Raw genomic sequence first — 66,519 nt, 5'->3', positions numbered from 1 at the left:
TGATTTTTCAGTATAACTACTCCAAAATGAGACAACCAACATAGGAATTTGATAGCTACATAATGCATGCACAATTACAGATGAAGCATAACCCAAATATCACATTGAGATGGTGATATTAATAGTTGGATTTTGGACCACTGACTATTTTACTATAACCCTCCATTTGATGTCCATCAATTGGATGGTTAGGATTATATGATCAATATGAATCTAGAGACATGGAACCAAACTAGTTTTCTCATTCCAAAATTGAAGAATATGACTAAAAAAAAAAAAAAAACATGAGTGGTGCATGGACAATTGATTATGGAGAATAACTTAAAAATTATATTGAGAAGATGATGCTAACCATTTGATTTTGCCTTGAAAAGCCACATCCCACAGACCTGGTCGACCTTGATTCAATGTCTTGTCCCATTGTCGGGGTCGGCTGCCAGATTGGCTACGGCACCTATGGCTATAGTTATAATCCGTAGCTATAGCGCCAAATCCGTAGCCATAGGCCGACTTACTTAAAAAGGAGGGATAGTTTCGTCCTCAAATTTGCTGTCCGTACGAGCAGGCCCAAGTTCGTATGTTAAGTTTGTATTGCTTCATAAAAACTGCTGGATAAAACGTGGGGTCTGCAGTCATAAATTTCTCTTTCAATGAATCTCAATTCCCACCCTACCCTATTTCATTTTAACCCGAAAGGGCTTTACCCCAATTGTGATAGCTCTATTCATGCAATATAAGAATGAACTTAATTATATTGAATTTTAATAAAAATAAGAACTACGATAAATATCCTTTAGTGATCCAACGAACGTATGTGGAATAGATTGTGAGACCTTAAATTTATTTATTTATTAGTCTAGTGACTTAAATGTAAACAAATGAAATTATACTATTGAAAAATAAAATATATATTCATTGCGATCCAATGTTTGACTTAAATGGAGGAGAATTACAATATTATTAATTCAGGTTTGTCTAGCACTTGGCGCAGATGGAAAGGATTACACTACTTTTAAGTTAGAGTCAGGCTAGCGTAGCAGCATGGATTGGTTATCCTAGTCTACCATAAGCTATGTTAAAATAAAACAAGAAATAAGCAATGTTTTGTTGTAGATTTGGTTTAATTTAATTTATGTTGGATTGGTGAAGATTCGAAGCATTTTGATCATCGTAGCCACAGTTCCTATCTGTTAATGTGAAAATTAAGTTTTAGGACAGTTGTTGGAGAGATATCTTCGTAGCTATTGGTCCTATCTACTTATGTGAAAATAACTACTTGGACCCAAAGAGTGTTATGGCCTATCAAATGATGCTATGTATGTTAGATGTTTGTCATGAATTGGCCATTGGTTATGCGCACATCCTGCTCTTGTTGCATCTATGAGAGTCTCTTTCAAGACATCATGTGTTGACAATAACTATTCCTTTCTCTGCATGAATATGAATAATGCGCCATTAAACTCAACCAACTTGGTGTAGTTGTTACTTTCCTCGAGCATTTTTGTCAGAAGGCTTTTAAACAGTACCAAATTGCAACAGCTAAATGCAACACTTGTTGCTATTGTATTTTGATAGAAACCTAACTTAGGTCATAATGCCATTATAATGATTAATTAGCTTTGTCATGTGAGCAAGATAAATAACATATGCATTGTTGATGTAGCCAGTTAGGCTTATCCTTTTTGGGTTATTCAAGACTTTATGGATTCTAATTTCCTTCGATAGTTGAGATTGTCAAAAAAAAAATTAAAAAATCAATTTTCTGTTTATTGAGATTTTGCTGTATCATATGAGTTGTTAGATCTAACGCACTTAGATGATTCGTAAATACTAATGCATTATTTCAACCCCTCAGTAGTTTGGTGGCTTTATTTTGGACATGAACAGTCACTATAACATTTGTAAAACTAATGAGTTTATTTTGGACATGAACAGTCACTATAACGTTTGTATAACTAATGAGTTTAAAATATTTAATCTGAGGGCTTGTTTTGGTGTTCCCTATACAAGGAATGCCCTGTCAAGTAAGCAGTTTTTTTCATTGAAAAAGGCCCACACCCAATAGATAAGAGTACCGGCGTATTTTCTTTTGATATGCTCGTATGTATTCGAGCAAACCTCTCATCTTACTCTTTACATTTTTGTCATTTCCTATCATGCTTGAGCCTTTGCAACAAACAGGTGTGTTATTGTAGGACACAGCTTCGGTGAATCCTTGACTATGGGGCCCGCCTTGATGTACGCTCCTTACATCCATGCCGTCCATCTATTTTTCAGCTCATTTTAAGGCATTTTCCTAAAAATGAAGCAAATCCAAATCTCAAGTGGACCATAGATCATACCGTAGGAAACACTGGTGATTGACCATTAAAAACCTCTTGTGACCTACAAAAGTTTTGGATCAAGCTAATACTTGTGTGGTCCCTTCATCCAGGTCTTTGTGACCTTATCAACAGGTCGGATGGGAAACAAACAATCTGGTGGCCCCCAAGAATTTTTTAATGGTGGGTATTCACTCATCATTGCTTCCTGTGGTATGGTCCACCTATGATTTGGATCCGGTTCATTTTTTAGATCACGCACTAAAATAATCTGTCAAAACGGATGGATGGCGTGGATGCAAGGCACGTACATCACCGTGGACCCCACGGTTAGGGATCCACCTACCTTGGTGAATCCCCAGACTTACCAAAGCCAACTCCATTTTTTCAATGAGAGTGGATTAAGTGGGCCCGGGCCTCACCCAAGACAGTGGAACCCTTATTGTGGGGCTCATCTTGATGTATGCACTCTACATCTATGCTGTCCATCAAATCATTTTAGGGCATGGGCCCAAAAATGAAGTAGATCCAATTCTCAGGACCATGCCATAGGAAATAGTGGTGATTGACCATTAATGGATTATACAAATTTTTTTATCAAGCTTATCTTTATTTTTTTCCCTTCATCCATGTTTTTATGACCTTACCAACAGGTTGGATGGAAAATAAACATTATGGTGGGCTCTACAAAGTTTTTAACAGCAAGGCATTCAATCATCATTGTTTCCTATAGTATGGTACACCTAAGATTTGGATCTTCTTCATTTTTTGGCTCATGCTTTGAAGTAATGTCTAAAGGGATGGATAGCGTGGATATAGAATGTATGTATCAAGGTGGGCCCCAAGGTAAGGGCCGAACTATCTTAAGTGCACCAACTAATCTGCTCCCTTTTTCAAGAGATTTTTTTTTTTAAATTACTAAAATGGCCCCAAGGGTTTGCCATAGTTCCATTCTTCTTTCTTTTTTTTTTTCCTTCCTTCTTTCTTTTCTTTTTTTTTTTGGCCTCTTGACAACCTTTTAAATTTACTAGGAACAAAAATACTCCTAACTCCTTATTTGAAAATTTTAATTTGTTTTAGAGAAAAATCGATTGAAATCTTTCTTCTTCATCTAAAGCATCCTTGGTGGAACCCACCACTACTCTTCGGCCATTAGATTCTCCGATGTTCCATTCTTTAAAACTTCCTCCATGGGACTGACCACCACTCTCCGACATTTTATTGAGTTCTCCAGTGTTCCATTTTCTAAAACCTCTCTTCTTTGAAACTTCCTCCATAGGATTGACTACCAATTTCCAGTGTTCCACTCTTCGCCGGACAATCCTCCTATGTTCTTTTGTCTACCATTAGTTCTCCATTCCATTCGACTAAAGAGTTTCTCGTATAAGAATGGCAACTCAAGAAAAAATAATTTTATTTATTCGACGCACTAAAAATGTATATTTAATATATGATACGATTGGCTTTTTTTTTGGTATGTTTATTGTATGATGTGTGCATTGCGAATGTATATACCTTGATGTAAAATGTTTAATTATGAGTGATTTTGTGAATATATGTACATTGATATAAAAGGTTTAATGAAACAACTACTTTATTTTTTCGACAGCGGTGAACAATTGCACATGACGACGACGACCTATAGCAAATAGTAATGGCGATTTGTAGTACATGACAACAAAGACTCATAACACATGATAACGATGACTTGTAGCACATGTAATGGAGACTCATAATATATGACAACAATGACATGTAACATATGACAACGGAGACCCATAACACATGGCAACAATGACCTATAGCACATGACAATGACAATCCGTAACATATGACAACGGTGACCCGTAGTACATAGACAACAGAAACCTGTGGCACATGACAACAACGACCCATAGCATAAGACAGTAGCTACCCATAACACATGATAACGGCGACCTGTAACACGTGACAGCGGTGATCCCTTGTACATGACAATGGTGACCCATAGCACATGACAACAACCAACACAAGACCTGCATGAAAACATTGACTCCATCAACTTAAAGAACATTTTCATCCAAGTTGACTCAACATCTATAGAATTTTACAAATATACAAAAAATCATATTCCTTCATTTTATCATACACTAAACATTCCATCATACAATTATATACATGATGCAGGGAAGGACGTGAGGTCGAGCACTATCTTCCTCAAGAGGATAACTAATTCGAATCTACAGAACTTCTCTAGACTCCTCACAGAGACTTGTTGAATCCATGAGGAAAGAAAGCAAGAAAATAAAAATAAATTCTAATAAATTCGAAATTAATTGATGAATAATCGTCTAATGTGTCTCCTTACACCATTAATAAAGAAAAAATAAACCAAAATTCATAATTACCACAAATAGTAAAATTTTAACTCTAATAAAAATCCTAATTTTAATACAACTCTTCTAAAGCCTAATTTCTAAAAATAAAAATTCCAAATAAACTTTCTTTAGAAGAGTTCTAGTATAATTAAAAGTTATTTTTAAAAAGAAAAAAAATCTAAAACTCTAAAAATAGAAAAATATTAAAAAATTCGGAATGACTAAAAATAGTAATTTTTTTCCTAAAAATTCATTTTTGAGCTGAAAACGCGCGTTTTCTAATGAAACGGACAGATGCGACCCACTTTGTGGGTCGGTTCACCTCGAATGACCCGTTTCAATAAAGATTGATAGGTTGTGTGCCCCGAAACAATACCCGGATCAAAAGACGATCAATTTACGGTACACCTTCTTTTGGCCCAACCATGCTGGGAACGTATTCGTGACATGTTCTACATCAGACCCCTCTACTTGAAAAAAACTCGTCCTCGAGTTATTCAAGGAACTTAGCTCATGATTCTGAGATAACTTCTGACACCAATGTTTATTAGCCCCTTTCTTATACTTGGCATTAGGCTCTTTAGCTAATACAATACATGTCCTCATGCTTTTCTTGACTTGGATAATATCGATTAGTTCCTTCACTTTTACCTTCAAGATCTCACATTCTTTTTGATAACATGGACAATTGGGCAGACTTTGTCTTGAGACAGGATCAATGTGGTCTTGTATATCTCGTATGGGAAGCAATTTATTAGGGAGTTTATTGAGCACAATCGACTTGAACTCCTACAACACTGGTTCTAAATTCTTTGGGATGTTCATAGGCTCTACATATTTTTTCCCTTCAACTAATGCATATATATCTCCTATTTCCTCAGATTGTTTAACAAAGGCTTGTTCAGTCATGAGAGATTATTCCTCTACTTTAGAAGTCTTGAGTTAGTTCTCCGTTCCCATAGGAGTCACCTGTTCGCCACTGATGAATCTTGTGGTCTGTTGCAACTTCGTTTTGACCCGGTCACCTCTCACCGACAAATAATAGGATTTCTTTACATAACCCTTTAATGATTGGTTATCTTGCCAATAATTTTGATTTGTTGGAATAATACCTGATCGTAATTGGTAGGGAAGAATCGCATGCAAAATAACTTCTTCATCCGCAACCACGTGCGAATTGGCGCATTTATCTATCTCGTCCGCTCGAGTTGAAGTTGTTCCCACCAATCTGAAGCTCTGCCCGTCAACTTGTAGGCCATGAGTTTAACTTTCTTTTCTTCTATGATGTTCATGTAGTCAAAGAAACATTCAACTTCAAGTAACCAATCGAGGAAGTGTTTGAAGTAGAGTTGGACATTAAAACTAGGAAGATCATCTTTCGTCTTGAATTTTTGATCCATCCTGTGGTCCACTGATAGCATCACCCAACGATCAGTATGATTACAAATTCTAGCAATTGCTGGTGGTGGATCACTACCATGAACATGGAGCTGTCCTAAGGCCTCCGCCATGCGATCGATGGAATACTGCAGCCCTTGCATAGCTTGCCGATTCTCTCGCTGCGCCACTTCGAAAACTACCGCTGTTAAAGATAAATACCCTCGAGCCACTGTATATGAGATTGTTGCCCGACTCGTCGTTAGAAGCTATCGATCCAAGGAAAAACTTCGCTCTGATACCAAACTGACGCAGGGAAGGACGTGAGGTCAAGTACCGTCTTCCTCAAGAGGATAACTAATCCGAATCCACGGAACTTCTTTGGACTCTTCACAGAGACTTGTCGAATCCACGAGGAAAGAAAGTAAGAAAATAGAAATAAATTCTAATAAATTCAAAATTAATTGATAATAATCATCTAATGTGTCTCCTTACACTATTAATAAAGAAAAAATAAACCAAAATTTGTAATTACCAAAAATAACAAAATTCTAACTCTAATAAAAATCCTAATTCTAATAAAACTTTTCTAAAGCCTAATTTCTAAAAATAAAAATTTCAAATAAACTTTCTCTAAAAAAGTCCTAGTATAATTAAAAGTTATTTTTAAAAAGAAAAAAAAATCTAAAACTCTAAAAATAGAAAAATATTAAAAAATTCGGAATTACTAAAAACAGTAAATTTTTACCTAAAAATTCGTTTTTGAGCTAAAAACGTGCGTTTTCTGACGAAACGGATAGATGCGACCCACCTTGTGGGTCGATTCACCTTGGATGGCCCGTTTCAATAAAGATTGATAGGTTGTACGCCCCGTAACAATACCAGATCAAAAGTTACGATCAATTTATGGTCCACCTTTTTTTGGCCCAACCATGCTGGGAACGTATTTGTGACACGTTCTATATCAATACATCCCACAAGATTATCCATATATATATATACACACAAGTAAAAATAATTATACAAACTAATTAATTTCTATATAATTAACTTTTTTCTTCTTTCTCATAAAAAACCTATTCGTTGTAGGTTTAGAGGTCATCTTATTCCTCTTGATCGAGATTGGGATATCTGACCAGGTCCCTATTCCTTTATTTCCTCCACTTCTTCCTCAACTTTATTTCCATTGGGATCGTCGAAGAAAAGAACGACGGATAATGGAATGGAGAAAACCCTAATGATCATTCTTCAGAGAAAAGAATGCCAGATAATGGAATGTGGGAGAATGGAACGCCGGATAGTGGTGGTCGATTCCATCGAGAAAGCTTTGAAGAAGAAGGGCTGAGAAGAATGAAATGCCGTAGAATTGAATAGAATGTCGAAGAATGTAATGGCCAAAGAGTAGTAATGGGTCCCACCAAAAAGTTTTGAGTGAAGAAGAAGGGTTTCAGTCGGTTTCCCTCTAAAAAAAATCAGGAATTCCAAACAGATCAGTTGTGGGTTTGACACATCCGGATTAACCCCCAAAATGCAATTAAAGTTGGGTGACATATCCGGATCTGCGAACTTGGTGCAATCCCCACTTTGGTTATTTCCTGTAGAATGAATTAAATGAATCGTGGGTCCTTACACATGCCTCGGTGGTAGACTCACAAGAGTTTCAACATAAGGTCATGGATGTGAGTACCCATTGTGGTGAAATCCCACTGTGGTGTGAGTGCGTGTGTAATTTTTTTAAAAAAGGAATTGCAGTTGAGATCAATTGAACATTCAAACATGCAGGCTGAGTTGGGTCCAACATGCAGCCTCACATGGGCCTGGCTGATCGAACTGTAGGATGGGGCGAATCATGATACTAGCGACTAATACAGTCCCAGAGGAATATGCTAATTATTAGATGCTATGAACTTCTTCAATCGTCCTTTGGATAGATTCAACAAGGCAGAACAGCTTTTAAACAGAAATTTGTTGGTGTACTATCAACAGAGTCAAATCGAATTCCCCAAATTTGAACCAACTTCAAACAACCCAAGCAGCCACATGTTTTCCATAGAAACCAATCAAATTCGCAAAATATGACTTCAAAAAACTAGGTGATATACCAACAACAGAATCCAATTAAAATTCCCAGATTCTAATGTCACAGGTACATGGAGGAAGATCACTGCCTTCTTTCTATACAAAACCTTGAAGCCGTAAGGGAAAGAAAAGCTCTAAAAGAACAAGAATAAAACTAATCTTATTGAATAAATTGTTATTTACAATGTACTTGGTGTTGTTTATATAAGCAAAGCCGCCCTAAACTCCAAATTCGACTGATATATATATATATATATATATTCAAAATTAGTAGTAACTTAATAAAAATATAAAAATAGTAAGTTTTGAACCAAAACAGAACTTTATATGCTTCGCTTTCCAACGACATATTATACGCGAGAATCTGATAACTGGTCACAAAGTTGTGGCCTTTAGAAGCTATAGTGTGCGTTCATGCCCTGATGCTCTAAAGTCCACAACATGTCTAACATAAAATTCGATCCAATTTCAAACACAAGCCCTTACTATCACCAGAATGCAATTGAAGTTCCCAAATTCAATCCACCAAGACATATTATCAACAGAAATGAATCAAAATTCCAAAAATAAATCCAACTTCAAAAAACCAAGTCATATACCATCAGCAGAATCCAATCAAAACTCTCTGAATCAAATCTTGCTTCAAACAACCATGCCATATACTATACACAGAATCCGATCAAATTTCCAAAATTCAAACCAACTTCAAATGACCAAGCCATATTCTATATATCAATAAAAACCAATCAAACTTGCCAAATTCAATCCAACTTCAAACAATCAAACCAGACAAAATAACAAAAACACAACAGCATACAGCAACCAACAAGCTTACTGTAAATAAAGTGACACTGCCAAAAGCATGTATGTGGGCTTCAAGCCGAATGTCTTTGTCATACTGTCGCTCCCATTTCATGTCTTCCTGGGGTTGGTCTGCCTGACGTGGATGGGTTGAGTGTTTTGGTCGCAGTTGATCCACTGTCTTCTTCTTTAGTTTTAGTGCCTTTGTACAAGATGGCTGGGTTCATGGTCAAGGAACGTTGGATGTCATCTGCAGCTGCAACGTCTTCCTCCAGAATGTCAACAGGTTTGTGCCCATCTAAGACCAGAACTACCTGTATCATTTCAAGTTGCATTAAAATGACAACTGAGAAATGGATGTATGGCTACTGGCAAGAGTGACCATCTCAATATCTGATTCCTACTCTATTCACATCGATTTGGAATGGGTGCAAGAGATCCTAATTGTAGCTGTCAGTGGCATGTGTGCATCAGGTAGGCTACTCTGTATGTGAAGAAAATAATGGATGGTTAGAAGAAATAGAATGATAGTTATCCATATTCAACATACACAACAGCCCTTTTGGTGACATTTCAGGCATGAGCTTTGGATCATGGTATAAACATAGTGGTATCCACTTGATGAATGACCTGGATATTGTGCATGCAAGGGAGATTATAATTGGGTTGGCAACTCTTCCCTGTAGCCACAGCAGCACAGTTCCAGCAATTCCAATCTTTCACACAAACCTGTGGTTGATATAAAGAAATGGGAAATGCTATTATGAAAACGTTTTTGCCCGGTTATGGTGCAAACAGTTGAGAATGGCCCTCATGTGGTGTGTGCATGACATCCAACTCATCCAATAGCAGCTCCTCCATGAAAATGACATTCCCACAAATCATGCCAACCCAATCATCAGGTTGGCCGCACCATTGAAAACACTGAAAAAAATGCCAAAAACATACAATTCAAGTGGTGGGGCCCACCTTACCATTTTTAATTGGGCTGGTTTTTTGGGGTGTTCCAACCCCAAGGTGGGGTGCATCTGATGCATGGATTAGATGGCACACTCACACAAACTATGGTAGGCCCCCACACTAGAGAAAACAATGTTAAGAAGCCCACAGAGAAAACAATGGAACAAAGCCCATATATACAAACTCAAATGGTGGGGCATACGTGATGGTTGGATTTGACTGATCTGTTTAGCATTAATTCATCAAGGTGGGGCACACCTGATGCATGTATTGGATGACATACAGACACCTCTATGGATCCCATACTAAATATGGGGATTTTCTGTGGTGGGAATCCCCTACCATTGTTCTCCATGGTGTGACCAACTAATGATTGGATCTGAATGATTTTTGGACTACCCATAAAGTGGGTGTATCTGATGAATGAGTTGGATGTCATGCATACATTATGTGAGGCCCATTTTCAACTGTTTGCAATGTTAATTATTATGACGAAAATGTTTTTAAAATAACATTTTCCTTAAAATAATCGGTGTTTTAAATAGTGTGTAGCATATAGTGTAGCCTTCGGCCCTTTATAGCGTGTAGCGTAAGCTGCACGATACTTAATATTTTCTAATTAAAATAATAGAAAAATATGATAAAATTTACAAAATGCATAATTCCTTTGAGTTCTTGATTGCGAATCTGGATCGTCAACCACATATTTTCACACCAAATCCCTCTGTCTCTTTGTCTTTAGATATCTATAAGTGTGACCTCTTTTTTTTTTTTTTTTAAATAAAATTAAAACATCACAAATTCACTATATGGACCACAATTTGGATGGTTTGAATTGATCTAAGTGCCCTATCCATGATATGGACCACAATTTGGATGGCCTGGATTGATCTAATGTAGTGCCACATGTTATGGGGATGAGTCACCACCATTTTAAAATCAGTGTTGAAGTAGCTTAGAAGAAAGAAAGAAAGAAAGAAAAAACAGATTTCAGGTAGCATACACTGCCTGCACTACATGCTCTACAGCTTACAGTACGTGCTCCATAGCTTACGCTACCAGGGAACTACGCTACCTGCATACGTTACATAGCGTTTTAGCTATGCTATGAGTGCTACTGAAAACACTGAAAATAATTACTGAAAGCCACACCTGACTCATTGTTGGTCGACTTTGGGGATCATGATGAACACAAGCAGCAGCACACTTGATAAGCCGTATCATCTCATCACCATCAAAACCTACCAAGTATGGATCGATAAACTTTTTGTAGTCGCCATCTACTAGATGAGGTTTCACCTGCAGCATCAGAGGCCAAAAACAAGTAGAAATGGCAAGTCTTAATATTTTCTTTTTCAATATTGAATAGGTTATTTAATCTTCACACACACACTACAGGTCCTTACTCTTGCTGAGGTGGTAGACTCTCTGGAGTTTCAACACCTAGTCAAGGGTTCGAGTACCCATAGGTGGTGAAATCCCACTACGGTGTGAGTGTGTGGAGGTGTGTTAAAAAAAAAAAAAAAAAAACATAGTAGATTATTTTGTAATGGAAGCATCTCAGTACCACTTTGCTTTGTGACAGTGATAATCCACACCAAATAACATCTAGGCAACAAAAGGTTTGATATTAAAGTAAAAATATTAAAACAAAAAAAAAAAACAAGTGGATCCATTCTCTTCCCTCTCCTTTCATCTACATCACACATCTTCTTTTCCAACCCGTACCTCTCTTTCAACCATCCCTCTTCCTATCAATTCTTGAAAAGATTGATTTTTGTGAAGACATTTGAGGGCCAATGAACCATGGTTGATTGGCCAAGATGTAGTCGATAGCTTTCCAACAATATATTGTACACCGTACACGCGAATCCAATAAGCAGTATTACAGTTATGACTGTCAAAAGCTGTAGTAAAAGTCAGGCCATTTTGCCTCTTGACCGAATTTTTCGGCCGGCTTTCGATCCTGTAGTCATGAAGTCATTTTGCAACTCTCTCTCTCTCTCTCTCTCTCTCTCTCTCTCTCTCTTACACACACACACACACACACACACACACACACACACACACACACACAATGGAGCAGATTGGGTGGTGGCCCCAACACCACTCAATTAGGTGATGTTGGGCATTGTGGGGCCCATTGTGACGTATGTGTTTTATCCACACCATCCATCCATTTTTCCAGCTCACAGATCAAAAGCTCAAGTGGACCACACCCATGAAATGATGATGATTGAACGCTCACCATTAAAGAAAAAATCTTAGGGGCCACAAAAGTTTTAGATCAAGCTGATATTTGTCTTTTCCCTTCATCCAGGTCCGAGTGACCTTATGACAAGTTGGATGGCAAATAAACATTATGGTGGGCCCTAGAAACGTTTCAACATTAGATATCATTATCCCCAATGTTTCCCATGGCAAATAAACAATTATGGCAGGCTGTAGAAATGTTTCAACAATAGGTGTCATTATCCCCAATGTTTCCCATGGTGTGGTCCACTTGAGCTTTGGATCTGCTTCCTTTTTTGGCTCATGCCCTAAAATGAGCTGGCAACAATATTATTGATAACATTGCTGATATTATCAATATCGCCAGGTCAATGATAAAAATATTGCTAGAAGGTTAAATTTTTTCAAATAATGCCAAAATTTATATCATCACCATTGGTGATATTTAGCGATATTATTAATATCAACCATAATTTAAGAAGAATCCTTTATAAAAGTTCATTGGAATCGGCAATACTATCAATAATGTCCCTGATGCATTAAATTTTTTTTTTTAAAAAACATTCGTAAATTAGCGAAAATTGAAAATTTCTAAAATTCCCAAAAATTTTCATTTTTCATTTTTTTTTTTTTGGATTTTTTTTTTCACGGGTAATCTCAGTTACTCTTTAGTTTTTATTGAATCAAAGTTAGAATTTTGGAGGATATCTCTACTCGAAACGAAAATGGGCTAGAACTCAAAGATGATGAAAAATCTATAGAAACTTTTTTATTTAAAATGTTACCGTAGATTGCAATGGAAATCCATGCATATATATGGATTTGTGGTGAAATAGTTAACATTTAAGTAAAAAATGAGAAAATGGTGATATCCTAATTTTCTATTTTTATTAGAAAAAACATGTTTTTCACTGTTAATTAATATGAAAATTTTAGAAGTTAATGAGTGTTGGCTAACCTATTGATTGAATACAAATTTTATATATTGATTTTACAATGATTTTTCCGACAACACAGTCCCTATAAAACGGAAACTTATTGTGTGGAGTTATTTATTTATTTATTTTGTTGCAATATTTTGATTTCTAAATGTGTAAATACGTGTCTTTTAACATCTCCTGAAGTTTCACTAAAAATTCTACCTTTCATCCAATGTTTCCCTCAGACACCAATATTTTTTTGAATGTTGACGATGTCGGTACATACATGTTTCCATATTTCTAGTGACCAACACATAACAATACCGATACTCTAAACAATGCCTGCACTACATGTCTTCCCCACGTCTCTCTCTCTCTCTCTCTCTCTCTCTCTCTCTCTCTCTCGCTACATGTCTCCTCCACATCTCCATGGCTTTCCCTTTGTCATTCTCTACTACACTCTTCTTGATGTGGGGGAGATTTTTTTAATACCAAAATCGTCTATGATTACAAGTCTACAACACCTATGTAGAAACACACAAGCTCCTTGGGTCCCACGATGTTGTATATGTGAAATCCACTGTCCTTTAGGAGAAAACCCATATACTGACCTTACATTAAAAAGATCAACCTAATAAAAACTTATAAGGGCCACGTTAATGAGAACAATGTAAAACTGTACCTCAAACCTGTGAGTTGATGTGGTGTGGTCTGCCTAAGTCGTGGATCAGGCTGAATTTTTTTTGCCTTCATCCTTGTGAGCCACACTTGATGAACAGGATGAAAATTACACTCCATGGTGGCCCAACATACAAACCTATGGTTAGCATAACATCCTCATTATTCCCTGTGGTGTGGCCTGCGTTAGTTCTCTATTTGGCTGATTTTTGGCCCTTGGGCTTTAGTATTGAGGAGCAAGCTTGATGTAAGGAACGGGTGTTACATAGGCAATAGAAGTCACCCTCGACTCAGACTGAATCTTTTGGGCCAACTCAACTCAGGATTGCCAAGTCTTTTAACCATGTTCTGAATACATTTGTTGTCAATAGATACCCACACTACCTTTACCCAAATGATAGACCCATTTTAAAAGTTATGGGTCCAATTTCTCAAGCACGTTTAGAAATATGGTTAAATTCGGGTTCACCATTTTGGACCTGGTAAAAATCAAGACTAGTTTAGTTCAAGTCCATTTAGTTCAAGTGGATGGGGTTAAAATCAGGTCTAGCAATATTACTTTTAATAAATTATTATATCTTAAATATAGACTAATTTTTCTAGCAACATAATGAGGTTTGCTAAGCCACACACACATTAAAAAACCCATTTAAACACCATGCGGGTGTCACATGTGTGTGCAATCTATACTATCCATCATGTGGGCCCGACCATGTAAATGTCCATATTTGACCCATACCATACTAGACCCAAACCTAACTGAAAACCAAGCTTCTCAGTACTGATGACACCCATGTTGGTGGTGTGTGCCTATCATGGATCTAGTTGACCACCTATGTTTGATAAATACTTTGCATGTTATAATTAATGTGTAGAAAAACTTCAAATCATCTATGGTTTTAATGGTTAAAGGGAGGGGTTCCTCTAATTCTCCCAAGGAAAGGCGAGTTTGGGCACAATGGCCACCAACCAAGGGAGAATTGTGTTTTATGGATCTCAATCCCCTAAATTCGATGACCACAATAGTGAGATTGGGGAATTCGTGAATTGTCATGCAGCCATCCTACATGTGGGAACCAACAACGAATTAGGATGGAAAGTCCCCACCATCGTGCTTTTGGTGCCTTAGCCCTACGCGACACAGAAATGTGAGCATTCATGATGTGCAGGTTATTGTGTTTAGAACTATCTAAGCACTTGCATTGGAGGATACCATTAAGTCTCTACTCTTGGAGGCCCATCATATCCATATCAAAATGATTTGATCATGCATTAGCTTTGGCTAATCCTTAAACTTGCAGTCATTTTGAGACTTCACAGTTCTAGCATTTGTACTTTGGCACATCCTGTAAGGTTAATTTAGTGGTTGACAATTCACACATGAGTGTGGCTAGGTGCATGCATTAGGATGTGGTCAAAACTCACATGCTCCAATATGGGATACAATAGTTCACTCAAGAACTTAATAGTGACTTAAAACTTGGTGATCGAACCATCCACCAAGTGGTTTTCTAGCTGGGTCTGGCACTTAAAAAGGTTTTATATGTTTAATTAAAGGTTTTAAATCATTGATATTTTGTTTTAATCGTTAAAAATGTTTTATTGTTTTTGATTGATATCCGATTGTTGAGATCTTGTGGTCCATCTCTTAAGTCGGCATGAGATTATGTTCAAGAGTGGGTGCCACATGGTAGAGGAGGGAATGGGTCAATTTATGCGCATGGAAAAAGCAGGTTTATAGACTCTTAATAATTTAGGGCATTATTGAAGTTTGTAGGGGTGAGGAACATCTTAATGGTGCATCCCTCTGAATATCCCAAGGAAAGAGAGGGCAATAGAGAGCTTAGATGCAAGCCCTCTCCCTTTGGAAATCTGGTGTGAGAGAAGAGGAGAAAGAAGAAAAGGAGAAAGACTCCACTCATACATGCACACATGTGGGGTCCACCTTGTGGACAGTTCTTCATTGTGTGTGCCCAGCCCTACAGTGGGTGCATGACACAGGTCTCTGTTCTCTGCTCTCATTGGGATAGATGGGGAGAGATCTCCTACATTAGAAAAGAGTCATCGGCAAATCATCACAAGATCAAGAGTCAAATATGAGGTTAGATCTCTACAATAAATTTGTGTATAATTTTAGGAATTTGATTGTATCTACATGGGGATCTTATAAATATTAAAATCTAAAGTTTTGAATACCTTACACTTCCGTGTCTTCTCAAAATTAACTAACAACTAACAACTAAAGAAGAGTCTTTAATTAGATTACCAATACCAAAACAAAATAAAATGAATCATTAACCAAATAAGCTATTCTAATGACCCGAAAAAGTCGCAAGTGACTCGATAGGATAGATTCGCCAATCTCACACTTCTTCGAATATTGAGGATTTATAAGGTAATGAATCATATATAATGGTTTCAAGAATTTCCTACTTGGACATCATATTATCATTACTATAAATATGTTTTCCTATAACGACAGAATTTGATCTCTAAATCAATCAAATCAACAACGAGTAACAAAAAGGTTTAGCAAATATCTCATTGATTAAAGAGACGCGAATTTGATCATCATAAGAGAAATCCATGTTTCTTTTCCAATTGAATCACCAATGATTAAAATCAGATAGATGGGTTGAGAAAAAAAAAAATCCAATTTAATTATTTGTTTTCATGGGGATGGATAGAAAAGAGCTCATGTAAGATACAAACTCAGTTGAATCTGGTTCCAGGTCCTCAAAAGAGACCCGGACTTGAACAGCCGGGCATGGATACTCTAGCACCCAACTTGAACTTCACTTGTTGACAACCCAAGTTCTGAAGCACATATGGTCTCCAGTTTCCAAATTAAAAGCTGCACAACAAGCAAAGAGTCTATACTAACCCAGTCTACCAAGTTAGTAGCCCTGGAACCTTGGAGCTTAAAACAAGGAAGGAATCCTGTTATCAGCTCCAGAAGTATAACCCCAAAAGAGAAGACATCTGATTTGGCTGTGAGCTGACCATTGGCTCCATATTCTGGAGGAATATACCTGTGGTATGGCGAGCATGTCAGTACAGTACGAAAATGCAAAAGGTCAAGAAGATTAATGCAAGCTAGCTATTTTAGCATGGGTCTTTTTTTCCCTGTGGCTCTTTAATAACAATGAAGATATTAGCAGATTTTATCAAGCACTTTTAAGGTTAGTACTTTGGTGTCAGAAGCACTACATAATTGAATTCCATCAATTAGTTCAATAAAGTGGAAATCACCAAATTGAAATGAGGCCAGAACCTTTTGTTGTAGCTTAAGCTTAACCTACAAAACTTATCCATATGCGTGTAAAATGTATTTATATATGTAGAATAACTTGTTCACATTCCTGAAATTGCATAGAGGGGCGTGATGAGGTCAATCACTGTCTTCCTCGGGGGATAATTACTCCGAATTCATGGAGTTCTCTAGACTCCTCACTGAGCTTCCTTGAATCCACGAGGGATAAAAGCAGGAATAATTCGAAATAACTTGATTGATCATAAAAAAATGAAATTACAACTCTTTAAATAAGGAACTCAAACCTAGGATGGAGTTTTAGACTTAGACTCCAACTCAAACACCCTAAAAACATGACTTAATAGACGACCTCTATTCCTACTAGACTTTGTGGTTTTCGGCTAAAAATAGTAAATGTCCAATTTGGACCAACCACGTTATTCTCCTAACTTTTCCAAGCCCTTTTTATATTGGGCACGACTTCTACAACTCAAAGGATCAAAAGTTATACTCGAATTAAAACTCATTATTTATAGTAAAAATGAAACTAAACGGGATTTTTGACCATCAATTTGATGGAATCTCGCAAATCCAGCATGCACAACCGCATCGTCGGGTTGGTTGGCTTAAGTAGGTCCTCCTACCCCAAAATAATATATAATATGTTGAAAAACTCATCCCGGTTTGCGAGATATGACTAATTTAAGGTTCTGACAATCCGGATCATTTCCGCCTATGATCGGGCCTTCTCTGGTCCATCTTTGCCATGAAAGTGTCTGCAACCCGCTCTACATCAGAAATGCACATGCTTTCGATGGCTGTCCATTGTTTTCCATGGTGTCCCACCTAATGATTGAATCGGCTTTACTTTTGGCATCCTATTTTTATCGTGGGTGACCCTGCCGGACAGGTTGAATGATGTAGACACCATGGTGGGCCCTAAACAGGTAATTGCACAAAATTTTCATCTACAACAGTTGTAGATGAACCAGCCTCACTTTAAATTACCTTCCTTACCATTCGCATCAAAGGACTAGGTTTCAAACCACAAGTATTTACTTTCAAGTTGGACATGAAAGGAACATAATTACAATTTGAGGTCAGCTTACTCATTATGTATAGAAGGTAACTGTTTGGTCATTTCCTCTTGATTAGACTGAACATTCACAATTAAACTCGGTTGCACATCGAAATGGCTTGAAAACATAGCTTTCCTTGTGAAGACCAAGATGAGTCAGACGCAAAACTCAGACCAAAAAGGTGTATGGGATTTGAGAAAAACCAGTGGAATTGGACTAGTTGATCAGAAATGATAGTTCCGAGTAGTTCATGAAAATGAAAGAATCAGAAACCAAAATCAAGGCAGTTGGGTCTCTTTGATTCGACCAAAACTAGCTATCAACCAAAGTTATTTGGACCTCTTTGGCTTCAAATCAGTGGAAACATGATCAAATTTCTAACCTATGCTTTTTGTGAGAATGAAAGGAATGGAGCTTACCCAAAAGTTCCCGCTACTCGACTGACTTCAATGTGTGTTTCATCGTGGGGAAAAATCTTTGCAAGCCCAAAGTCCGCGATCTACACAAGAAGTCCAGCTTGGTTAGCCAATGCTCAAATCAACACCTCCATCAAGTAAAAAAAATAAAATTCTTCCTTGTTATTTTAATGTTCCCATTTAAAAAGGATATTGTGCACTTTACTATATTAGAGCTCATAAGGTACTGCTATCATATTAAACTAGATAGCCTAAGTCCCTTTATATGAACTAGATGACTGCTTTCCTTAACCATCGAATAAACCTACAACACAATGCAATAACAATATCAAGATCTAAGACTAATGGAACAATGAAATTTACAAAAATGTTGAGTTTGTATTCTCAATGGTTCCCAGTGTTCGAAGTATCGGTATCGTTACAAGTTTTGCTTGTCAGAGATACGGAAACAATATCAATATCGCCGATAATATCGTTGATAACCGGAAATGCGGGGAAACATGGGAAAAACGGTGGAATTTTCAGCGAAACTTGAAGAGATGTTAAAAGCACATATTTGCATATTTAGAAATTAAAATAAATTGCAAAAAGAATGCATACATAACAAGTTTCCATTTAATGGGGCCTTAAAAGTATGTGTTGTTGTAAGAAATCAGTCCAACCATCCCATCCGGCCTATTTAACCATCCAACCTTTGATGGGGACATCACGCGCACACGCGCACTCACGCCGCCCCCTTACGCACGTACGTACGTAGAAGGAGGACCCCAACATCGATCTGGATCGATAACGACGTCCAGGGAGGGCCTCCTAGCTAGAAGTCAAGTTTTGGTTCAGAAAAGTGGCTCGATAGTTAAGAAAAGCCTACCATGGGATCTCATGATCGTGGCCCACTCGTCGGATTGGTTTTATATTTTAGGTTTTGCTTATTTTATTATTTAGAACATCGTGAACGCTTTAGATTTCCTTGTTTGGTTTTTATTTTAGTTTACTTCATCGCCAAGTAATAGGTGTTGCACATGATGTGAGTTTTTAGGTATAGGGTTCTCTCTATAAATAGGCACCCCTTGTAGTTCTTTTCATTAATTGAAGTTGATAAAAAATTTCTGCTTATTTTTCTGCTCTCTTCGTGAGTTGTGGAAGAATTCAAAAGTGGGTGCGAAGCCCTCCCTTTTCGAAGGGCTAACTACCGTGGTGCGAAGCCACATCGATCCCAATTCACCCCCATCTTCCATTATTTTTTTTTTCCATCTTTCCCCACCATCCGTACTTCGAATTTGTCCTTTTGTTACATCATATTTCTTCATTACAGCAGATTTTCAGATTTCGGCCCGCAGGCGAGCTGAAACTTCGGCGGAACACCACGCACAAACCGTACATCGGATTGAGCTGAGATTTGGGAGTTTTGGAGTCCATCCCTAGCCAACCATGGCCAAGGTGGCCTTTTTCTGAATAGTGGGCCCCACACACGTGCGGCCGGGATCACACGCACGTCCGTCTGGGCCATTGTTGCTGTCCACACGCAGGATCATCTTTTGGCTCAGGTTTTTATCCTCTTTTATCCTCTCATAGCCGTTTTTCATGAATCCTAACCCTAGATTACATGATCCCTAATTGATTTGCCCCTTTTTATCACCTTAGGGTTCCTTGAATTGAAATTAGGGAATCCCTTGGATTAGGGACTGATTTTTATACATGAGTAGTTGATTTTATTTCCCTTTGACATCATTTGGTTTATAATTTTTATTGGTCCAGTCCTAGCCTGTGTCGGCTTGGACCCGCATAAATACTCCTTTTTAATTGAATGTTTGGATTTTCATGTGGGACGTGAAATTTGTGTGATTGTTTCTGAATTGGTAGGATCTAAGCCTGAAATCTTGCATATCATATTTAATTTTCTATGTCCTGCATCAACCTTCCATCCAAACATCCATTGATATAGCAAAATATTAACAACACGTGATATTTCACCAAGAAATCATCATTATTTGGAAAGGAAACGGAAGATTGTGGTTTCGATATCGCGCATATTGCGATGTTGATAATATCGAGATATTATCAATATTATCAATGACAAATTAAACACTACATACAACCATGTGCCCATGAAAAAAAAAACTAAAATAAAAAATTTTCTAATAAACAAAATTTTGATGATATCAATTTGTTGCCGATATTATTGAAATATCGTCGATACACTTATGATACAAACATTACCTAGAATTTACATAGTAAAAAATATTGACGATACATTGGCGATATTATTGCATTGGTAATATAAGTGACACCTAGAATTTACATAGTTGAAAATTTTGGCGATTATATTAGCGATATTGATACGTTGGCGATACTTAGCAATGCATTTGCTAATACCTAGAATTTCTAATACCAACAGCGTTATCGGTATCGCTACCAGTGTTATCGGTAACACTGAGTTGGAGATAAAGATAATATCGGAGATAATTCGAACACTGATGGTACCTAAACAAATTTTCATGAAGTTGGAGGATGTGTTTGGATGCCACTAAAATGGTATCTTAATGCAATTATCTCTTGACAAGCGGTGACACACCTGTGCCAGTGCCTGTCAAAAGCATATCAATGGCTAGAATTAAATACGAGATGTACCCATTTATGTATCCAACAGGCCTGAAATTTCACATTTGTGTCTTTTATGATGGTGAGTCTGATGAACGGTTTGGATTTTCGAAAACATCCCACATTTTAACACGTTCGTGATAAGCAGTCAAGCAAGGCCTTGCTAACCCCATTTTTAAAATTATTTAAAAAAAAGAAAAAAAAGAAAAGAGGTGGGGGAATCAGCCTTTCTAGCATGGCCGTGTCAGGTAAGGGTCGTTTGAATGCCTAAGTTTTTAAATTGCAAGTCATAACCCTAGCTCCATGAAGTTTCCAGGCAGTTTTGCCTGCAACTGACTTACAGGTGAATTTCCTCCCCCAAACACCACCTGCAAGTGACTTATCTGTAAGTCATGTCCCACTTACAGGCATGCAAACAACCCTTTACAAATTTAGGGGTCATATGGATGCCTATAAATGATTTAATGTAAATCATTTACAGCCTGTCCTGTTTGGCTGTAAACTGTAAATGATTTACAGGAAAATGATTGTCTGTGTTTGGATAGCTTGTAAATTGTTTAAGTTCTGTAAATGGAGAGTCAGTCTTTCCGTTAACAACCATTGGGCTGTAAATGGAAAGCCTGAAATTACAACTTTTTGCCTGTAAATCAAATGAGGCTGAAAGCTGTAAATGATTCACGGCCTGTAAATCAAGTACAGGAAATTTTCAACATCCAAACACAGACTGTAAACCATTTACCAGTTAGCCCCATCTACAGGCATCCAAACGACCCTAGTAAAAAATGAAAAATGGATGGCACCCAAACAACCCCTAGATTTTTTATTTTAATTTTGTAAGTTCTATAACTAGAATCCTTTAATAATCATAATAGAATACAACAAACAACAAAGTTAGACAACCTACCTTGGCTTCCCAGTTCTGATCCAGAAGTATATTAGCGGACTTAATGTCACGATGAATGATCCGAGGATCGCCTGCAATCAAAATCATCACGGTAAGAGTAACAAAAACAGAGAGAGAGAGAGAGAGAGAGAGAGAGAGAGAGAGAGAGCTTACAATCCGTATGGAGATATGCCAGTCCCTTTGCAGAACCCAAAGCAATTTTGAATCTAATGGGCCATTTCATGGTTGGTCTGCCTTCACCTGCATGAATCCAAGTTCATGTAAGACGTAGATGCAACTGCACCCAAAGGCACTGGCTGCCACGTGTACCCAATGTCAGGTAGAAGCTTTCTCTGACCCAAGGGACCACATGACGCCTGCATCTACACTGGTACATAGGTGCTCGCATCTTTCCTAATAGGGTCGACCAGCTGCTGCTACTCGCTGTGGCTCCCACATTAGCAGCGACAAGGCTCCTCCCCTGCCAACTAAGGGCTTGTTTGGGTGCAACTTAGAAATAACCTCTTCTCATTTTAGGTCATTGGAATTATACTTCATCGATGAAATCATTTTTAAGTCAGAGCCAAACAGGTTTCCATTCATTTTCCTCTGTTTTGTTTATTTTTTTAATAATGATTTTGGCTCGTGCATCCTTTTCCTTTATTTTATTGTTTTTATTTTAATAATGCTTCTGGGGACGCGGATTAGATACTGACTGGTTGAGTAGCGAGACTCGCTACTGAAGTGACGTCACCAAGTTCTGTGGACCCACGTTGTATCCACAACGTCCATTCATTTGGAGATATTATTTTAAGCATGATCCAGGGAACCATGCAGATCCAAAGCTTTAGTGGACCCCACCAAAGAAAACAGCGGCAAGATTGATGCCCGCCGTTGAAATCTTTTTAAGGCCCATGTTTTTTCGAAATCCAACCTGTTAAAAAGTTAACAAAGACATTAAAGAAGGGAAAACACAAATATCATCTTGATCAAAAACTTTTGTGGCCTTTAAAAGTTTTCAACGGTGGTGTCACTCTCCCCACTGTTTTCTGTGGTGGGGTCCACTTGAGCTTTGGATGCAACTCATTCTTTAGATATTACCCTAAAATGATCACTCCATATGGATAGACGGCGTGGATACAAAACATACATCATGGTGGGGCCACATAACTTGGTGACGTCACTTCAGTAGCAGTCTGGCTACTCTACCTGTGAGTAGCCAATCCGCACCATGCTTTTGGTGCGGTCACACGTGTTGTAGGCACCACCACTTGCCCTGCTCTAGTTTTTCCTCTCCGACCTTGCGTGTGGGTAAGTTAGCTAAGGTGAATCTTAGTTCATAGGTTTCAATCAAGCATGCGTTTGATTTGAGCCATTCATTGCTAACAAGTTTTTAGAAGTTTTCCAAACCAAATTATTCATTTTTTATTTTTTATTTTATCAGCAAGCTATACAAAATATGAATGAAGAATAAGTTACTTAATATTCAATCCCAATGAAGTAATGTGGACAGAATTTGTTATGTATTAGACTTGTTAAAACATATATCAAATCTGTTCATTTTCTTTACAGCTCTTTATTTACATGAGAAGATGCTTTATTGCTAACATGATGTCTGTGTAGCCTACAAAATCTTATAACTTACATTGGTGTCTATTCAATACAACTTTTTTTTTTTTTTTTTTGTGATGTGGTCTATGTGACTGTCGGATCGTGTTAATCATGCTTACAAGCATGGCATTCCATGAAATTCTAAGGTTAATAAAATGAGTGGATTTCACACATATGCGATGGTGGACCCCATAGATGATATACGAACGCACTTAGAAGTTTTCTTGTGATGTAGTCCATTTAAGAAGTTTTCAACGGTAGGAGTTCAATCACCATTGTTTCTTGTGTAGTCTATTGAAGCATTTGGTTTGCCTCCTTTTTACGGCTCATGCTCTAAATCGTTTTGTTAAAATATATAGATGGCATGGATAAATTCTATACATTACGATGACTCACAATAACTAATAACAGTAGTCGGTGGCCGTTCACTCCTAATTATTTTCTTATTATGGGGTTTACCTTATCTATGTATGTAACTCATTATTTGACTATAGAAAGCAGTGGAATTTGAAAACTTACTAATGAAAACTTTTTGGGGGCTATAAATTTTTAGATGTAACTTATTCTTTAACTCATGATATTAAATTAAATCCTGAATCCAATGGACGAGGTAGATCTTTGACACATATCCCATGGTAGGCCTCACAACCCTTAACACATAATAACCTAGTCCCTTAATATATGACAATTTTGACCATTAACACATACTTGACAGTGGGCCCCACAAACGGCGTTCTTGTAACATTAAGGGTTAAAGTCAAGGTTGTCATGTGTTAAGGGTTGAGGTTATCATGCATTAAGGGGTCGAGGTTGTCATGTATTAATGGTCAAGGTTATCATGTTTTAAGAGTCAAGATTATCATGCATTAAGGGGCTGAGGTTGTCAAGATTGAGGTTGTTATGTGTTAAGGGTCATTGTTGTCATGTGTCAAGGGTTTAAGTTGTTAGGGTCGAGGTTGTCATATGTTAAGGGTTTAGGTTACCGTGCATCAACCTCGACCCTTAATATATGACAACCTCGACTCGTAATATATGACAATCTAGATCTTTGACACCTGATAACCATGACCCAAGTCCTTAATACATGATAACCACGATCTAAACCCTTAATTAATACATGACAAACAAGACTTTCAATACATGACAACATATATCTAAATCCTTAATAAATGACAACCTAGACCCTTAACACAAGACAATTACTTCAACTAAGGCAATCTATTATAAAATTCAAATTTTATCTCTCTCATCGGCTTCCACATAACAACCACAACTATCTTTATCTACCTCAAATTTATTCCTACAATCACTGCTCCCAATGACAACAACAACCACGAATATCCTTCTCTATCTATAACCAAAAAAATGTTATTTTATATATAAAAAAAATATTTTAAAATGTCTTACATATATCAATGACTTCTATCACTATGGTAATGTAGTCGTCAGAGTAACTTAGAAGTTGTTGGCGATGCCTATACACTTGAGAAATTGATGGCGGTTGAGCGTATGCTGAAAAATATAGTCGAAATGGTATTGGTAGGTCTTTGGAAGACATGTTTGAAAAGAAAGAAAAAGCCGTAGGGAAACAACAAAGAAATAAGAAAAAAGAACCTTTGCAAGGACACCAGATTTTTCAGTAGGAGCATTGTCATCAATTAATTTTTCAAAAAGTGATCAAAAGTCCAACCAAAGAATATATTTGAGAGGTCAGATTTTTTAGACTTTTAGCAATACCACAAGGTTACTATAGTAAAAATTCCTTCTCTTATACATTAAAGATGGGTGAAAGAAAAGGTTTTAATGATCACCTTCTGGGGAATACTTTGAAAAATGAAATTAATTTCCTCCTTTTATATTTCTCAAACAAGCAAATATTGCACTAAAGAAACTAGATTCCATTTCCATAATCAATCAAAGTTTTCACCCAAACCAAACATGGAATTAATTAAAGTTCTTGTAGGATCAGATCCTACGTCCATCTACTCAACCAACCTCGAATCCTCTGGAACATCAGTTTCACCCAAAGTGCTTAAAACGCTGAAGTTCTGCGGGGCTCACCATGTTGAATATGTGAAATGCATTACGCCAATATATGTTCTATCCTCAAGTTTAGAGCCAGGGGCTAAATAAGTCATATCCAAAATTCAGATGGCGCACACCACATGGAAAAATGGAGATTTGATGCCAACCATAGGTTTGTGTGTGGCACTAGCTACAATGGTGTACGTCTTCCATCAAATTCACTAATCATGTGTAACTCATCAAGATGAAAGCGAAATACAAAAATCATTCAAAATGGTGGGCCACTGCCAATGACCTTAGAGGTTTTAAGAACAACTTTACACTGTTCCCACTGGTGTAGCCACTAGAGTTTCTTATTGAGCTGATCTTTTGTATGTGCGCTTCACCTGATGGACATATATATAGTATATTTACATATATAACATGGTGGGCCCTACAGATCTGTTTCATGTGAACTGTAGAACTAGTGTTGTCGAGTACTATTCTGGTGCCACTGAACCAGATGCCGCATCTTCGCTCAGTAACCTTGGTCTAGGTGGTCAAGTCGTTGATGTGTTTGTGAAAGGAGAATCGAGGGGTTACAGGATGGGAGTCGGATTGCACAGTGTAGCACACAACACTGATCAATAGTTAGTGCTACTGGAAAAGTGTTGTAGGCCCCACCATGATGTATGTGTTTTATCCATGCTGTCCATCCATTTTGCCGGCTCATTTTAGGACATGATCCCAATAATGAGGCAGATCTAAATCTCAGGTGGACCACATGACAGGAAATAGTAGCTATTGAATGACCACCATTAAAAACTTCCTAAAGCCCACCGTAGTGTTTGCTTGCCATCTAACCGGTTGATTAGGTCAAGCAGACCTGATAAAGGAAAAACACACATATCAGCTTGTTCCTAACCTTTTGGAGCACCCAAGATGTTTTTAATGGTAGGTGTTCAATCACCACTATTTGGTAAAGTATGGTCCACCTGAGACTTTGGATCTGCCTTATTTTTGGGGTCATAACTTAAAATAAGCTGGCAAAATGGATGGACACTATAGATAAAATACATACATTATGGTGGGGCCCACAGAGATTTTCCAGTAGCACACAATCCGTGTCCTATGAGATGGTAGTGACTTGCCAAAGTTTCACCACATGGGTGTGGCCAAGCAATTGATGGCGACTTACCAAAGCAGTGCAGACCTCTAATTATTAGAACATAAGTTCCCCCAATAGATCAAGATTCAATATACTGCTAGTACAAGCTGATCATTCAACTGTGATGAGTTTTGTTGGTTGAATGTGGATCCTTACTCTTGCTCCGGTGGTAGACTCTTAGGAGTTTCAACACCCGGTCAACGGTTCGAGTATTCATAAGTGGTAGTGAAATCCCACTACAGGGTGAGTGTGTGGGGGTGTGGATGCGTGTGTTAAAAAAAAAAACAAAAAAATAGAAAAAAAAGAAAAAGAAAAAAGAAAGAATGCGAACCACTACTCAGAAATTACTGATGATCATATGGCAAAAATATATAGATCAATTCCCTTTCCCTGCTTTCTTTCTTGGAGGTGCATACATTCTTAGGCAGCCAGAGACATACACACACACACACCAGGATGTCATATGGGAACTTATCGATAATTACGATAGGGAATACATTGATTATCCTTCTCTTCTATGCGTGTACACTCCATTGATACGTACATTGATATACATGAAGGGAAGGTTAATCAATGGACTCGCTATCATAATTATCACTTGTAACCTAGAAAGTATATATTTTATGCTTGTAGCTTTGAGTAAACATTGCCTTTGATGATAGAGTGGTAGAATAAGATTTATGCAATTGACTCCAATTAATTGAAATGAGGATTAGATGATGATAACTTTAGATGATTAGATGATGATAACTTTAGATGAACGCTGGAGCCATGGTAATGGTAATAGAGGCCGATACCATGAAAATCATTGGAAGAAAAGATTGGTAAAAGAAAATCCAGTCATCAGATGGAGCAGGCAAATTCTTTGAGCAAGACCATTGGATATCCATTGATTTTGATTGTGTAGCCTTCCTGACGAATGGATCGTCATGGTTTTCATCTTCGGTGATCTTCGTGATGCATCCCACCATTTCGGCCGGAAAGAAAGCATCTTATGTTAAAGCTCGTGTACGTGAACATTTTTGGGGATGAGTAAGTAGGTTTACCGTGCAAATGAAAATTGAGGGAGTTGTTAGCAACGAAATCATAAACAAGCATCCGCTCTGAACCGCCGATGCAGTATCCGACTAGAGAAACAAGATGCTTGTGGTGGACACGTGTGATGATCTCAACCTCTGCTTGAAACTCTCGGTCCCCTTGCCTTCCTCCAAATTCCAGGCGCTTGATCGCGACTTTTTTCCCATGTTTGAGGACTCCTTTATGAACAGATCCGTAACCGCCTTTTCCGAGGAAGTTAGAATCTGAGAAGTCATCGGTTGCTCTCTTTATTTCTTCATATGTGAAGATGCTGTTGGAAGAGAGGGAGGAGACGGTGCTTAGCAATGCAGGATCAGGCAAAAGATTAGTATCTTGAGGGGCCGATTCACCTGCAGCAAACATCATAAATGAATCCACATTTTCTTTAGGAACCCGGAAATTACTCTTGGGTTTAACCCCAACTTACTTCAAAATAATTAAAATAAATAAAAATAAAAATAAAAATAAATCTGCTTGCAGTTAATAATAGGTAGATGATCGTAGGATAACGGGATCCCGAGTACTGATGGTCACACATCCAACAGCTATTAGATCAACCTCGACTCGAGTCATGTGTACCGTCAGATTTTTGACCTGCAAACCCACGCATTTATTCCATTCCTGTAAATGTGTGAGTTTGATAGTCTTGTGGGTGATTAATACCGTGTCCTTCGTACTATCAAGGAGGTAACATTACTTCCTCCACAAGGTTGGGTTGTGGTCCATCACGAAGCTCTAGGAAGGCCAGGTTTTCGGTGTGCATCCTGGGCCCTGCCCATCTAATCCTGCTCCCTGAATGGTTTATGGTTCTTGATTTTATTCCGTCGTCTTTACTTTTGTTTTCCTCCATTGATAGGCTTTCCCTAGGTTATTTTTCTCCTTGGATAGCCTGAAATGTAAATTTGGTTGTTATATATAGAAATTAAAGTCTTTCTGTTTTCTTCTTCTCCTTTTTATTTTTATTTTTATTTTTTATTTTTATTTTTTATAATTTTAAAGGACGTAACATTACTTTGGCTTACGTTCTTAAAGTAATGTGGATAATATTCAAATCCATCTTGAGTTACACATGAAGGAAGGTGGGGTAAATTCATAAATTTTGGGGTGGTTCTTTTCTTACCCTTTCTAATTAATTTGTAAAAGACAAAAATATACAAAAATAGGGGGTGTACAAGCAAATATAATATAAATTTTATGATAGTCAATAAAAACTTGTGTGTGTACACTATGGCGTATTAGATGTGATTAAAACCATTATTATACAATGATTATATGTCCGGAAATATAATTCTCATGTTTGGGACAAAATTCTTGCTATGGGAAAATATATTGGATTAAGCAAAATCTTGTTTGGTGGACTTGAAATTGTAAACAACGAGCTAAATTCATAATAGATGATGGTTATGTATATAACCATAATGTCACATGTAAAGGATGTATATGGATGGACGACATGGATAAAACACATGTATCAATGTGGGGCCCACATGTGCAGTGGATTTCAAAATCCATAGAAATCCTATATGGGACCAAATACAATTTCATCCCACCTAATCCCAACCCTTATCATCCTCCTAAAATGCAGGATGGAATTTGTATGGGACCAAATGCAATTTCATCCCACCTAATCCAATCTGATACCATGCGCCGAGCACCCCCTAACAGTTGTTAGATCATGTACCTGCACAAAAGAGTCATCTAAGGTGCCAGGTTGAGTGGATTGACATATGATCGGTGCATTGAAATAGTTCATGAACATATATAATATTGTACATGCCCAATCAAAAGTAACCAAATCAATGGTGTAAGACAAGCAACTTGAGAGAAGGGCATCCGAATCCAGTATGTGTGGCTTGAGATGTACGGAGATGTTAGTACTCAACGATAAGGTCAGCTCCACCTTTAAAGTAGATTGCCCTGATTTGGACCAAGAAGTTCACCTCGTGTGACTCTTCTAGTTTGAATATGAAGACCAATGCGACCTGGGTCTCAAGTCTATCCTGTCCACAAGGTGCGACCCTCCATATTTGGCCCTTAATACAATTTAAAGAGAGAGATGGAGAAAAAAAAAAGAAGGCAAATCCTGAACTTGGGTGGGCCACAACCCAACAAAACAACAAGGGAAGGGGGAAGGACCCCAGCATAGAAAAATTGGATTGTGTGGAGTCCACCATAATGTCGCTCATAATTAAGGTGCGGCCAACTGGGGTTAACGAACTCCCCAAAAATCAATCAGATCAAAAACACAGGTGGGCCATACTACTTGAATTTGGAGGGTTAGGATCACTTGTACATTGTTTTTAGTGGTACAAACCGACCGAGTCTTGGATCAACCTGATTTTTTGGACGTCTCATTTCTATGGTAGGGCTCACCCGATGCATCGTTTGGATTCCACACAAACATCACTCTGAGCTTACAAATAGCTCAACTATGTCGTAGCCCTTGACTATAATGCCAGCTCTTTTCGTTTTATCAATACAAAAGAATAAGGGGTTGTTTGGATGCCTGTAAAGTCTTTTAAGTTGTAAAGAGATTACAGGTATTCTAATTATAAGGACTGTTTGGATGTATGTATTTTCCTATAAAGGCTGTACATGCAGTAAAGTAAACAAATTTATAGCTTTTACCTGTAAAATAAAACCTGCGAAAAGCTATGTTTCATATTATAGGTAAAGTCTTTACAACTAAAAATGTATTATATATAATGGAACACAATTATTGATATACACTCATGATACGTGGGGCCCACTGTACTGTGTATGGTACATCTAATCTATCCATCATGTGCTTTCCTTAATGCTTTCTTATGGCTCTAAAAAATAGCTTGTTGATTATCAAATGGACCACATGAGGGAAGGATGGGACATCCACCATTAAAATCTTGCACATTGCATTTGGGGCTCATGATGATGGGTGGAGGACAGCTGATCTGTCTGGTGTGTGTATGTTTTAATGTTCTCTTAGAACCCAAAAAAATATAAATAAATAAATAAATCAAATCCTTTTTTGATTTGTGGATTTTGGAAGGTTTACTGTCTAAGCTCTATGGCATGAATACCCATTTTATACATTGTAAACGCTTTATAGGCTAGCCAAATACACAATCTGTTAACTTGAAAACAAATTGCCACTTAAAAGACAAACGGAATAGCATATAAATTCTTTACACCTAAAACTCTTTTCGGATTTAATGTGTTTACAACTTAAAACTTTACGGGCATCCAAACGACCCCTAAAGGATCATTTTGATGCTTGTAATTAGAATTCAATGAAATCGATGTGAACTAGAATCCTTCATTGTATTTGGATACCTGTAATTAGAATACATTGGAATCCAAAAACTGTGTTTGGATACAATTTTAGTACTTCAAATTAGTATATTTGGCATTTGATATAATAATTGTAATAAGCCCATTGAAATATATACTTTGGCCAAATATAAGGAAATTTTTAGCGTCAGGTGGGCCATAAAAATGACCCACTTTTAAAAATCATATGGTTTTTGGCATTTACATCGGATTCTCAATCTTTTTTGAGGATTCCAATTCACATGATTTTGTTGCATTCTATTTCATGTTGATTCCAATAACCACTACGTACCATAAACCAAAACGATCAGTTTTACCCATGTGCATCAATTAAACATCGATTACAATCGTTTACCATCAACCAAATGATCCCCTTAATATACTCTAGGTAGAGTGTGACAGATCAATTTAGACACTTAGGTGGGCCGATAATCATGGCCCCCCGTTAGGTTCATAGATTTTTACACATTTGAGAAGTAAAACTGCCTGATTCATGTGCCAGAGAACCGACAATGTAGTATTTGTGGCATATAGTGGGCAACCTTGTACATGCATGCGGGCAAAGTTATCTTTTTTCAGCTGAAGAAAAAAAAAGGTACCTATGTCTGTGGGATTTTAGCACCATACTTCAGGACATATATATGGTATGGACTTGGCTGACGTTTTTAAACCCATTTAATTTTGGGCCAAGCTTAGGGCTACCCTTGGCCCAGCCCAGCCAGGACCGATTAGAGCCCAAGCATATAAAGGGCCCAAGTCCACCTAAATCCAGCAATTATTGATTTTTATCCAACACGCGTGTTTTTACTGTAACTAAGAGGAAGGAGTTAAAAAGACTCATAGAGAATTAAAAAAAAAAAACTCATAATTGTGTCTATTGGATATTGTTTACACCTGTGCTGTCCACATTGCCCAATAAAGATCCTCCACGTATCAGCACACTTGTACCAATGACGGAACAAAAATGTACTCACGTCAAGATGGATTACTAGTGCTTATCTCCCAGGGACACATTGCCTACCAAAAGGAGACCCGCCCAGATGCATATGCACGTTTACACCAGAAAAGGCGGACATTATTCACAAGGCATGTGACCGATTCACGAGAGACATGTGTGACTGCCATTGTGCTAAGGAAGCTTTCAAAGACCTGCCTATATTGGATTCTTTGCAATCCAGCCTACACATAACATGGCCACCCCGAATCAAATCGAAAAGATAAATTTTCTTAAGGATGATCGATATTTCCTCAAAGGCATTAAGGAATTAGGAGCAAATAACAGAAAGTCATACAAAATTAGAAGTAGATAATACCTGATGGTATTATACAATAAGAAGGCCAAATCCTATTTGGATATGACCACTATGTAATTGAAAGTTCATGTAGAAACCACGATGCAACCACTACATCTTAGAAACTTATAAAAGCAGCATTTGAAGAATAGCTCCAAGCCATCGCCACAAACAATCAATCTTTCTATAGCTATAATACTGTTTATCCTTTACTTTAGCTTCTTAGCTTAATCACTTCACTTTTGTCTAGTTATGTTGCGGCAAGTCCAGATCCATTAGATTATTTTAGATGTCTTGCTACTATCCAAGGTATCATTGTAATACTCATTAGGAGTAGGTTAAATATCTATAACCATTGTCATCAAATCCCCTGATTATGGAGTTCTTACTTGATACAATGATAATCACATCCTATTGACTTGACACTATGACCGTCTGGTAGTTTCCACGGCTATTTTTCTAGCACAGGCTGCCATAAGTATTTATTATTTCTTTATTTCATTTATTTTCCTATCGTTGATTGTACTATTACATTCCAAAAATCGATGATCCAGCCTTATTTTTAATTATGTGCAATCCGTATTACTTTACTGAGAAACTTGATATGTTATCACTATTGAAAGAAAAATTCTTAGTTCCAACTCACAAAGATTCCATTCAAAATGACTAGCCCTCTCCTTCTAAAATTGCCCGATCATTGTAATAATTGGTAGCTGAACAGTCGACCAACAAATTCACAAGTCTGGCCCTAATCTAGCTAGTTTGGTGCCTCGGGTCACAATCATTCAATTGATTCAAGTAGAGTACGACTCTAGCACATCAGACACTAATCTAATCGCATATGTTTGACCGAATTCGGGCCATTCGTAACACGTATGGCCCCATATTTGCATTGAATAGTAACAAATATAACAAATTATATATGCATTAGGAATTTAGAAGAAACTCATGATCACATAAATGAGAATCTAATTAGTAAAAGAGAAGTCCACATGACCTTTGACGACTAATTATTCCCTCTCTCAAAGCCACCACCGAGGATGGCTAAATTGGTGTTTTTCACCACTCCACTCATTATTTATCAATATCTCCTCTCTAGCCTCTCATGACGAGCCCCTTAAACCCATCGTAAAACCTTAGATGGAAGAAGAAGAAGAAATAAGTTTTTTCTTTCTTTGGGTCTATTTTTGTCCAGACTTTGAGGAAACAATTATTTGCATAAGGAAACAATTGATTCATGTGATTTATCTAATGGGACCCACCACATATGAGGTTGGATAATAGGATTGATTAAATCGACCCATATTGAAAAGCCACAATCTAACCTTTCATTATGTTCAATATGGATAATATATTATTTCAATAGTTGATTTTGTTAGATCTAGCTAGATCACCATATCATGAGCAAAAATCATAGTATTAAGTGGCCTCCATCGTGCATGGTTGTTTTCGATCATACACATTTGTGCCGACTACGCAAGTGAGCATGGCTTAGGTTAAGCCAGTCATGAGCATATAAATTGTCATTTGCATTTAGGTTGGGCACATGCAATGCTTAGAAATTTTTTGGTATAGGCAAGGTTGGTTGGGATAAAAAATTTTAGGATGGGCTTCGCAACATGAAGCCTGACATGAACCTACTAGTTGACAGCACCATTGACACTTAATAGTTTTTTAAAAAGGAGGCTCCCAGTGTGCGTTTATATTGTGCGTGCATATATACTGAGCATGTATTTGTTTTCATGCTATCCTATTTTGTTAGATAAGTTTTATATGCGATATCTTTTATATTTTATACATATTAATTTTAATGGAATAACATGCAAGTTTTTCCTTAAATTAATGGTATTAGAGCTTGATTTGGGCATTTGATTTTCACAATTTTTATCGCATCCTAATCTCTCCGGTTCATTTGCCCGCCATTGTTGTCGCTGCCCATAGTTGTCAAATTCATTGTCCGCTAAAAATCTTTCAAGACTGTCATTTGTTGTAGCCTCCATCCACCACCACCATAGGTATTATTGTTGCTTACATCAATTCCCACGAATCATTGATGCCCCACCTATCATCGAATCTCAACACTGGATCCCAACCTCGAAACCTTATGTTGAAACCTAAAGCCCTGCCATCCTTACCATCCCCTTCTTCTCCGACATTGCTACCCACCTGCACCCTTGTAACTACAGATTTGTCATAACCCATATACTCAATCTGCCATTACAGTTGCACCTGCCATTGTATCATTGTTGCTCTGAAACCCACCTCTACCCATATTGTACCCATCTCTTCCTATCATCGCCATTGAAGCCCTTCTGTGACTTGTCATCGGCACCATCACTATCATTTGCTATAATCCCCATCTACACCGTTACCATCATTGAAGCCTTACCATCATTGAAGCCTTACCATGATCGACTGTTATTGATGCAACCCCCCAACAAACTGTTGAAAATAAGTGGTTTTTAAAATAATAAAAATGAAAATTCGGGTTTTTCAAAATTTTGGGATTTTCCTGCCAAAACGCTTTTTGAATTTTTTGAATTAAAAGGTGCGGTGTGTGTGCTTTGTCCCACATCGGAAATGTGAAGAAAACTTTTGTGGTTTATATATGGACTTGTGAAGAGTATTCTTACTTGGAGTTTTTGGAGGAGATGAAACACGGGTTGCATGTTCCAGTGCGTAGCCCTCGAACACACACACGCAAGCGCGCTTGTGCTCGGGCACGGGCGAGGGTGTGGGCAGTGTGGCTGTAGAGGCTGTAGTGCCGCAGTTTATACTTCACACGTCGTGAATTTACGCGAACCGGCGCGAGACGGTGCGACCTCGGTGCGATGGGTCTGGTAAGAGCCTTAGGGCGGTGTGGATATGAAAATCCGAAATAAGCCTGAGTTTTATATGTGACTGAGAATGGTTGGATCTTAAATCCGAAACGTCCAGCTGTTTCTAAAAACAGATAGCCACCTTAAAAGCCACAACGGTCCAAAAATGGACGGGCCAGGATGATCCAACGGTCAGATCTTCTGATCTGATGACCAGAAACGTGTGGGATTAATGGACAACGGCCAGAAACATTTTTCAAATGTTCTGGACCATTGAATACCACACAGCAACGGTACTATACTTGATGTGTATATAAACTGGACCATTCCAGTCTGATTTCATCATCTCAACACACCATCTCTACCATCAAATCAGATACGATCCATAGCTCCATTCTAAAATACTTAGAACATCTCCACCGTTTGAGTCTGTCAAAAGAAATCTGCTACGTTAAAATTGTTCTACATTGGACCTATCGTGATTGCTGCATGCTGAATTTAGATAAGACTTGTCTTATCCTGGAAGCAATTCGCCTGTAACCCATCGACAGTTGATAAGGGGGCGAATCACGCTTTAAGGATAATGTATTTTATACGTGATTCAGCCTAGTGAAATATTTTATTTCTATTTATTTTTGTATTTTCGATGTATCCAAACGTAAATTCATAACACAAACCCTACTCTGAGTCCTCCATTCAATCCGTGACCCACAACCCCTACCTCATTTTCACCACTCATCATTGATGATGCTACCCTGACCTGCTACTATTGTTGTCGTGAGCCACTGCCTTGACTTTTATTACACCTAAGCTACTACCTCGACTCACCTCCATTGGAGTCAATGCCTTGGAAAACCATCGATGCCTTAATCCACTAGCCATTTTGATATGATTGGGGAAATCTCAGGAGTTGATCATGGTGACCACGGGTCCTAGATTGGACATGCGATATATATGTTATAGAAAAATTTAGTGTTACTCTCATCTTATGTTGATTGGGTTTGTTGAGGAGTGATTCCTCTGGTAGTCCCTAAGAACTTAAGATTGGATATAATGGTTATTAACTTGGAAGAGTCGTGGTCCATATATCTCAATACCATGTTAGACCATGATCATCACAGGTGCATGAGATATACCCATGGCCATCAGTTCATAAGATGGACGATAATCTTATGTAAGGGGAGTGACTTGGGTGAAGATGAACGGTCTCCACAATCAGAAGCTGACTTGGTGTAATTGGTTTATGCCTTGCCTCTACCCTGCATAAAAGTGAGTGTTATGAATAAATGATCGAGGTTAAGACCTCGGTCACCCACATTAGTGGATCAAGGTCAAGTCAACAGTCTGAGGGCTTGACCCCATTAGCTTGAACTGATCATGAGATTAGGACTTAATGATGCATAAAAGATATTCGATCCTTAGACCTGAAGATGTGTAAGGGTCACGATCTTAACTAATTAGCTTTGGCTCTTCCTACGAGGTCTATGTAGATACGAATAAAGTAGACATAACCAGGTACTTCCATCAAAGGTCATTGATTTTTGTACAAGCCAACAATGGATCTACTGGTTTGCATAGGAACATATTTATGGCTTTGATCTGGATAGATTAAGGATTCATCAATTGATTTTTTCATTGGGCTTGACACTTAAAATGTTTTCAACAGGCTCTCAAGGGTTTTCTGCCATTAAAGTTTTGTTTTAATCATTAAAATTTATTTTATTACACTTGATGATAACTTAATGAATCAGATCTGAGTGTCTGCTTTTGATTGATATGGGATATGATCACTAGTGGATGGTGGAGGGATTGGACCATAAGTAGGTGGATTGACGGACCTCATTCACAATAGGTTATATCGAAGTTCATGGGATGGCAGGGTATCATACTAGATGTATTCCTGAAGTCCTAACCACTCATTATTTATATGATCTTATCCCAAAGGAAATTTGTAACTAACCCTTGACATCCCCACCCCATGGGATGTGTGAGTGTGAGGGAAAAGAGAGAGTTTAAGAAAAATAGAAGAGATCTACTTCGCCCTCTTTTATCATCCTCACATGTGTGGTCTACTTTTGTAGATGATATACATGTGTGGTCTAAAGGATTAGACATGGGATATCTTTTTTTCTTTAATACTTGAATAGATCATGAAGAGATGAGTATTTGGTTTAGAAGATCGACATCCACAGATTGGCATGACAAACATCTCTATCGTGCACATTACATACAAGTATGATTTTCACTGTTTATATATACTGTTATATTCTTTAAAAAAAAATGATGTCATTGCAAACATGAATTCTTGGGATGGGTCACATAATCAACTTGTACCGTAGGCATTTGTATGCTTGGGACCCAACACCTCCATTGCACAAATCCGAGTTGTCCTTCACACTCAGACCCACTATAATCTAATGTAGATCTAAACAGTTGGATCTCTAAATGATATGGTTCGTTGCATTCACGTTGTATGACGACTAATGAATCTTTTTTAAATAATTGTTGACCTTTTTCTGACCTAATCCTACGGTCGATGGAGCTGTTACGGTATTATCCCAAGTTGGCTCTATTACTACTAAAAAAATTAAATATTTCTAATGTTTATTGTATTCCCTCTGTTACCGCGAATTTACTTTTTATCGTGAAATCATGAATTTACTTTTTATCGTGCTTCAATTTGTACATCTGTACGTACCGCAACTACTTTTAATCCTCTTATCTTTATGGAATTGTTGTCGTGGGGTCATGTTTCTCCTACTAAGACTAATTTTTGTTTTCTAGCGGTTCTCTTCTTACTTTTTCTTAGAAAATATCAAAAATGTCAAAGAATGCGAATATTCAAACTTTTCATATCTAAGTTTTACCTTTTGGCTACAAGGAATCTATTTCTTCTTCTATATTTGATATCGTTCAGATTGGTGATTGGGAATTTGCTTCTATTGCTTCAAAAGGAAGATCTCATTATTATGTTCCCTTTATTGATGATCAGAAATATACAAGATATATATACTTGAGTGTTTTTCATACATATGTACTCACGCTGAACTTTTTAAAGTATTTGTTTACGAGGAAATTTAAATTTCTATTAAAATTAAAGCTTTACACTATAACTTTGGAAGTAAATATATTAGTGAATTTTTTTTTAAAAAAAATAATAAAATCTGACAGAAACATTCTGCAGCATCAAAAGTTTTGACCGTGTACCCTAAAGTAAAATGGTGCAGTAGAGCACAAAAGTTACTACATCCTATGAATTGCTTGAGCTCTTCTCCTATTTGCCTCTATTTCAAAAGCTTACATTCAATGTCTTTTATATCTGTACCCATTCATTCTCAATGGAATAACACACATGTTTTACGTTGGCACTCAGAAACTACTGTAGAATGAGTTAATTCTACAACTGTGTAAGGCCCACTGTGATGTATGGCCCACATCCACTCTATCCATGAGGCAACACCCTTCAAGTTCACCTTGTATCCATATAATCAGACAAATCCCAAACATAGGTGGGTCACCACATGGAAACAGTTGGGATGGTGGCAGCCACCACCAAAACCTTTCAGATTGTGTGTGTGGCTCACCATCTTCTTATATGCTATCCAATGCATTCATAATATGCTCCTACTAGGGTAAATAGACACGTAAAAAATTCCAGCCATTCCAAGACTTAGGTTGGTTACATCATGGGATCATTTTAGTGGTTTCAGGCATAATTTTACATAGTGTGGCTTGCCTAAGTTTTGAATCACCCTTATTTTTGGTGTTGACGGAGAAAATGCGAGGGGCGACATGATGGGTAGATTGGCTTTCATGAAGACATCATAAAGTGCTGTAGAATAAAGCTTATTCTACAAACATTGCATAGGAACCGGCCTCTCTACAAAGTCTAATAATAAAAAAATTAATTTTACCTCTTGGCAACTTAGGGTGCCAGCTGCTATTGAGACAGTCCTATAATTATAACTGTCCATGTTTCCTATTTCATTCGATGAGGGCCACTGAGAGAAACATACGCTAAATGGATGATTCTAACCATATATATCTGGATGAATTTAGAAAAGAGGATTTTAAATAGCACACAACTGTAATCTCAGAATCATTACTGAAGTGATATCATTAGATGATGGCTTATCTTTAATATATACCGCGTGCTTAGTGAGGTAATATAATTAGTTTTAAAAGGACATGGAAGAGATTTAAAAAATAAGAAAAAACTATGGCTTCAATTTTTTCTGCTCTTCAAGAACAATCCTTGAGCCTTTTTCACCAATTTTATATTTTTACACGAGTAGCCTTCACAACTATTCCTCTCTCCTCACTACCTGCAGCCCTCATGCACTCGTGCCCACACTTGGTCTGTTTAGTGCATGGTATTAGGTATGCAATTACATTCAATCCAATGTAAATTTCATTTAACATTTGGAAATAATGAGAAGAATTGGATCCATCCAAGTATCATATAATAATAAGATTTTATAGAATTTCTGATCGATTTTGAAATCCATTATATTTGTAGGCCTCACATTGATGTATGTGTTTGAGTCACATTTGAGTCACATTTGAGTCATATATGTGTATAGGTTGCCAATACCAACGGTAAAATCTAGTTTGTTGATTATAATTCTATAGTCGACCAAACGGAACACAAGCTTCACTTAATATGATGTTTTTTTAATTGGAGAAAGAATATGTTCCCAAATGTGGGATGTGACTATCAAAATACCATGGTATATTTGTATTTCCATACATGTAATTATTGTATAATAATTATGATGTTAATTCCATTTAAAGCAATTCCATGCCATTTAATCAACTGTACCAAACAGGCCAGGATTGGGAATAGGAAGGGATTTGATTGGATGAGGTGCTGCTTTTGAAGATAAGATTGGCCCAATCAAGTCACGAGACATTAAGAATCCTGAGGGACATCCAATCACCAGGTTCACGTCCACACCCACCACACCCTCTGTCTCCTTGTAGGCCCCACTCTTCCTCTCTCTCTCTCTCTCTCTCTCTCTCTCTCTCTCTCTCTCGCCCTTTCTCTCTTCACTCTACGTGAGTTGCACGTGCCACAACAGCGTGGTACGAGAAGATATACAGTTCCAATCATCGGAACACCTCAGCTTGTGGACCAAAACAGCCTACAACACCTGTTCTACACACAGCGCGGGTTAGAACACCCAACTTGTTGGGTTGTAAACCCAATCCTTTGCTGACGAGTGGCTGCAGCCACCTCAAAACAGAAAATAAACTTTTAAAAAGAAACAGTGATATGCTGCTGTGTTAGAATCGTATTCAAACGGAGATGAATACACGGTGCTGTTATAGGCTTTTCTTGTTACGTGAAAAGACTAATCTGTCCCTGTCCAGATACATCCCAGGGGCAGCTAGAGAAAGAAAAAAAATCTAGAAAAAATCTACTGTATATCTTCTCTTAGCTAGCAGAGTAAACTTAGAAAAAAATCTCAACAGCTAGAAAGATCACACAGCTAGGAATCTAATTTTAGAAAGGAAATCCAATCTCACAGCTAGCAAAGCTAGCTCAGACGATGCTCATACGGTTTTGGATTTGCACAAATCCATCACCGCTTCCAACACTCCCCTTCAAACCAAAACCGGCTTCATTCCGAGCATCGTTCTTAGTCGTTTGAATGCATCTGTCGGCAATGCCTTTGTGAAAATATCCGCCACCTGTTCCGTAGTATGACAATACTCTAATTTCATCGTTTTTTGCTTCACATGATCTCTCAGAAAATGGTACCGGGTATCAATGTGTTTGCTTCTTCCATGCTGCACCGGATTTTTAGCTAGCTCGATTGCCGACTTGTTATCCACATATATGACTGTGGATTCTTCCTGCGGATGCTTCAGCTCCTTTAGCAGGTTTCTCAACCAAATTCCTTCACAGACGGTGGACGATGCTGCCATGTACTCTGCTTCACATGTGGACAGGGCGACCACACTCTGCTTCTTCGAATTCCATGTGAATGCTGTCGACCCAAGATAGAAAACATAGCCTGTGGTGCTTTTTCTTTCATCTTGATCACCACCCCAATCACTATCAGAGTATCCATACAACATCGCATCATCATTGTACGGATAAAAAAGACCAAACTCAATAGTCCCTTTGATATACCTCAGTACTCGTTTTGCAGCTAGCCAGTGTGATTCTTTTGGGGCTTCCATATACGGGTTTAGAAGCCCAACACTGTAGACTATATCTGGCCTAGTGATTGTGAGGTACCTTAAACTTCCGATTAGGCTCTTGAATAGGGTTGAGTCGACGTTTTTTCCTTCTCCATCTTTCGTGAGCTTCAGGCCTGTTGTAATAGGTGTATTTACCGCTTTACAATCGACCATCTGAAACCTCTCAAGGAGTTCCTTTGTGTACTTCTTCTGGGATATGTGAATGCCGCCGACTTGTTGCTTCACCTCAATGCCCAAGAAGAAAGACATCAATCCACCATCAGTCATTTCGAACTCTTTGAACATAGCCAGCTTGAATTCTTCAAACATCGCCTGACTGTTCCCAGTGAACAACAGATCATCAACATATAAACAAGCGATAAGCATATCACCATGGGCATTCTTCTTTGTGTAGACGGCATGCTCATATGGACATTTGACGAAACCATTCTCTTGAAGATAACCGTCGATCCGTGCATTCCAAGCACGGGGAGCTTGCTTCAACCCATACAGGGCTTTCTTCAGCTGATACACCTTGTGTTCCTCCCCTTGCATGACAAAGCCTTCAAGCTGGTCAACGTATACTTTTTCTTCGAATACCCCATTTAGGAATGCAGATTTTATATCCAGTTGGTAAATCATCCAACTGTGATAAGCTGCAAGGGAGATAATCATTCTTACAGTATCAAGGCGAGCAATTGGGGTGAAAACTTCTTCATAGTCTACCTCATATTTCTGTTTATAACCTTTAGCTACGAGCCTTGCTTTATATCGTTCGATCTTACCATCGGCATTCCGCTTGATTTTGTACACCATTTGAGACTAATGGTCTTCTGACTTTTGGGAAGTGAGGTCAACTCCCATGTTCGATTCTTCTTGATGGCATGAATCTCTTCTTCCATAGCCTTTCTCCAACATTCTTCATTCACAGCCTCCTCAAATGTGAGAGGCTCATGGTCCGCATACAGGCAGAGTAAATTTACTTCCTCAGTTTCTGCATAGATGTCGTTGAGGCTTCTCATTTTAATAGGAGCCAAGGATGAAGGAGAATCAGATGAAGATGTGCTGGATGAATTCTGATTTGATGAAGTACTTTCAGGAGATATGGAGCGTACTCCTGGACTTCTGAGATCCGAAGGGGTTGATGTGGGTGTCTGCTCCTGATTCATATGCCTCTCTTCTTCATATACTTCTGCCTCAACCTGACTTTCTTTGGCCGAATCTTCCTGGTTCCACTTCCAAGATTCTTCCTCGCAGAATACTACATCTCTACTTACCACCAGCTTATTGGTTAGTGGGTTGTAGAGCTTGTATGCCTTTGACTCTTCACTGTAGCCGATGAAGATGCACTTCTCGCCACGATCATCAAGCTTTTTTCTTCTCGCTTCTGGAACTTGAGCGTAGGCGACACACCCAAAGATCTTAAGGTGCGCCACGCTCGGCTTGTATCCACTCCATGCTTCTTGCGGTGTCTGGAATCTGACACTCTTGGTTGGACACCTATTGAGCAGATAGGCAGTACATGCAACTGCCTCTGCCCAGAAATTCTTTAGTAGACTTTTCTCCTTCAGCATGGTCATCGTCATGTCAAGTATGGTGCGGTTCTTCCGTTCTGCAATTCCATTTTATTGTGGCGTGTACGCTGCAGTGTGTTGTTACTTAATGCCATGTTCCCTGCAATATTTTCGAAAAACATTCCAGATGTACTCTTCACCTCTGTCAGATATAAGGGTTTTGATTTTAAGACCACTTTCTTTTTCAACAAGGGCCTTAAAATTTTTAAAAATAGTAAAAGTAGCCGACTTCTCTTTGATTACATGCACTCGTAATTTTCTACTGAAATCGTCAATGAAGGTAATAAAGTATTTATTACCTCCAAGAGAGATTGGCTCTAATGGTCCACAGATGTCAGTGTGAACCAACTGCAACGGTTCTCTTGCTCTTCGGGATACTCCACTCGGAAAGGAGTTTCTTTGTTGTTTCCCAAGTGTGCACGCCTCACACACATGTTCTGAAGCTTTAATAGTAGGCAAACCATGCACCATGCTTGATGAGGACAGTTTTAGGCCACTGAAATTTAGATGGCCAAAGCGAAGATGCCACATCCAGGAATCATTCTTTGCTTTTCCATAAAAACACTTCTCAAGCATTGTGTTTATATGGAGAGGAAACATACGGTTCTTTGCCATCTGGACTTTTACAATCAAACGTCCATGCAAATCTCTAATGGAAAGAGAAGAGTTCTCCATGTGTATGACATACCCTTTTTCGAGGAGTTGTCCGAGACTCAGTATGTTACTCTTCATGTTAGGCACATAGTACACATTGGAGATATAGTTTGGAACACCATTCTTCTGAAAGATTTGGATTTTACCTTTACCTTTCACAGGTGTTTTTGATGAGTCTCCAAACGTTACATCGCCATGAACTCCTTCTGTGAGTTCCACAAAGAGTTTCTTGTCGCCGCACATGTGATTACTTGCACCCGTATCGAGATACCATACGTCCTGCTGATCACTACCTTTCTCTTGTGCAAGGAGAAGTGTGGAGCTTTCTTATTCATGTCCTGATGCTTCGGCATAGTTGGATCGCTCGTCTTGATTCATCGGCTTGCTCCAACAATCAGATGTATAGTGGCCAAGCTTGTTGCAATTATAGCATTGGATGTTCTTTGTACTTCCCCGTCCACGCATAGATCTACCTCTACCATTTCCTCTTCCATGGAAATTGGTATTTTTCTGTTGGTTTTGGGCATGACTTTGTTGGTATCCGCGCCCTCTGCCTCTTGCGCGATTGTTAGCAAACCGTCCACCACGTTGTGAACTTCCACGTCCACCATTTCTATCATTAAGAGTCAATCTTGACTCCAAAGCTTGTTCCATCGGCATGGAACTGGCATTCTTCTGCATTCGTTGCTCATGAACTTGCAACGATCCCATCAACTCCTCAATGGAGAGTTTCTCAATATCTTTTGATTCTTCGATCGCCACAACCACATGCTCAAACTTGGTTGTGAGGGATCGAAGTATCTTTTCAATAACTCGAACATCTTCAATCTTTTCACCATTTCTTTTCAAATTATTGACAGTTACAAGCAAACGCGAAAAATAATCAGTAACATTCTCACCTTCCTTCATGTGAGTTGCTTCGAACTCGGCTCTCAATGTTTGAAGGCGAACCCGCTTCACTCGATCTACACCCTTGAAGATGGTGCCAAGGGTATCCCATGCTTGCTTGCTTGATGTTGCTTCGGCAATCTTTTCGAAGGTGGATTCATCCAAGCCTTGATAGAGGAGAAACAAAGCCTTATTGTCTCTCTTCCTTTGATTTTTGAGAGCAGTCTTTTCTTCGTTGGTGAAGGCAGCTTCTTCTTCCATAGTGGGTTCTTCATACCCATCGGTGACGATCTCCCATAGTTCTTGCGACCCGAACAACGCCTTCATTTGGATGCACCATTTTTCATAGTTGTCCTTTGACAACTTAGGAACCTGCGGCTGGATGGTGCTTGCCATCTTTGCTGAAACAGTCGAGTTGTGGACAAATCCTTGGCCTTTTGCTATCTGATTGTTTTGAAAAAAAAACAGCAATCTGATTTTTTTTGAAAAAAAAACTGCCGCTACAATCTGATTTTTTTTAAAAACAGATTTTTTTCTGAAAAAACTGCGGCTGCAATCTGATTTTTTTTCAAAACAGTTTTTTTTGAAGACCTGCGGCTGGAATCTGATTTCTTTTGAAAAAAGCTGATTTTTTTTGAAAACCGGGAGTGCAGGATCTGCCTCTTGCTGATGAGGCCCAAGGATCGTCGGCTCTGATACCACTTTGTTGGGTTGTAAACCCAATCCTTTGCTGACGAGTGGCTGCAGCCACCTCAAAACAGAAAATAAACTTTTAAAAAGAAACAGTGATATGCTGCTGTGTTAGAATCGTATTCAAACGGAGATGAATACACGGTGCTGTTATAGGCTTTTCTTGTTACGTGAAAAGACTAATCTATCCCTGTCCAGATACATCCCAGGGGCAGCTAGAGAAAGAAAAAAATCTAGAAAAAATCTACTGTATATCTTCTCTTAGCTAGCAGAGTAAACTTAGAAAAAATCTCAACAGCTAGAAAGATCACACAGCTAGGAATCTAATTTTAGAAAGGAAATCCAATCTCACAGCTAGCAAAGCTAGCTCAGACGATGCTCATACGGTTTTGGATTTGCACAAATCCATCACCGCTTCCAACACAACTCTCGGGGCCACCATCTTGTATATATAAAATCCCTCCGTCCATCAACTCCCATCGTTGGGGCCAAAATCGTACATATCCACTGCTCAGATGGGCCACACATCAGGTATGATATATGGAGATGAGATTAAAACCATTGCTTTATATGTAGGGCTAATAACGTCTGTATCTTTCAATATCAAACCAGAGTGAATAAGGTGTAACTCACCGTGATGAAGAGAAGACTTCGGATCCAAAACTCCATCTCGCCACACTACATGAACTTAAACGTTTTAGAAGTAATTTTACATTAATCTAATTGATGAGGTCCACTTGAATTTTCTATCGGTCTGATGTTTGCAAGTACAATGAAGATAATGCTTCTCAGCTAATGGACGGAGTAGATTTTACATATACAAAATGATGGCTCCCATAGAGCTTGGATATGTTATGCTCTGGGTAAAACAGGTGTTACCGACGATTCTGGTCCTCTTATCGGATCTGATCTCTTGTTTGCACGGAGAACGTAATGCTTCTCAGCTGATGAACGTAATAGATTTTGCACATACAACATGATGGGCCCTATAGAGGTGTTGTAGATGATTTCCGTTCTCAGCTCGTGTCTGCAATGGGGTTACACATGCTAGCGATCTTGAATTGGGATGGAGGGAAAAGGAAATCCCATTTCATAACAGCCAGATTTGATCAAATGAAGAAAAATAAAAATCACAAAATTCTATTAAAAAGTGAGTAGAGAAGGACAGATTCAAAAAGCTTACCGTTGGAAATCCGACTTCTATCTTCTGGTGTACGAGCTTTTAAGCAGAAGCAGTTTCCCATTGAGAGAGCGTGTCATCCGAAAGAAGAAGATGGGACTATAAAAATACTCGAGAAGAGGGGAGCGAATTAGGTGCGTCCATTGACTCCTCCTACACAGTACGGTCCTGACTGTGGGGCCTACCTTTTTATATGTATTTTATATCCACACCGTCCATCCTTTTGAAAAGATAAGTTTAGGGAATTAAACGAAAAATAAAGTAGATAAAATTCTCAGATGGACAAAAGAACGGGAAACAGTGATGATTGACCGTTAAAATCTTCTTGTAGGCCGCAAAAGCTTTGGATCATGCTGATATTTTATTTTTGCCTTCATCCAGGTCTCTGTGACATTATCAACAGGATGGATGGAAAATAAACATTACTGTGAATATTAACGTGGGCCCAATGAAGTTTTTAATGGTAGACGTTCAACATCACCTTTTCCTATGGTGTGATCCATAAGATATTTGGATGTAATTATTCTTTTGTTTCAGACCAAAAATGATCTGGAAAAACGGATGGACGGCTTGGATATAAAATAAATAAATCAAGGTGAGTCTACGGTAAGGGCCGCACTGTGATGGGTGGGATCGGAGCCGTATGATCCGCTCAAAAGACCGGTTCGACTAAAAGACTTTTCGACGACAATCAGGTTTTTGTCCGGAGAGAGATGACAGCCTTTTTTCTTTCCCGCAAGGACAAAAATCAAGTTGATTAGGCGGCGGATTGGATTAGGTTCGACCCGCGTGTTCCGAGCTCGGGACAGGCAGGGTTTAGAGGGACTGACGTGATGTATAGATTTCATCCACACAGTCCATTCATTTTTTCATATCATTTTAGATTATAAGACAAAAAATAAGGATGATTCAAGGCTCAAGTGGACCACACAGTGTGGGGATTAAATTTTTATCGTCAAAAAATTATTGGGTACCAAAGAAGTTTTGGATCAAGATGATATTTGTTGTTTCACTTCAGTCAGGTCTACATGATCATATCAACAGGTTGGATTGGTAAATAAACAACACGGTGAGCCCTAAGGAGGTTTCAATGGTGGACATCCTTAGAACAACTTCTTCCTGTAGTGTGGTCCACTTGAGTCTTGGATCTACTTTATTTTTGGTTTATTAATCTAAAATGATATGAGAAAATGGATGGACAGTGTGGATAACTAATCCGTGCCCGTTGATTTACTGCGTGCGTGGCCATAACATCATTATCTATGAACAGCTGGTGGGACGATTCGGTGTGCGGGTGTGGCCCAACCACAAATTGTGTGGATAAGCTTGATTTGCGTATTAGGTGATTTATTGCACATTTGATGCTTTCACAAGGATAATCTCACATGGGACGTGACCCAACCAAGCTATAATTGGGGTGCATGGTTGAGGGATCCTAACCATTGATCATTTACTCACTCAAAGATAGCCCATGCCCCAAAAAATCACTGTTAGTATTATCATGGAAATACAATTTAAGAATAGAAACAGTCGCAAATCATGACACGATAGGCATGGATACAACCCATACATCACGATAGGCCCATACAGCTGGCGGCAGTACGCAATCCGTTTGCTTCCGTCAAAGACGCCCCTATACACTTGCACCGGAAATTACGCGAATTAAACGCGTTTCCGACACTGAATGATTCTACAGGCATTGAACGTCGCCTGTTGCTAAATATCGGTTTCTCCAATAGTTGATATTTAAGGTAAGACGCCGAATGCGTGATGAGTGGGCTCTGTGGGGCCCAACGGTTATGTATGTGTCTTATCCACACTGTCCATCCATTTTACGAGCTCGTGTTAGGTCATGAGGCTAAAATTGAAGCAGATCCAAAGCTAAAATGGAACACATAACAGAAAAGAGTGGAGATAATGGTGTCCACCGTTGAAACGTTCCTAGGGCCTGCAGTGATGTTTATTAATTGTCATGAAACCTGTTCACAATGTCACACAGACATGGATAACGTATTTGCAACATTTATGAAGGTAAGATACAAATATAAGCTTAATCCAAAACCTCTATGGCCCTAAATTCTCACCGGTGGTTTGGTCCACTTGAGCTTTAGATATGCTTCAGTGTTCATCTCATCCCCTGAATTAGATGAAAAAACGGATGGATGGTTAGGATAAGACACATTCATTGCGGTGGAGGCCACCGAGTTTACTCAGTACGGTACAGCTTACTCTGTTACCCCGTACGCAATCCGTGACCTTTTAGGTACATGGGTACTATCCACGGTGGGTCACACGTGTGCAAACTTCAGAAGGAAATTCTTTAAAAAAAAAAAAAAAAACTATCATTCCACTATTCCGTCAATGGGCAGATAGGTCCGTGGCTCAGGTGGGCCCTACCGCTGTAATGTTTACTTAAAGAGTCCGGATCCTCCGTTTGCGAAAAGCCTGACTTTTCTGGTCTCCTGTATCGTCATTGGTACATGCCAGTCAGCAATGACGGTGTGTATTGAGGTCCAATTAGATTACAACAACCATGATTTCCCTACTTGACGCAAGCAGAGGATCTATATTCTTACGTAAAAATCACGTCGATGACGGGCGCATCATCCCATGTTATGACAAAGTCCAAAATCACTAGTTAGTCTTCTTTTGTTTCTGTTTTATACTTTTTTTAAATTTTTTAAATTTTTTCTTCTTCTCACCCTAATATGAGATTAAATATCTAATGGTTGGATTGGATCCTCCCTAAACATTAGGGTGAGCCTTATCAAAGTCAACGGCTGCGTCCCATGCATTCCCGTTAATCTCAGAAGGACACCCAGATTTTTGGCTAGACTCACCTGATGCATATATAAAATCTACTCTAAACCCAAGTTAAGGAGCGTACCTAGAAATTTAGGCGGACTTGTTTTTAAAGTCAGCCACGGTAAGAAAGGTTGGCCAGCCTTAATTTTTACAGGACTGGCTGTAATGATTATATGAAATCCACTCTAACTAGAAGTGTACAGGCGTTGAACCGAACTCGGCTTGGCCACTCGTTGACCCCAACTCGAACTCAGCTCAGCACAGTTCTTGAGTTTGACTAGCCAGCTTGGCTCGGTTCGGTTATCAAATCGAGCCAGTTCGGATTGACTTCGAGCCAAGATTGAGTCAAGTTCACCTATGCAACATTTTTACAAACATATGAATTGCACCTTCAAAATCCTACTATATGTAAAACAACAGCAGTGGTTTTACATGTATTTATTTCATCAAACACCTTGTAAGCAATATAAAAATCAAGAAAAACAAAAGAGTATTTGTTTCATATACATACCTTTCTTGCCACCAGCTACACTTCGTTGAGTCATTTTGTCAAACACTTGGTAAGCAACATCAATATCAAAGTAAGCGAGTCACCAAAGTGGTTTGATCCGAGTTCGATTCAAGTTGGGTTTGAGCCGAATCGAGTCGAGCTCAGGCAAGCTCAAACTCAGTTTGAAAATTTTTTGAGCTCAAAAAATCAATTCGACTCGGTTCGAACTTAGTTTCGAACCAAGTTGAATTGAGTTTTTTCAAGTTGAGTCGAGCGAGCTAACCGAGCCAACTCAGTTTGTGTACACCCCTAACTCCAACCATCACACTAAAATTTAGGCTATGGCCTAAAAATTAGGCCCATAGATCCCTAATTAAGGTAGGCCATACCAAGAAAAAAAATTTCAAGGGGGATGGTAGCCTTGTACTTTCTTTTTAATCACGTGGTTCACCTAAATGACGGAAGGGGTGATTTTTAGGGTCATGGCCTACAATGAGGTGACACGCCCAGCGGTTGGGGTGGATCTTATATAAAAATCAGAGTGGGCGCCATTAAAATCATGAGTTGCACCCCTTAAGGATCCATTTTTTTATTTTTATTTTTCAGATGAACTCTCTGTATGGTTTGAGAGGGCATCATGGGCTTTACTTTTGGTTGGGTCATTGTAATGTGTATGAAAAATTCACTCTTACCGTTAGATGGGTAATCCTATTTCAGGTTCGAATTCAAAAAAATCAGGCTGGCTCGTGATTCATCCGGGCCACACCAGAGAAAATATTTAAGAGAGAGATGCACACTCTTAAACTTTAACAAACCCACTATGATGACTCTATAAAATGAACCTAAATTGCCTACAACATCCTTGAGTACATGTAGTCCATGTGCTCAAAGGCTAGGTAGGGCCTGCTATGATGTTTGTGAGAAATCCACCTCATTCACCCATTTTGCCAAATCATGCTAGGACATAAGCCCAAAAAAAGATGGAAATTCAAAACTCAATTGGGCCATGCAACGAGAAACCATGAGAACTGAACGTCCATCGTTGAAACATTCGTGGAGCCACAGAAGTTTTGGCTCATTCTGATATTTTGTGTTTTCAATTTATCCCCGCACAAATGACCTTATGAACGGTTTAGATGACAAACAAACATGATGATGGACCTCAGGGAGGTTCCAACATTGGTCACTTCCCTACCCACTCTTTCCTATTGTAGGACCTCAGGGTTTAGCTTGTTAGTACAAACCCTCACTACACACACGCCATGTTAGCCAACCCCACTAGGGACCGATACCATGAACTCAAGTGTTGAAACGAGGTATCTCCACTCAGTCTGCCAGTTGAGCTATGGATATGGGTGTACGGCCCATTTGAGTATTGGATTTTTCTCTTTTTTAAGCTATGTTGTAACATGATATGGGAAAACGGAGGGACAAGGTGGATTTCTTGCAAATATCACGGTGGCCCCACCTAACTTCTGGACAAAGGAACTTTTGCAACGAGGTGTCATAGGCCATATATGTCCATATAAAATCCACTCCAACTATTAGATTAAAAACCAAAATTATGGCATGGGGCCTAAAAATCGGTCCCATCCATGATTTAAGTGGGCCATTCCAAGGGAAATAGTTTGGAGGGCAATTGTTGCCTTCTAGACTTTCCAATCATGTGGTCCACCCACATCATGGGCGGAGGTGATTTTTAAGTCCTTGACCTAACATGAGATAATGCACGTCGTTGGGATGGATTTGAGGCATGCTCAAGCAACTGACCCATTTGCCCATACACTCACTCAACCAGCCATTAAAGAATAGTAAAGGATAGCAATTGAGTGATAATTATCTCAAATTTGATTACTAAAATAACGTTAATATTTCAAATTAGTGTATATATGTGCTCTTTGATAGGATGATTATAATAAGTCCATCAAAATATATATGTTAGCAAAAATAATAGAATTCCATTGAAATAAATACTTGTCTAGTGTAACCCAATCAATTTTCTAGTGGACCCGTTACTATGTTAAGTGACCTATTAATTTTTCTAGTAGAACACCTATATTATAATGTCTCTTGCAATCATGTTTGTCTAGCAAAACCTTGTCACTTTATCTCATGCAATCCCATCACATTGTTTTACAATTCTGACTTTTTCTTTTTTCTTTTTTCTCTTACAACCATATTACTTTGTCCAGTAAAACTTAGTCACTTTGTTCGGCAAATCCGTTAGTTTGTCTAATAGAACCCTATAACTTTGCCTCATGTAGTCTTATCACTTTGTATGGTAAAACTCAATCACTTTGTCTAACAACTCACCACTTTGTCTTGTGTAACCCCGTCACCTTGTCTAATACAATCCCATTATTTTTTCTCATGTAACCCAGGTTATAATTGGAGTCCATGGTTGAGGGATCCTAACCATTGATCATTTAATCAAACAGGAAGGCCATGCCCCAAAAAGTCACTTCATTAGGATTATCATGGAAATACAATTTAAGAATACGAACGACGCAGTTCATCATCATCAGATCTCATCAGACCGACAGTCCCGATAGATAAACAATGGGGTTACTGGTGTAAATAAACATAACGGTGGGCACTAGAAAGGTTTCAAGGTAGGCATCATTATCACCGCTTGCTTCCACCGAAGATGCCACCTTACTCTTGCACCAGAATTGTACTGGCATTTCTACTTTTGTTGAATACCTTTGTTTCTATTCTCTTACTTAAATATCGGTACACCAAGTCAATGGTTAGTATTTTGCATTATAGATATTTTACGTAGGATGTTGATTGCCTAATTAGTAAACTCTGTGAGGCCCACTGATGATGTAAGTGTCTTATCCACGCCGTCTGTAAATTTTACCAGCTCATTTTAGTTAATGAGGTCAAAATTGGAGTATATCCAAAGCCCAAGTGGACCACACAATAGAAAACAGTGGACTTAATGGCATTCACAGTTGAAACCTTCCTAGGGCCCATATTAATATTTGTTTGTCATCCAACTTGTTTATAAGGTCATAAAGTCATGGACGAAAGGAAAATTCATATATCATCTTGATCCAAAACTTCTATAGCCCCGAGATGTTTCAAAGGTAAGTGTTTAATTTCCATTGTTTCATGTGACTGTGGGGTTGTCCACTTGAGAGCCATGGGTATGCTTCACTTTTCCGCTCACGCCATAAAACGAGCTGAAAAGACAGATGCACATGCCTTGAAATGATCTGGAAAAAGGGAGGAATGGACGGTGTTGATAGGAAGCGGATTGACTGGTGTACCACACACCGGCTACATAGCAGGTGTATTGACGTCAGCAAGAACTGTGGGTCCCATCATGAGGTATGTGTTATATCCAAACTGTTCATCCATTCTAGGAGCTCCTCTTAATGCTTAAGCCCAAAAATAAAACAGATCTAAGGATCAAGTGGACCACACTACAAAAAGCAGTGAGGTATTGAACGTCTACCATTGAAACCCTTTTGGGGTGATAGAACTTCCAAATTAATATGAAATTTGTTTTTACTCTTCATCCATGTATTTGTGACCTTATTAACATATTGGATGGAAAATAAACATTATGGTGGGCCCTAGGAATTTTTTAACGGTAAAAATCATTACCATTGCTCCTATTTTTGGTGTGGTCCATTTGAGATTTGGATATGATTCATTTTTTGTCTAATGCTCTAAAATGATCTCAAAAAATGGATGAACTGTGTGGATATAATAAATACATCATTGTGAGGCCAACTTGGAGCTCGAGGAGCGTCCACGGTCGTCTTGGCACCACACGTATCTACACCAGCTACATAGCTAATGTGTGGTACACCAGCCAATCTGCTTCCGTGTTGATAAGACATGCATTATGGTGTGCCCCATTGAGTTTACTCGGTACGCTACAGCCTACTCAGTTACTTGGTACGCAATCCGCGTCCTTTCAAGGTACAGGTCTATCCGTGATGGGGGCACACATGAGCAAACTTAAAAACGAAATTTAAAATAATAATAATAATAATAATAATAATAGATAGTGGAATTTAGCTTCCGATGCCATCTTAGAAAGCCACCCCATCAATCGTTATCATTCCACTGCGTTCCGTCAATGCGTGCGATGGTCGGTGGCTGGCTCGGGTGGGCCCCACCGTGATGTTTATAAAAAATGCATCCCAGCCGCCTTCATCCCTTATTAGACGACCAAGGGTCTAAAAATCAACAACATTCTTTGATTTAAGCGAACTAAATTATTGTAAAAAGTGACCCTTAAAACAGTTTTCATTATTATAGCTCAGGTGAATCACGTATTAGTATGATTTTTGGTTCACAGGGCTAAATATTAGTATGGAATCCAAAAGATTGGGATGGATTTCGTATATTTATTAGGTAGGCCTTATAAAAATTAAGGGTAGACATCTATCGTAAGTGTTTTTTTTTTTTACTGTGTGCCCCACTTGAATCACGGGTCAGCATGGAATTTTTTAATCTCTAAACCTAATATGAGATTAGTATCTAATTGTCAAGTGGATCTTACATAATCATTATGGTGGCTCCGTCCAAATCATTTGCCACATCACATACAATTATCATTAATCTCAATTTAGACCCATCTCATGATGTGTATGCAAAATCCAGTCTAAACATTAAATGCCTAATCCTAATTTAGATGCAAAGCCAAAAAAATTAGGCTGGCTTGTGATTCAATGGGCTACGCCAAATAAAATAGTTGTCAAAGTGTCTACCTTAATTTTTACGGGCTCACTTTGATAATCATATGAAATCCACTCCAACCATTAGATGCCACACTAAAATTTAGATTATGTCCTAGAAATCAATTCTATCGCTTAATTCAGATAGTTATACATAGGGAAAAGTTCGGAGGATGAAAGTTACCATTTATGCGGTTTCTAATCATGTGGTCCACTTAAATCAATAAAATTAGATTTTTAGAATCATAGCTCAACATGAGTTGACACACTTAATATTCAGAGTGAATTTTACATGAACATTACATTAGGCACACCAATTAGCTACTAAAAATAAAAAATAAAAAATAAAAAAATCGTAAAATGATAATTACATCAATTAACAAAGTAGCTTCTTCGAAAAGAAGGCACTGCAATGTAATTTTCAAACTTAAAATGCAATCGAGTTGAGCCGCCTCTTGTCGAAAATCCAACCACTGTAGAAAAGTCTTGGCGAGAGGATTCCTTGCATAACATATCATAAGGAGAAATTTCCTACCGTACGACCCATTTATGGCTCATTCTAAAAAATAAGCCCACTTATTTTCAGCTCCCAAGAATAAGCCTCAGCTGTACAGCCCCATTTCTCAGGTTGAAAATGTTGGCGTGAGCTGTCATTGTAAACAACCAAGAGAGTTGTTGGCGTGAGCTGTCATTGTAAACAACCAAGAGAGATTTTAGGCATTTGAAATTTGTAACATCCCGTAAATAAGGGAGTGTAGCGTGAGTCTAGGAGACGGAATTGTATAACAAAGAATAGGTTTTAGTTTTTTTTTAAAATGTATATAACCTACGGCTAAATAATAAAATGAAAATGAAAAGAGACAATTTTTGACATGGTATAAGAGCCAAACGAGTTCTGACTTCCTGTATTGCACCCTAACCATACCTCCGTTCATGGCGGACTCTGATAATCCAAACTCCTTTGGCGACAGGTCCAATCTCTTTGACTCTATCCTTGAATTGACTACAAGGATGACCGAGGTTTTGAACAGCGCTCGGATCTCGACCATCACCACTGAAACATCCGCTACTCCGATCGGCATTAAGTTGGATGGTTCCAACTATGCACTGTGGTCCCAGGTTGTCGAGATGTATATCTCTGGCAAGGACAAACTGGGGTACATTAACGGCGACTTTCCCCCGCCGCTACCAACTGATCCCTCCTTTCGCAAGTGGCGCACCGATAATGCCATTGTTAAAGGTTGGTTAATTTCTTCCATAGATTCGTCATTAATTGGCAATTTTATTCGGTTTCCTACGGCAAAAGCGGTTTGGGATTCCATTGCAACTACCTTCTTTGATAGTAGTGATACCTCACAAGTGTATGATCTTCGACGGCGTGTGACACGACTAACGCAAGCTACTGGCTCGCTGAAAAAATATTACATTGAGTTGCAGGGTTTATGGCGTGAAATTGATTTCCACCGGCCAAATCCTATGGAATGCTCTTTTGATATTCAACACTATAATCGGATCATTCAGGAAGACCATGTTTATGTGTTTCTAGAGGGTCTTGACGATCGGCTAGACAAGATACGGGCTGATGTTTTACAGATGAAACCGTTTCCTACTGTCGAACAAGCATATGCACATGTTAGACGGGAGGCTATTCGACAGCAGGTTATGACTTCCCATGACACCGATGGGCTTCAGGGTGCTGTCTTGGCTTCCAAAGCCCTTACGTTAAGCACCTCTGCCCCCGGTAAATCTTCCAAGACCCAGAATTCTACTGATGCGAAAAAATGTTCTTATTGTGGAAACCAGAAACACACACGTGAAAACTGTTTTAATTTGCAAGGGTACCCTGATTGGTGGCATGATCTTCAAGCCCGTAAACGTCCTGATGGAACCAGAACCAATGGAAGTTCAGGCACAATTGCTGTTGCTGCTGCAGAGCCCTATCTTTCTCTTATACAACCAGCTGCAACATCCACGGATGCTCCTCCCAACTTGAACTCAGGTACCCCTGGCCTTGCTCTTCTTACCTCCTGTAGAGATGCGGACTGTAGTGCATGGCTTCTCGACTCGGGGGCCACTGACCATATGACCTTTATTGCCTCAGACTTTTCTCAGACCTCTCTTTCGCGATGCACCAGTATAGCCAATGCAAATGGTGTTATCTCACTAGTCACTGGAGCTGGCTCTGTGACCTTATCTCCATCCTTGCATTTATCTAATACTTTATTTGTTCCGTCTCTATCCCATAAATTGTTGTCTATAAGTCATCTTACTGTAGACCTTGGGTGTGTTGTACTTATTTATCCAAATTTCTGTCTTATTCAGGATATTCTCACTAAGGAGATAATTGGATGTGGTACTAAGAGGGGGGGATTATATTATGTGGAAGACATCATTATCGGCTAGGCCAATAACATGAACCATCCACATGCTGATAAAGAGACACTACTTTGGTTGTGGAATCGACGCTTGGGACACCCATCTTTTCCTTATTTGAAGCATGTTTTTCCTGATCTGTTTAAGCATTTACAGACATCTGATTTGAAATGTGACACTTGTATTTTGGCTAAGAGCCATCGCACTACTTATCCATTAAGCATGACTAAAAGTAACACTCTATTTGCGTTAATTCACTCTGATGTATGGGGGCCCTCACCTGTTACTAATATGTCTGACTTTCGTTGGTTTATTATTTTTGTGGATGATTGTACCCGTATGACATGACTCTACTTGATGAAACACAAAGATGAGGTTCTCAGTGCCTTTGAAACATTCCATGCTATGGTTGGTACTCAGTACGGTGCCACCATGAAGGTTCTCCGCTTTGACAATGGTGGTGAATATGTCAATCAGCACCTTAAAGCGTACTTTACTCAACATGGTTTAATTCATGAAACTTCATGCTCACAAACACCTCAACAGAACGGTGTCGCCGAGAGGAAGAATAGATATGTTCTTGAGACTGCTTGTGCTTTGCTTCTTGGTGCTCATATGCCCAAACGGTTTTGGACCGATGCCATCTCAACTGTTGTCCATCTTCTCAACTGAATGTCTTCCAAGGTTTTATCTTTTAAGACACCACTCCATTGTCTTTCTACTTATGTGTCACTACCTACTGCACTGATGCTTCCTCCTCGCATCTTTGGGTGTGTCGTTTATGTGTATCTCCACAAGAACCAGCGCACTAAACTTGATCCTGTGCATGTCGGTGTTTGTTTTTAGGCTATGAAGTTCATTAAAAAGGGTACCGGTGCTATGATCCTACCACTCGCAGACTCTATGTGACTATGGATATCCAATTTTTGGAGACTGATATGTTTTTTTCCTCTCTGGCACCTACTTCTTTTCAGGGGGAGATACATAATGAAGAGTTGAATTTGTTCCAACATAAGATGCCGAATGAGTTTGATTGGTTCAAACATGAGGGGCCATGTGAACATGAGAGGCAGAATCATGAGAAGCCGCAGGAGCATGATGGGCCGAATGATAACTCAGGCATTGTGAACTGTGAAGCCGAGATATATCCATGTGAACATGAGGGGCATAATCATGAGAAGCCACAGGAGCATAATGGGCCGAATAATAACTCAGGTGTTGTGAACTATGAAGCCGAGATATATCCTAATGTAGAGCATGCAACATCTGAGATCGAACCTATATCCCCTCCCTCTGAAGTGTCAGCCGAATCATCTCTTGAGAATACTCCTGAGGTAAGTACTGTTATTACACCCTTACATACCAATGATATAGATACTTCTGCGGGATATGTCTTACCTCACAGGTACAATCATGGCAAGCCACCTAATAGATACTCTCCAGATATTGAAGAACGAAAGTCGAGGTATTCAATTGCTAACTATGTATCTACCAAGGAACTCTCTGAACTTCTCAAGAAATTTACACAGGAACTTTCCATATGTTAGATTCCTACCAGTGTTCATGCGGCATTGGCAAATCTAAGATGGACCTGAGCTATAGAGGAAGAAATGGAGGCACTACTTAAAAATGATACATGGACTCTTGTTCCATTACCTGAAGGAAAACAAACCGTGGGGTGTAAATGGGTGTTCTCATTAAATACAAAGCAGATGGATCTATTGAACGATACAAAGCAAGACTGGTAGCGAAGGGATATACGCAGACGTATGGTGTCGATTATCAGGAGACTTTCTTACCTGTAGCCAAGTTGAATACAGTTAGGGTGTTATTGTCTCTTGCAGCAAATCTTGATTGGCCTTTGCATCAATTTGATGTAAAGAATGCTTTTCTCAATGGTGATCTCCAAGAAGAAGTTTATATGGATGTTGCTCCAGGTTATACAGCATCTTCAAAGAATGAAGTGGTGTGTAGATTGCAGCGAGCATTGTACGGACTGAAGCAATCACCACGAGCATGGTTTGAAAGGTTTAGCTTGGCAATGAAAAAATATGGCTTCCAACAAAGTAACTCTGACCATACTTTGTTCTTAAAGCATCAGTTGGGTAAGGTAACTGCTTTGATAGTCTATGTAGATGACATGATTATTACAAGAGATGATGAAGAAGAAATCTCTCTGCTTCAAAAGCAATTAGCAACTGAATTTGAGATGAAAAATCTGGGAGGACTCAATTACTTCTTGGGAATTGAAGTTGTCAGGTCTAAGAAAGGTATATTTCTCTCCCAACGGAAATACATATTAGACTTGCTAACCGAAGTAGGGATGTTGGAGTGTAAACCTGCAGACACCCCCATGGTTCAGAATCACAAGCTTGGAGAATACCGAGACCAAGTACCAACGAATAAAGGAAGATACCAAAGTTGGTTGGTAAACTCATTTATCTCTCCCATACTCGTCCAGATATTGCATACGCTGTAAGTGTTGTAAGTCAATTTATGCATAATCTAAGTAAGAGTCATATGGAAGCAGTGATTCGAATACTTCGATACTTGAAGTCACCCCTGGGCAAGGGGCTTATGTTCTCAAAACATAACAGTCAGTCGATGGTTTATGGATATACAAATCCGGATTGGGCATGTAATATCACTGACAGAAAGTCCACCTCAGGATATTTTACATTTGTTGGGGAAAATCTTGTAACCTGGAGGAGCAAGAAACAAAAAGTAGTAGCTTTGTCAAGTGCCGAAGCTGAGTTTAGGGGAATGGCTAAGGGTCTTTGTGAACTCCTTTGGTTAAGAAAGCTACTCACTGAAATTGGGTTTGCCCCCACTTTCGAGATGGATCTCTTATGTGACAATAAAGTGGCAATTGCCATTTCTCACAATCCTATTCAACATGATTGTACTAAACATGTGGAGGTAGATCGACACTTCATCAAAGAGAATCTTGAAGCAAAAACAATTAGGTTTCCGTTTGTGAAATCCGAAGATCAGTTGGCGGACATCCTTATAAAAGTTGTATCTAGCAAGGACTTTTACAACTCACTTGACAAGTTGGGCATGCGAGACCTCGATGCATCAACTTGAGGGGGAGTGTTGGCGTGAGTTGTCATTGTAAACAACCAAGAGAGTTGTTGGCGTGAGCTATCATTGTAAACAACTAAGAGAGATTTTAGGCATTTGAAATTTGTAACATCCCGTAAATAAGGGAGTGTAGCGTGAGTCTAGGAGACGGAATTGTATAGCAAAGAATAGGTTTTACTTTTTTTTTTAAATGTATATAACCTACGGCTAAACAATAAAATGAAAATGAAAAGAGACAATTTCTGACAGAAAATGCCCCTGCGTTTTCAATTTTTTGAGTTGGGAAAGCTGGCCTCTCTATGGCTATGGATTATAACTGTAGCCATAACCCACCGATTGTAAGAGGGTGGACAGCGAGTCAGGGTCGACCAGGTCAGTGGGACATCATGGTCTATTTAGTTTCCAAGATCTGGAGGTCTTGGTTGTTATGGAAATATGTGAGGATTCTTCTAGCATCACAAGCCATTTGTTCCTTTCGAGATTCCTCGTTTTGTTGGTTGTTCGAGCAAGCAACAAAAAATAATAAATTAAAAATCAGAAAGAAATTGAGCTTCCAATATATAAGGATGGGTGATTAGAGCCTTTTTTCTCATGGATCTACAGCTACAATATTTATCTCCTTATTAACTAGGTAAAAAATAATATTTGACATATTCTTCTTGAGATTCCTTTTTCTTTGAACGTTTCTAAGTTGTGAAATATCAAATATGGTGTTGATAATGTTGAAATATCAAGGATATGAACGTGGTACATCCCGAGTGGGTTGATAACATTGTTATAAAAATTAAAATAAAAATCACCGAACCCATTATTATAGTTCTTGTAATGGGAATGATCACCTTCCATCATGTTAATAAAACACCCGCTAAGTGACAACCATATTTTCAAAATGACAGTGACTCAGTGGGATAGTGACTTGGTTGTTGCTTAGGAAGACGGACTTAATGATTTTTTTTTTTTTTTTAAATTATTCCCTGCAATGAAGAATACAAAAGAGAGACATTCACATGGAGAAGACAAACAAGGGACATGTTCCGAAGAGACCCATTAAATCCAAGGACCATGTGCCTTGGTAGGAGTCAAAGGGCGTGTTTGGGCAGATGGATTAAGATGGATTACGAGGGATGGGATCACGCGATCCCATGTGCCCATCCCACGCGCGCGTTTGTTTCGGCCGGGATCCAGACAACCCGTCTTTATCCCACGGTTATTACTCGCATAGGTGGGATAAGGATGAGAAATCTCATCCCGTCTCTCTTGTCTCCTTAAGCCCACCATCCAAATCCTGCAGGATTGTTGGCTGCGATCTCTTGCTAGATTTTTTGCCCGTACGGAGATACGAAATGACAACGTTGCCTGCAGCAACTCGTCCCTGCTTTCAAATCCGAACAAGGCAGAGATGAATGATCTCTGGTATAGGCTTTTGTCAGTGACGACCATCTCCGGTTATATAGCCATGGATGCATGTTGTGGAGCTCCATTGATCGAAGCAAGGGGAGAAGGTAAGGTCTGGCCTCTCGAAGAGGGTTACTGTTCGTGATTGAGGTATGTCTCCCTATACCCTGATTTTCCCCCAATCTGTCTCCTGGATATGGATTAGCCGTTTCAAGACTTTCTATTATTATCCTGATTTGGATCGGATGCCGTCCCTTTTCAAAACTTGTAATCCTCTCATGAATTCATGTTGGAATGAATTTCAAGTGTGATTGGGAGGAGTTGAGTTCTAAAAATCCATTCGACACCCACATGCATTGCAATGTAAAGTTCGGCCGTAGGAGCTGTAGCTTGGCATGCATGCACATTAAAGGCCTCTTTTGGCTGAGAGGAGGACTTGGATAGGAAACGGATTTGGGCATGAAATCCATCATAAAGGGCTTCTACACACAATTGTTCCGTCTGTTGGTATTTCATACCGTATCAGTGGGTGTTGTTAAGCTCGACTTCTTGCATGACGTAGAAATTTATGGTATATACCTCGCGGATGGACATGGTGGTGCCTTAAAATGGATTTGGTTTAATTAGGAAGCAAAAAAGTTTTTTTTTTTTTTTTTTTTTTTACAGTTAGTTTTCAAAGATTACTTTATTACTGTTAGTGTCTTCTAGTTTTGTCCTGCTATCACATAACCGAACAATATGGTTTTGTCGAGGGCCAAGGACATCTGTTGGAACTTAAACTTGATAGATGTTCTATAAAAGTCTTTTTTTTTGTGGGTGAAAATGTTCTGATAACTGCTCTCTATTACCAGCACCAGTTATCTATTTTAATGCATGGAATTGGATCTAGAGAAGGTTTTTGTAGATGGCTTAGACTTTGAAATTTGTTTAGAGGTCTTCTAGTTCTCATTATTATGATCACCAGTTGTATAGGATAGCCTTCTTAACATGCATATGGTGCATGTTTCATTTAGGATCAGGGGGTTGGAGCTGGGATGATTGGAGGCTTGAATCTTTGTTGATTATTATATTAGGACTATTTTTGAGATTCTCGTCCTTCTATAGATGGGAAGGATTTGATGTGAGTTTTAATAATTTGCAACTCATAGTAGAGTTTGATTTATAAGTTCTTTAATTATGTCAAAAGTAGGTATTCCTCCCCTTTCGGTTCATGTGGATGCAAAATAGATGTTTGTCTCATTTGGAGATTTTATTTTAACAATCTGTTTCGATGTACGTTTCGTATGGGAACCTATATGAAAACTTGTATTGATACAACAATCACAGAATCATCGTCTGAGATTGATTCATTGTGTATGTTGAAGTGATTTCATCCAATCCAAAAATTAGACCAATTAGTAGGATGGGCATATTTGTATTTGATCTTATGCTTTAAGTCAATCAGCAATGCAGGTATGTATGCATTGACTGAGAGAATTAGTGCTACGTCTTCAAAAAGATATTGTGAATGCTCTGATTTCACTTTGAGATATATTTTGATGGTCAACTGGTTTAAACACTATTAATGTTTCAATATTTTTTTATTGGCTTTTTTGCAGATTATAGTGAGACATTCGCCTATAACGACACAGCGTTCATATACCTGCAACACGTAGTCCCGGTATGTTCTAATACATTCTACTCAATTTGGACACCGCTAGGTTGATAATGTGCATGGGCAATATGTGAAATTCATGTGCATACCCCTTTGATACTCAATTTTTATTTATTTATTTATTTTTATTTTTTTACTTCTTCACAATCAGAAATTTATAAACAGATGCCACCAATTACAAGTTTGTATACATGCATCTTCTGTTGATTGGGTTTTCAAAAATAAAGTAAATGATTTTTTGAAGGTTTGGACCATGTGTTCAAATTTCAAAATTTATTTTTATAAAAATCAAAGTAATTCTAGGGTCTTACTTGGCATGGCCACCTGAGGCCAACTTCATGTTTATATTTTGTGTTGTTTGGAGTGTTGCTTTCATCTTAAAACTGAAATTCCACACACTCTTTATTTAGACAGGTTAGCTTATTGTATCTTGAAAGCAGATTAATTATAATCTGCAAGACGTTTTCATGTTTTTGCCTCCTGTGAATCGCAGGAGGCCAAGATTGAAACATACACGATGGGGCTAAATTCAAAGGCTTGATTATTAATTGAGCTAGGCTCATACCTACTTCCCAAGTAATAACTAGGTTGGAGCTTAGTCTGACCCTAACATGGCACGTTGCCTTCCTTAAGAGTGCTTACATAAAAGATTGATGGTCTCCTACAAGCAAGTAATGGGTTTGAGCTTTAGGTGGGCTCTTCCATGGTGTAGTTCTAAATTTTCTACAATTCACTTTCAAGTGCATGACCCATATTAGCCCATACAGGGTCAAAAAATTAGGTGAATGTGTGATTCAAGTAAGCACACTTAGGGAATTAAGCAGTTGAGAAGGGGATGAAACCCTTGTTTGTACATGATCCATAGTCTTTGTGTGTTCTCTTTAGATTTCACATCAAAAGTTAGACCTGGTGCTCAAGAATATACCCATTTATTTTTTAGGTGGGCAACACTAGGGGAAACAATTTCACAATATGATTTGAAAAAAAAAAGTAATTTTAATTGGGAGGTTCACGCTAATTTTAAAGTCCTCTACTTCCACCTGTATACGTAGGTGGGTGACAGGTGATGGATGATGAAGATGAGGAAGAGATGACTGATTCCATTATAGTTCTTACAATGGTTGCATGTGTTGCAGCTGTTGGGGAATACCATCGACACTACATGTTTAAAGAACCGGCTCGAATAGGGGATGATGCGCGTGCCAGATTTATCAATTCCATTATTTGAATAGGTGATAGGGATTGCATTACTCAACTTAGGATGAAGCAAGATGCATTTTTCCATCTATGTGAAGTAGTGCATGATAAGATGACCTTACGCGATACACGTAACATTAGTTTGGAGGAACAACTAGTCGTGTTCCTGCATACAGTCGGCTACAACGTCTGAAATCGTGGATAGGACACAGATTTTGTTGTTCTGGTGAAACTATAAGCCGTCACTTTCACCGAGTTCTAGATGCGGTTGTTTCCTTGTACCCTGAGTATGTTAAGCAACTAGGCGCACAAACACAGATTGAGATTTAGGAAAATACACATTGGGCCAGTTATTTCCAGGTATCATTATAGACCAACTGATTATTCATTAATCTAAACGTAAAAATATATATCATTTAATATTAATCCTATAGGCTCAAAAACTCTTCCACTACAGGATTGCGTAGGTGCAATTGACGGGACACATATTCTGGTACACATAGTAGCATCAGAATATGCAAGCTTCCGTAACCGAAAGGGTATCTTATCGTAGAATGTACTTGTTGCTTGTTCCTTTGATATGTCAATGTATGTGTTAGCCGGATGGGAAGGTTCAGCGTCGGATACGAGAGTCCTACATAATGCCCTGAGGCGAACTAACGATCCTCTTATTGTGCCCCACAGTAACTAATATTCATTATCATTCATGAATTAATTGGTGCATATTATCGTCTTCATGCAAAATTGAAAGAATCATTCCTGCAATTATGTAGGAAAATACTTCGTCATCGACGCTGGTTACGCTCATTCACCAGGGCTCATGGCCCTTTATCATGGAGTTCGATACCATTTGCAAGAGTATCGTACTAGGAGATCACCCATTAATATGAAAGAATTATTTAACAATTGACATGTGCAATTGCGAAACGCAATTGAGCGATGTTTCGGTGTGATGAAGGGGAGATTTTCAATTTTAAAGATGACTATGCAATATTCTTTTGATACACATGTTAAAATTATCGTTGCTTGTTGTGTGCTACATAATTTCATACAGAGAGAAGATGGATCGGACCAAGACTTGCGTGACATAAGTGTACCAGTGGGTGATGTTGAGGCTAATCCCACCCCAAATGAGGTATCAACAATTGATGAAAGGCAATGGCTAGTCCAAGTCACTCAACAAGCGAAGGATGAGTGGATCAGAGCTCGTAACAGGATCGCGAAGCGCATGTGGGCAGACGCCCAAAACAATAGTAGGATTCGATAGACCTACTTAGTTTTTGTGATAATAATGACATAGTGGATGACTGAACTAATGGATACACCGAGTTTTTTGTACAAGTTTGAAATATTAGTTTTTACTATTTGTATAACCTGTTACAAAAAAAATTTCTACAAACATCAACAACTATTTATTTGTCTACCTATAATATTGAGAAATCTTCTAATTGACATATACTGTATCCGCATGATTCTCTTTATGTAACTGTCTTCCCATTTATACATAGGTGATATGTCAGCCAATTTGGGAGGTTCCACTCCGACTTCGACTCGGTCGCCGTTGCGTAGCCCGGTTCCACCAACACGTTGCTCACCACGTGAGAAGTCCGTAAAATCCCTGGCAAAGCCTTCCTCTCGCGCTGCCAAGATCAAATGGACTGGAACTATGGATTAATTTTTGTTTGACACCTTGATTGAGCAAATTGCACTAGGTTGAAAGGCAAATAATGGCTTCAAACGAGAAGCATATCAAATGGCCATCAACGAGGTCCATAAACGTACACAGATTCTTGTCACCTGGCAAAATGTCCAAAACAGATTGAAGTATCACAAGAGGGAGTACGGTGATGTAAAGGACATGCTGGCTGCGAGCGGCTTCGATTGGGACATTGAGCGCATGGTCGTGACGGCCCCAGACGAAGTTTGGGAGGAGTTTTTAAAGGTAACATAACCTATAATTTTTGATGTATAAAAAATTGATAGTCAACTCACATTTACTGATTTTCAAAATTATCGTATGTTTGTAGTCTCATCCACGAGCTGAGAGGTTACGTGGCAAACGAATTGAATGGATGGATGATTTAATGGTGATTGTTGGGTCTGACCAGGCTATGGGGCAAATATGCGCAAGGAAGTAAGAACATTGCGGCATCCTTGTCTCGTGTTTATAGAGACCTGAATGAGTCGTGGAGAGAGCTGAACGATGACACGGATGCTACCGTGGACCTCTCTAAGGAAAATCTCTATGAATCACCAGGAAATTATGGCCAATCAACTGACAGTCAAACAAGGAAAAATAGGCCGTTTCAGGATACTCCTAATCGTAGAACCGAATCCGATAGTAGTCATGGTGGGAGTGCGATAATAAAAAGGATGTGGCCTGCTCAACCTTGTGATGTCGTAGGCATGTCTCTC

At 38.6% G+C, this 66,519-nt stretch overlaps 1 protein-coding gene and 1 long non-coding RNA gene across 3 annotated transcripts; one reads left to right on the top strand and one right to left on the bottom strand.

Moving 5' to 3' along the window:
• Positions 1 to 7,198: 7,198 nt before the first annotated feature.
• On the bottom strand, positions 7,199 to 46,498 carry LOC131249035 (proline-rich receptor-like protein kinase PERK1). Its single transcript, XM_058249600.1, has 11 exons — positions 46,413 to 46,498; positions 45,863 to 45,907; positions 27,784 to 28,164; positions 22,129 to 22,215; positions 21,976 to 22,046; positions 18,477 to 18,556; positions 16,610 to 16,757; positions 11,048 to 11,194; positions 9,034 to 9,249; positions 8,162 to 8,268; positions 7,199 to 7,301 (listed from the first exon to the last, which is right to left on the bottom strand). Exons 1-11 carry the CDS (start codon positions 46,471 to 46,473, stop codon positions 7,199 to 7,201), a joined length of 1,446 nt encoding a protein of 481 aa, XP_058105583.1. The 5' UTR covers positions 46,474 to 46,498.
• Positions 46,499 to 61,176: 14,678 nt separating this feature from the next.
• On the top strand, positions 61,177 to 66,163 carry LOC131256766 (uncharacterized). Of its 2 annotated transcripts, none has more exons than XR_009176935.1 (3): positions 61,177 to 61,403; positions 62,852 to 62,913; positions 65,613 to 66,163. It is a non-coding gene; the product is annotated as an uncharacterized LOC131256766 (long non-coding RNA). The 2 variants fall into 2 exon arrangements; XR_009176936.1 differs by lacking the exon at positions 61,177 to 61,403 and adding an exon at positions 62,047 to 62,705.
• Positions 66,164 to 66,519: the final 356 nt, after the last annotated feature.

The sequence above is a fragment of the Magnolia sinica genome, chromosome 1 (assembly GCF_029962835.1).
Source record: "Magnolia sinica isolate HGM2019 chromosome 1, MsV1, whole genome shotgun sequence".
Taxonomy (NCBI): domain Eukaryota; kingdom Viridiplantae; phylum Streptophyta; class Magnoliopsida; order Magnoliales; family Magnoliaceae; genus Magnolia; species Magnolia sinica.
Note: the sequence above shows the minus strand (reverse complement) of the source record. Positions and strands in the feature narration are given on the sequence as shown.

Excerpts from the sequence above, each read along its gene's own strand:
- LOC131249035 (XM_058249600.1), bottom strand. The coding sequence starts at position 46,473 with ATGGGAAACTGCTTCTGCTTAAAAGCTCGTACACCAGAAGATAGAAGT. Across the intron at positions 28,165-45,862 it reads GAAGTCTTCTCTTCATCACG|GTGAATCGGCCCCTCAAGAT; the intron begins GTGAGTTACACC and ends TGTTTGCTGCAG. Across the intron at positions 7,302-8,161 it reads AATTTTAATTGGATTCTGTT|AATGATCATTAGGGTTTTCT; the intron begins GTTGGTATATCA and ends TTTTCTCTGAAG.